Below are 72,089 nucleotides of genomic sequence, written 5' to 3' on the forward strand. Positions count from 1 at the left end.
TATAATAACTGAATTCAGCGGCAATAGTCCACCATAAGTATCCAACTTTCATTTGCCCTTTCAATGACCACACTCTACTGTTGTAAAGAATTGTATCCTCAGTACTCCTGCTGCCTTTAAGTCCTTAATCATGGCTTTGAATTCCTTTATTTCTATATTATAATTCTATATTGCTTTCACTGTATAAAATGGATGGTGCCTTCTTTGTCTTCTTCCCACTACCATCTCCGGACAAACAACTCCTCTCAGTTGGGAAAACCCTCTTGTAATTTACAAGCATTTACAGTTCAAGTATGTAAAACATCAACTCGAACTGCGCATTCAGCAACGAGAGCAACAACAGCAGTGCTTAACGGTCCTTTCAGCAGCGCGATCCGGATGACTACAGTTACTTCTCTCCCACATTCCACTCTTTTTTCAAATCTGGCCAATTGAATACGTGGCTCTCACTGCTCCAAAAAACCTGATAAAAGATTAGCTTCCGCTGTGGCATACCCTGGCCAGCGCCAAAAAGTGCAGAAGGTGATGGGACAGTTCATCAACCTTCAGATACTTGCAAAATAAATCTCAGATTCAGGTGTGGCTTTGTGAGCAAGTGAACATGCAGATAGAGGGCTGTAGCATTGGTTTTGAGGAGTGCATGAACCTTGTATTAGATGATGCAGAAGAGATTCATTCTAAAACCAAGTCAAGAAAACAACTGGGTTGGGGCACCTGGGTGGCTCAGTCTTTAAGATCCTGCCTTCGGCTCAGGGCGTGATCCCAGAGTCCTGGGATCGAGCCCCGCATCGGGCTCCCTGCTCCACTGGGAAGCCTGCTTCTCCCTCTCCCACTCCCCCTGCTTGTGTTCCCTCTCTCACTGGCTGTCTCTCTCTCTCTGTCAAATAAATAAATAAAATCTTTAAAAAAAAAAAAAAAAGAAGAAGAAGAAGAAAGAAAAACAAGAAAACAATTGGTTTGGATTTTGCTAAAAGGAGATAATATTATCCTGCTCCAAATTGTCTCCAACTGGAAATGAGCAATAAAGTGAGAAGTTCTTGAGAAGGCTGTGTAGTTTGGTTTTTTTTTAGATGTCTTTTGTTGGAAGCGTAGTTCCAAAACATTTGTTCATATTGCTTTGATTACCTTTTAAGTTATTACCAGATGACAATAAATGCTGTGGGATTGTTTTCATTAAAAAAAAGGAAGAAGAACTTGATAAGATAATCATGTGAACAACAGTAGCCAGAAGAGCCATAAAAGTTTGTACTCCTAGTCCTTTCAACCCAGGCCATTGTACCCTCAATGGAGTGTAAGATCTTCAGTTCTTTCAGAGTTTCTTCTAGGTCTAGTTCCTTTTTGGTCCCACCCTTAATCTGTCTTTTCCTTATAGGCGGTAAATCTGGACATAAGAATATAAGGTAAAAAAGCTCCCTGACTTATTCCTTCTAGTAGCTGGAGGTTGATCACTATAGAGGAATCTGGTTCTAAAGAGGCACTTTCTGTTTCACCTGGGTGGACAACTGCCTCTTGGATTCCGCCTCCCCCAGTTTATATATAAGCCAAACTTCTCCAGCGCTCATTCCATCCACCTCTTCTTTGGGAAATCCCTGTTAATCCATATCCAAATGGCCTTATTGCTGGATTCCTTTGAAGGGGTATCGTTTTTATTCTCATTCTTGGTTTTGTTTCAGATGGCAGAGACATTGCTTATTTGGGGGGATGGGAGGTATCTAACCTGGGCAATCATCACGGTCTCCTGCACAGGGACTCCAGGTACCAACAACAAAATTCATAAAATTCCCCACATTGAAGGTCAGATTTTAAGAACTCATCAGTCATTCTCTGGGTATGGGACTCATTATTAGGCTTGCCATTTTTTCCATTGTACTAACCAGTTTGGAGAAGCTATACTCTCATGCTTTGAATAGCTTATTCCATGGTATTTCCTGGAACTTCATCATCCTTAAAAAAAAGTCTAAGTCTCCATGAGTTGGCCATGTTGTAACATGAAACAGAAATCCAAAGGCTTTCTATGGAGCATAGAAAGATTGGGATTCCGTCCCAAGTGAATAGCTTGCATAATGGCTCGAGGCATTGGGTTACATGTGAGACAGCCTAGCTGCTGCCAGTCACCCTCTAACAACAGAACCTTTGCTGTTTTCTCATCAACTAGAAACACCTGCCAAGTCTCTAAGAGTCCCTGATGGAAAATGTTTCCTTTAGATTCTGCTCAAAACTTCAATAATTTCTTCTCCAGTTCATCTCTATCTATTGATACTTTCTCATATATAACTAAAAGATAACCATTGATACTTTTGACTCTGCCTGGCAATCCCCTTAGGCAAACTGTGTTAAAAGTATGATTTTGCTATTTACCAGCTGTGTGATAATGGGAAAAGATCTCTAGTTTGAATTTCCTCACCTCAATAATAGGGATATTGATGCCATCCTTGCAAAGTTGTTGGGCAGGTATAGGGCGCAAAGCTCTAGCCACAAGTTCATTTGATACATTTGCTATTTTCCATTCTATCAACTTTCTGCCAAGCTTTTGTTCATGGGTAACATGGGTCATCTTTTCTCCGACCTTCAATGACAATTTCCACTCCATCTTCCAGGCCTCACTTATAGTCTCCTTGAGTCTCTTCCAGCTCCTACCCACCCCAAAGCCAAACCCATATGTTACAAATTTTTGTGATAGGTCTCTCGTGAGGTTATAATCAGGAGGGGGTGAGGCTGAATCATTCTGAGGCTTCCCTCAGACACTGGCATGGATCCATCTTTCTCTCCATCTAGTGTCATGTGATTTCTCCAACAGGGTAGCCAGATTTTTTGTATGGCCAATCAGGGCTCCCAAAAATGTAAAACCAGAAGCTTCTAGACCTTCTTAAGGCTTATACCTACTTAGGCACGTGTCACTTACCACTGGTAAGTGGTAAGATCCTTAGGGGACATAAAGTCTACCTCCCAATCAGGGCATGATAAAGGAACTGTGGCCATTTGTTATGACTTTCATGACTTTTTTAGGCTTGTTGGAGACACATTTTAAGAAGTATTTCCTCCCAGGTGCGTGTGTGTGTGTGTGTGTGTGTGTGTGTGTGTGTGTGTGTATAACTTGGCATACTGGCTTGTTGGTAAAGGTTCTAGCTGTGGTGATCTGGGAGAATCATGTGACCTCTGTGCTCAGCTCTGGGCTCTTGCTAGAACAATGCATTTCATTAAGAACAGATTTTGCTATAGCTCTTTTCTGCGGGCACATTTTCACAGACTCATTTCCTGGGATAACAATCTTAGCTATCAAGAAGAGTAGACCTTTAATTTGTTCTTGGTGGTAGGGGGGAGGTTTAAAACAGAGATAAAAAACAGAAGATAACACAACACATCTCTCGCTGCTGATTAAAAAAAAAAAAAGTCAAAAGAAACAGAAAGTTAAAACCAAGAACACGTCCAGCCTTTGTTGTTGGAAGCAGACAGGCAGCCCTGAATTTTTACAGGGTCTATTTCTGACGTGCATTTTGCTCACCTGCAGGTGTCACCTTATCACGTTAATGCAGCACCAACTTACAGAGGCATCTTCTAAACTAGTGAGCTCCGCCAGGAGCATTTATATCTTTACGGAACAATCGAGTTGATCAGTGGCTCTTGCTACATCTAAATGCTTCTCAAGAAGCAGAAGAAAATGTTTGATTATACCTCATTAAACAAAATGACATAAAATGAGGTGCTTGGGAATATTATCAGACTTGGGCAAAAATCACGGGTTCATTCATTCATTCAAAATTTTGTGTTGACAAGCGTCTGCTGTGGGACAACAACTGCTTATGATTTCAGAATAAAACATAATAAAAAGCAGTATGGGAGAAGTGCCCTTATAAGGGGGAGCTCATAAGAGCGGGCGACACTGTTAAAATTATAAAGCCACCTACTATCTCTGATGCAGGCCAGTGATGGCCTCAGGAGCGGATAGACACACGGTCAGCAGCATGGAAACTACCTGTGCAGGTGGTTTGAGAAGGCTGAAGCTTCACTGAGAAGTCTCTGTTAACGTGCTGGTCCCAATATGGCGCCTTGGTGTCACCATCAGACTCACCTTCTAGGGAAGTCATTAGAGGACCGTTGGAAACATGTTGGCCTTTGGTATTAAGCCATAATCAAGACGGTTCATCCAAACTGCTAACTGAGAGCACAGCTTGAAGCGAATGAGACATAATTCAGGTGCAATTTGATACGACAGTGGAGAGAATGATGTCACGACACAGAAGAAAACCCTGGTGCAGAAAGCATTACTGCATTTATTCAACAGAGTCCAGGCTATAAGAATAGGAAGAACAGTCTCCATCCTCAAAGAAAAACACCTGTTACCTCCTGCCGAGCACCTCCGTCTGCCTGCCATCATGCTATGAGCCCTTGCATAAGTTCACACTGCCCCCATAACAATCTTGCAATGATGGCATCAATGTTCCCAATCTACTGGTGAAGAAACTCAGGCTATAGGAGGTTAAATATCTTGCCCAATATCACATCCTTTTGCCCCAGGTATGGCTGCCACCAAAGCCTCTACTAATTCTACTGCATGAAGCAGTCTCAAGTAGAGAAGAAGACTACTAGTCAGTGGCCACGAAGGAACTCCAACTAAATCAGACCAAGGAGTTGTGAAAGGTTTCAGGGAAACACTGATGCTGGGATTCAATCTTGGAAGATCATAGATTTATTCATTTAAATTTCAATTACTTTGTTAATTATAAGTAAAAGCTCTTGGTAGCTAGTTCAAACTAAAGAACGATATAAGGCAAAGAGCAAGACCTCTCCTCTTCCCGCCCTCATACCCTGCAAGTCTCCCACCAAAGTTCAGAAGTAGCCATTGTTATGAATGTCTTGTGTATATGTCCAGAAACTTTATCTATAAAATCCTTTAAAAAATCGCTTTACATTTAAATTATGTGCTAAAATTCTACGTAAATCTTCTATTTCAATTAGGTGTTAGATTTTACAACTCGTGCTACAGGTCATTCAAATCATATGTGACAAGAGTTTTTTACTTTAAAATACACCAGCATCTCTCCGCATAAGCTTTCATGGCTGTAGAGTGTTTCACTGTAAGGAATTCCAGTTTATTTTTTAGATGAACAGACTCGTTCCCATTTCTTAATTATTTGTTATTAGAAATAATACTACAGGGGCGCCTGGGTAGCGCAGTCCTTAAAGCGTCTGCTTTCAGCCCAGGGGGTGATCCCGGAGTTCCGGGATCGAGTCCCACATCGGGCTCCTCTGCTGGGAGCCTGCTTCTTCCTCTCTCACTCCCCTGCTGTGTTCCCTCTCTTGCTGGCTGTCTTTCTATCACATAAATAAATAAAATCTTTAAAAAAAAAAAAAAAAGAAAGAATACTACAAGGAGCATCCCCACATCCCACATATTTTCTGCACTTATGCACAGAAGGAGAAATTCCTAGAAGAAGAATTCAAAGTAGCACTGAAAACATGAAGACTACGGGCTTGGAGTGGGGGGTACTCTGAGGCTGAGGACCCACTTAGGGGGTACTGGGAAAGTAGGTACTGTTGAGAAGACGAAACCTTCAAGAGCAGAAGTAGAGCATAAAAACACGGATGTGACCTAAAGAAGATTGTGGAGAAAGCCCGAAGGTTCTGCCCGTCCACGTCCTCACCACCACCCACCACGTACGACACACACGCGTGCACGCACACAGCAGCTCTGATCTGGTCGTAACCATCCCCCATTCTAATGAGGGGTTTTCATAAAATGCTGTGAATTTTAACCTTTCCACATCTCATATGGTGCCACACATAACTGAAGCTGGGCAGAGCGATAGGGATCATAAAAGCAATCCCTGGAAGTCTTTTGGAACCCAACAGAGGTCCCAGGAAGTCAGACAAATCCACAGTGTGGGACAATGAGCAGTAGAGCAGCTGACCTTGATGACCCAGAGTCACACTAAGGGAGCAGACTCATTTCTCAAATTACCACTGTAAAATCATCATTATTTTTCTTAGACTTTAGACCTTCCTTCTTTATAGGAATCCTGGGGATGGTAAGGGAATTGAAGGAGGCGGCAGATAGGAAAAAAGCTTCATTTTTTGCCCTCCCCCAAACTGCATATACACCCTCCAATGTGACAAAGGTTGTCCTGCATATTGATATTTGAGATGAGAAAACCTAAGTCAAAAATATTATAGTTTAAAGAAAAACAAAAAAAAAACCTCAACCAGGGCAATGGAAAAATGTAATCAAACCTCAATAGCTCCCTCTGCTGTCATTTTGGGTAATTTTCAAAATGCTTTTGTTTTATTTTTGTTTTATTTTGTAATTATTCACTTTGGAATCACATTAAGCTGGGTAGCATAAGAGTCAGTTGATAAAATCCTCACCACTTTGTCTGCAATTGGAAGCATCTTTCCTGTACCATAAATAATGATCATTTTATGATCAAACCTCTTAGAGGTAGAGGTGTTCGTGTCATTGAAAGAAGTGATTACATTTCTGAGTTGAAAAGTGACATATATGCTTCAATAACATGGAAACATTAATCTTTAAAAATAAGACTCATTTAAAAAATAAAATGTTTGATATTTCACTTGTGCAGATAATTTTTGGTCATGTGGAGGCCGAAAAGCCCAGGGCTTTGAGGAAGATCTACAGTTGGGTGCAAAGAAGGAAAGAAATACTAGCCAAATTAGGAAAAGAACTCGATCTTCCCCGTGTGGACAGCCAGGACGGCAGGAGGGAGAGGAGGGAGGAAGGGAGGAGGAAAGGCCTGACAGTGAGGGCTTCACGATGCCGCCAGGCACTGTGCCTCCTCATTTCATTCTCCAACAAATCTGTGTGAGAATATTTCTCATTTTACAAGAAAATGGACAGATGCATTTAATTGTTTGGTCAGTCAACAACTAAGTGAAAGGTTTGGGCTCAGATTTAGAAGTGTTTGGCTTTGAAGTGGAAACAAACTCTGAGCTTCAAGTCCTAGTTCTCTCACTCCCTGGGATCTTAGAAAAGTCAGAGCCTCCCAGCCTGTTCCTTCACCTGTAAACTGTGATTGAAACCCCTCCCAGGTCCCTTTCAGCAGTCTGAATGATCTCGAGATAAATCACTGGGTTCCCACACCTTATCTGATCCAGAGAAAATCCAATTTAAATTAGAATTGAAGGCAATTCTGGAAAAAGGAAGAAGGAAGGAAGGAAGGAAGGAAGGAAGGAAGGAAGGAAGGAAGGAAGGAAGGAAGGGAGGGAGGGAGGGAGGGAGGGAGGGAGGGAGGGAGGGAGGGAGGAAGGAAGGAAGGAAGGAAGAAGGAAGGAAGGAAGGAAGGAAGGAAGGAAGGAAGGAAGGAAGGAAGGGAGGGAGGGAGGGAGGGAGGGAGGGAGGGAGGGAGGAAGGAAGGAAGGAAGGAAGGAAGAAGGAAGGAAGGAAGGAAGGAAGGAAGGAAGGAAGGAAGGAAGGAAGGAAGGAAGGAAGGGAGGGAGGAAGGAAGGAAGGAAAAAGACAGAGGCAGAGAGGGAGAGAGGCAGGGAGGAAGGAGGCAGTTCTCCAAAGCGGTTAAAAAGAATAGTGAAGGTAAATGGGGATGTTATCAGGCAGCCAACTTGCTCCTTGGTAAGGAAAATGAATGTCACAAGCTTTCTTTCAAGCAATAAATAGCAACACCAACTTTCTCCTACTCCATGCATCCCCCGTTCAGAGGCAGACTTCCGTGTCCCAGGCAATGAAAGCCACCATTGCAGCAGCCATGGCGATGGTTGGCCTTCCTCAATCTAAGAACGGGCTTGGGGGAGTGAATGACTCGTTCAGCCCGCAGGTCTTGAGGACTCTCTGTTCCGGGCAGGGTTTATGGCAATAAAGAAGACAAAGTCCTTTAACCTCGTGAATGTCACACTTTTACAAAACAAAGACCATACACAAAAAGTTTTAGATAAATTCTAGGAAGAAAATAGGAGGTAGGAGATTAGGATAACAGAGTAACTACTTCAGATATGGCGATAAGGGACTTAACTCCCTGGAAGTTACTTTAGCAGAGAAGAGAGCGAATACCCAATAAAGGCAGAGGACAGTAAACTTGGAGGTAGCCATGAACCTTAGGTTGGGGGAGGGGACAAGAAAGCCAGTGTGACTGGAGCAGTGTGACTAGGCAGAAAGGAGGCAGGGACCGCAGCGGGGATCCAGGCTGCCTAAAATCGGTAATGAAAACACTGCTGAGGAAAGTGGAGACAGCAATCACTGATTCCTGGGCAATTTCTCCGGCTCTGGTTACCACGACCTTTGCGTGGACCGTGGCCGGTTAAATCAGTGGCACTGGAAGAAAACCAGAGGCCACGGGCAGCGAGAATGCTGACTGAGTGGGAGGGCAGGGGTTAGGGCAGACAAGGAAGACCCAGGATAAAAAGAAACATTTCCCTACAGACACAAGTATCCTCATAAAAACTCCTTCGCACACTTATCAATACTAATTTCGTGGCACAAATCAAAACTAATTTTTGGTTAAACCATTCCTGTTATTTTTATAGGCAATAAAGTATCAGATAAGGTGAGGAAATATGAAGTTTAAAAAGTTCAGCGATGACTAAAAGCTATGAATCAATAGATCCTTAGTCATGAGTCTGCTGAGATGTGTTTTTGACTTTATGTTCATAGATCAAAAAGGAAAAAGACTGGCGTGCACCTGCAGGAAGGTAAGGGGGCCTGGGCGTGTGTACGGTGGGGAGTTAGCCAAGACAGAACTCGAGAAGCGATTCGACAGATCTTGTTACGGATAACCCATTCACACAGCAGAGTATGAACACCGCCAGCCCATCAACAAAGTGTGCCCCAGAGGAGTGGTGCCCCAAATGGGTCTGCAGGGCCAAATGTATATTCATAATCATACGAAGACTTTTCATCTCTCATTCTCTCAGGAGGGCGCAAGTCCAGTTTTCCAGAGGATTACATGAGAAGTGATACTGCAAAGACTGAACACAGGACAGATGAAAACCCAACTGCTTCAAAATGTTTGTTTTAACTTCCAGTATGGTGAATATCAAGAGATATAACCCACACGAACAAAAGCTCTTTGGGGTCTTTCATAATTTGTGTGTAACAGGATCCTGAGACAAAAATGTTTTGAGTACTGCTGCCCAACCTGTTAATAAATTTGACATTATTATTACATATTATGAATATTGTATATTACAAACAGGACCTTTATGGAGTTCACTGAGTACTGGGAAGTACATCCAGGTATCAAAACCATTCAAAAAACCACTTTAAGGTAGTAAATAATCTGTATGTCTACTGTGGGCCTGTGTAAAGGTCCTGACTGGTGTAAAAAAAAAAAAAAGATACACAATAATGCAACATCTGAGGTTTTCCTCAAAACTAGTGTAAGACCTCACTGTGAATGGAAGAGTTTCCTCACCCAACTATAAACATGAACTAAAGAAGAAGATGGGTACTTCCATGTGAATAAAACTTGGTATTGAAGTGTCTTTTTAAAATTTGAAACTTTGAGAGGAAGCTGTTCAAAGGTCTTCTGTAAGATCTTTTTAATCCGGGTGAAAATAAATACTAATGAATACTAATGAATAAGTAGTTTATTTCTTCATTTATATGCTATAGGAAAGCATTCCATTGGTTTTTAGTTTGTTTTTAATGTGTGACCTTTCAAATATTGCCTGGACAGCGTAAACATTAACAAGCAAAATCAAAATGAAAAAACAAGCCTATCTGGAAAGCCTAGGCTCCATAATTCCAAAATAACCATTTAATGGCTGATTTCCTTTTTTTTTTTTTTCCTTATTAAAAGGAAGTAATGTGGGGAAAACCATCAGTTTATATAAGCTCTTAGAAAATGAAACATGTGCCTTTCTTTCCAAAAGAGAAGTGGTTTACTCAAGGTGGTTTCCAAGACTTGACAGGTTTTAGCGGCTGTAAATGGAGATACCAGTAACTGTTAACTGGGTGAATGTCTTCTCTCCGGCATTTCATAGAGAAAACATTTCTTACGCTTTTGATATTAGAAATAAATATGTAAGTGCTAGCACATGGTATTTTCTAAGTGGTATGAATAGTTCTTTCTCTTTATTACATTTGCGAAGATACCATAACAGCTTATCATTACACATGGACACATGCAGCCACATGCAGAAAATGGTTAACCTGTTTAATGCAGAGGGAAAAAAGTTTTTGGACTTTAAAAAGAATAATTTCGGTTAAAATCTTAAAAATGAACAGTGTTAAATAATGAAATTGAAGTTAGTTAAGAAATGGATTCATAAGGGGGCGCCTGGGTGGCACAGCGGTTAAGCGTCTGCCTTCAGCTCAGGGCGTGATCCCAGCGTTACAGGATCGAGCCCCACTTCAGGCTCCTCCACTATGAGCCTGCTTCTTCCTCTCCCACTCCCCCTGCTTGTGTTCCCTCTCTCGCTGGCTGTCTCTATCTCTGTCGAATAAATAAATAAAATCTTAAAAAAAAAAAAAAAGAAATGGATTCATAAGAAGTGATACAAACTTTAAACATTTTAATTTAAAACAGACGTATACTTTAATTCACCCACTATTTGATATACGTCCAAGACTTTTTCTTTGAAAAGGAATCCGGTGATTCGAGTTCCCTGATGTCTTTCTTCTAGGAACCAGGCCTCGTCTCTAATGCATCACCTAAGATTTCCCACAGGAGTGAGAACTGAAAATACACTTGCACGCTATGTGCACACTTGCACATTTTTCTGACTTTGCTGATGAGTGTTTAGAGTTTTCTGATCTATACGTAATTAGACAACTCCCCTCTGCCAGGTGTTTCCAAAGCCGTCAATTTAGTTTTCATAGAAACAAGTCTTTCAGTCACATTTTATCAGTTTACATATTTAAATCTCGTAATAAAAGAAACAAGTACAACTGGAATCAACGAGTTGAGAAAGCAGCACAGGTGACTCTTGGGCAGATACACACATGGCCAAACCACAGAACAGCCACGAGATACGCGAGTGGGAGTGTGCTCCAAGCACGGGTGCTTCACAGAGGAGTACAGCAAGCCCAGGCAGAAATACTACACTTAATACCTTGGGTGGAGACCACAGCTTCAATATTAGCATGCAGCGATATTATGTTGAAGTTTTATTTGTAAAAATTTCACCCCAAGATATAATCTTTCTTTCAAATACAAATGAGAAGGGTTAAAACTGCCATCTTGTTTCGAGGATGTCAAATACCTCTTGCTTCTAAACTGCAGTACCGCCGACGAACCGCGGAGGTAACCCATCCACGTTAGTATCTCCATTCTGAATTGTTACGGTTTATAATGAAGCTCTATTTACTAATGACAAAGTGAATCTGCATATTGGCACCCACAAAATGGAGGCAGTCCCTGTGGCCAGGCCGTCAGGAAACAAACCAAGTCAGCCTGCTCTCATACCTGAAACACCTGCCGAGGAAACCCAGCACGCACCAATCACAGTCCTCCAAGTCAGCCTTAGCTAGCTCACCTGACCTAAGAAACAAGGACCTGCCAACCAGTCATGACCTGTTCCCTTGTTGCCTCTTCTTGCATTCTGTAAAACTGGCACTTGCCCAAAATCCTTCAGGAAGCGTGCGCCACTGCTTGGCAGGCACCATAGTGCCCAATCCACGGATTATTTTCCCCTGAATAAAGGGCATCAAACTCATCACTAAATTGCTTTAGCTTGGTCATTGGATACTAATACACTTAAATGGTATCAATATCAAGGACTGTTTGTAACAAAGCAAAACATTTCTTCTTATGGGATTTGGCTTCAATTTTCTTCTATTGTGTACAGGTTTTCTTATGTTATTCCCCCATATTTGCTTTCCTTTTGGTCTGATTTGCCTTTCGTTCTGCCATCTGCTCTGCTCTAGCCAGATAAACTAATTTTATGTTGTTATATTTTACTTATTTAGAAAAAGCATGGCTGACAGTTAAAACTCTGGAAACCAAAAAGTTGGCAAAACAAAGATAAATGATAATTTAAGCTTTATTCAGGAAGTGACTGTTCTCCGGATCTCAACAGAACATTATGAATTGAAAGTAATCAGTTTTCTACAACTTCTAAACTGCATGTAAGTAGGAAAGATTACCATGAGAAATCTCCAATGGTAATCAATAAATTCTAAATTCTCCTAAATCTCTAAATTCTAAATAAAAGAGGCTAGGACAGTTAACATGTGAAGGTTTGCCACAGGTCCAGGGATTTTGGTAAGCACTTTCTGAATGTTATGTCATTTAATCCTCCTGAAAAAAGGATCTATTTTCATTCTTTTAATTTTTTAACTGATGAGGAAATCTAGGCTTGGATCTAGTTTAGTGGACCCAGGATTCAGGGACAGGTCTGTAGGCCTCCAAAATCCATGCTCTTTGCAGCAGCCTCAGAAGTTATTTCAAAAGAATTCCATCAAAAGACAGATGCCAAGCTATTTAAATCACCCTTTCTTTTTAATGGAAAGAACCACTGTAACCTCACTGTTTAGCTCCTAACTCAGGGCTTTCAACCCAGCCAAATCTGAATTTGTTCAGATTTGACCATCTGTTCTTACGTATACACGTAAGATGAAGGTATTTGCCATTATCTAAATCTCCTTTATTAGTATTTATTTACTCAATCCCTTTGTTAAAATCATCATTCTATACACAGACTTAGAACTCAGGGAGCAGGTATGAGTCTCCATTGAAATTCCTCCAATATACAACTGTTCTGTTGAAAAAAAGAAGGAGAAAGTGGAAAAAGAGTTCCAAAAGGGTACAAGCAAAAAGGAAATGTATTGACACAGCCTGATGGGATGAGGCTAGGTAGTAACAAAACATATTCTTATATTTATTCCTCTTCAAAAATACAAGGATAAGGGGGAACACAACTGCCCCCTCAAGTGTAGACTGTGATTCTTTAGAAGCACAGTACGGCAAGGAGGAGAAGAGTGACTTTACAATGGAGAAACCCAACATTACCTCGGCCAGGTGACCAAGGTCAACATCAACAAGTGTATGTTGGGGCTATGCATCTTCGATACGATGGGATGGAAATGGCAATTTCCCTACAGGGTGTTCCCCTCCCCAAAACTCATAACCTCACTCTAATCCTAAGAAAATCACAAGATAGGGACGCCTGGGTGGCACAGCGGTTAAGCGTCTGCCTTCGGCTCAGGGCGTGATCCCGTTATGGGATCAAGCCCCACATCAGGCTCCTCCGCTATGAGCCTGCTTCTTCCTCTCCCACTCCCCCTGCTTGTGTTCCCTCTCTCGCTGGCTGTCTCTCTCTCTCTGTCAAATAATAAATAAAATCTTTAAAAAAAAAAATCACAAGATAAAACTCCAGAGAGGCATTCTAGAAAATATCTGACCAGTACTCAGCACTGTCAAGATCATCAAAAACAAGTCTGAGAAACCACCACAGCCAAGAGGAACCCATGACGACATGGCAACTAAGAGTAATGTGCTATCTTCGATGGCCCCTGGACTAGAAATGGACATTCACTAAAACTTTAAAAATCTCAAAAAGTATGACGATAATGTATCATCAAAATTGGCCTATTAATTGTAACAAACATACCATACTAATGTAAGATGTTAATAGGGGAAGCTGGGTGCAAGATATACAGGAGCTCTGTACTGTCTTCCCAACTTTTCTGTAAAACTATCCTAAAAAAGGGTATTAAAAAAATCCATAAGGATAATGTGAAATGGCAGTATAATAGAAAAAAAAAACACCTTGGATTTCTTTGGAACACATTCTCTTGTCTCTTTTTATCAATACTATGGAAAAGATGGGGATTTTATACCACTGAACTTCAAAAACCATTGAAGGGAAGCAGTGGTCATATTCCCATCAAATACAATGCGTAAAATCTAATTTGGGGTATTCATTACTGATATTCTAAAAATAAACAACGAGGACTATTAAAAATTATGTTGGTTTCCAAACTTATTTTCGAAAGACCTAACATTCACTATTGCTAGAATAAGTCATAGTGTACAAAGCTATTTACACCTAAATTATAGGGGTGCCTGGGTGGCTCATTCGGTTAAGCGTCTGCCTTCAGCTCAGGTCATGATCTTGGGCTCCCTGCTCAGTGGGGAGTCTGCTTCTCCCTCTGCCCTTCCTTGTACTCTCTGTCTCAAATACATAAATAAAATCTTTTTTAAAAAAATTATAAGACTTTAGAACTGCAAAGAACCTTGGATGCACTGTACACCAATCTCTTGGTAAGTGCACTGAAACAAAGGAAATTTGCTCAGTGTCAACCTACCAGTTAGAAGTGACTCAAAGTCTGGTCTTTCAATTTTCAATTCTAAGACCTTCTTCCCCTATATGATAATTCCATTCTGATCACAGACATGTCAGATAGAGCCAATCATGTTTTTAAATGGCATTCAAATACCTACATCCCTAAGTGTGTTCTATGTAAGGGGTATTCTTTTGATGGGCAAGTAGGGGGCAGGAAGGGATGAGGAACCCATCAGTGTTATAAACTTCACACATCTTCCTTGCATTCTAAGTTTTACAAAAATAGTGCTTCATTTACATTTAGTCCCAACGCTGTACAGGTAACTCAAATTAGAGTAGACAAATTCTGAACTTAGTGCAGTATTTATAAATAAACTGTATTTAAACTGCTACTATCATGTGTAGGTGACATATAGTTCTATTTCTCACTAGTACACCAAGAGGAAGGAGAAAAGAATACTCCTCAAGATGATGCAATTCCAAGTACTGTAATTAGAAAGCTTTGAGTTGGTCCATTAACTTCTGACAGCAAGAATATTTTAGTTCCTAAACTAGACTTACTACACCTAGTATCACTAAGCAAGATAAAGCCAGGCAGGTAAGAATTAGGGTCCCGACAACAAATGAGCAGCCTCGAATATAAATACGCTGATGAAATGCAAACCCTCCCTTTAGGAAAAGACCAGTAAAAAGGAGGTTTCTTATGATGCCACAGTGTGGGACACCTGGGGTGATTCTGTACAACTGTGCCCCGATCACATGCCAACAATGCTGTACGCATCTGGAAAGTTTTGACAGCACAAAACTAAACTCTCTGGTTTCCCCCATCAGAACGAGTACCTTAGATAAAGAGCCCAGCCAATAATCAATGCACCAGCCAGATTCATCACGATCTACATAAGCTCTATCTATCCCAAAGGATAACATACAGACTGTTAGAAAAGCATTCCTTGGTACCAAGAATGGGGGATTAGGGTTATTAGACAGCTGGTACTACCACTTCCTCCTATTACAGGAAAACAAATAGGCCTCTTTCTCTTTTGCTCTAAGTTTAGTAGTAAGAGCATGTAATGCAATAAGCTCACTGAAGCGGATAAAGATTAGGATAAACTGTTATCCTCCCTCTCTTTAATTCCCCCACTTAATTTAAATGGCCAACTAAAACAAGCGATACAATCTATTTGTACTCGAGAGAAACGTCAATCAGGAAATCCGTAACAGCACAGACAAAAATGTTATGTTTTCTGGCAGGCAATACATACTTTTGAAGATAAAATGGAAAAAACACAGATATGAGTGAACAATTTTTATTGAAACCCTCAAAGATTAAAGAGGACCAAATGGTGAGTTTGGGTACCATAACAGAAAATCTCACCTAACTGTACCATCATTCACAGGAATGAACAAACCCAAACACGACAAAATTCAAATTCTCATGTAATTGCTACAAGTGAATGTAAATGAACTAATCATTTTATCATAACCTTTCTTTAATCATACGAAAAAGAAGGGAATTTACATGGCATAACAAAAGATATGCAAAACTTAATGAAAACACAATTCTCTTAAATTTTTCAAACTTATTTTTATAGGATGCAGAATGCACTTGAAATGATTAAATGACTTAAGCTGATTCTTTTTTATTGCAAACTGTTTTAACATCAGCTTAGCCCCCATGCATGGTATTCAAAAAGAACACAGCTTTTGAATTAGAAAGATCACTCAAGTTAAAATGAGGAATTAAGTAGTGAAATTAGGAAAAGGCTGGGGTTTCTTCCGAAAGGAATCTTCAAGTACCAATATGTATAGAGAAAGAATACTAATTTTGGTTACATTTTCCCCCTTACTGTTAAATATACAAACTATAATACCTTTCAAAATAAAATACCCACGTAAGATAACTTTAATAAGAAACATTCAAACCAGATCTTGGAAAAATATTAAGCAAGAAATTTACTGGGCCAATAATGTCTTAATTTGTGATTATTCCAACATTTGATGATGTGTCTCCTGCTGTAGAGCCCAGGTTCTCTCCCTTTTGGTCCCTACAGTTAAGAATATTTAGTTAGTTGTGCTATTGAGACAATCTGTAATAATTTCACTTACAGAAAAAACTTTCTGCCATACAATGACAGACCAAAGAGGAAGAGAAGGTAGGTGCTCTGAAGAAAACTTAAATGAGAAAAAAATTACCAATTTTGAAAAGATAAAAGTGTTTTTGTTTGTTGTTGTTGTTGTTATTGTTTTTCCCCAAAGGAATGCTGCACCCATTTCACTTAATATTAGAAATCCAGGTTAAAGGCACTGGGATGTACTCCTCACCATGAATAGACGACTCAACTACATCTGACATCAGAGTCTGCTATTGCAATCAGCCTGCTTGCGGAGTGAGTGACACTTCTTACATAGAAACCTAATGTAAATTAAACAAGTTTGAATCCACTTATAATGTAACTAGTTTTATAAAAATATTCAGAGTTGCTAGTAAAGCACCAAGAAAAAGAGAACCTCAGAGAGAGGACTCAGACCCTTCCTACAAGGTCACCCCTTTACAGTTTTGTCTAATAGGACCTCCAGAGTGACAAGAATCATCTTTGACATGTCCTACCTCTATAATCTCAGGGATGTAGAACATTGCTCTGGTGACTATACCCAAATGCCAATCTTCATTATAAATAGTTAAGAGACAGGTTATAAGATTTCATGGCTTACTCTTAAAAAGGTAAAATAGGTGCAATTTTCCTTTAAGAAAGTATTTATTCTGTAATATACCACTAACATTTTGATGTTCCCTTCAGTAAGCACTGATATAACTACACTGGGACTACCCAAGAACTGTGAAGTAGCTCCGATTATCTACAAATACTGTATTTTTTCCCACTTGAATACAGTATTTGTACATTTAAGAAAACATTGTACAAAAAAATTATATAAATGAAAGCCTCAAAGAAATATCTGTCACTAAACTTTGAATCGAAGTGACCAAAGACCATAGTAAACGAAAACATTTCTAAACATGATGTAAACATAAATGGAGTAATGCAAAACATCAAGGTATTCAGATCTACTATATTGCTATTTTCACCCTTAATGTATCTTTCTACATAGTTTTCTCCTTTTGGAACAGTAATATAAGGGGCAGGACAATATCTTCATAACCTTATGCCATCAAATCAGTTAATACAGATGCGTGACACATTTAATTATACAAAATCAATTTGCTTCAAGTTACAAAATTAATGTTGATATGTAATTAATGAAAAAAATAAGATGTTAAAAAGATAACTATAAGAATACCCAGATATATGCTGTATTCCCATTTATATAGATCTGATCAATAAAACATCAACACATTCACTTAGATACTGATTTAATCCATGGATCAAGGCCATATTTTCAAAGTATTTTAAGGATGCCAGGACACTGCAAAAGCTGGAGAAAAGAGTTGAGGAACAGTATATGCTTGCTAAACAAGAACTATGTTTATTTAGCTAGTGAATACCTAGAGTAATAAATTTTTACTTCATGATAGCAATCAGGCTCGCAAACACCCAGAAATAGGAATTAAGGGTTTTAAATGTAGTTATAAAGGTCATAAAAAGTCTGATTAGACTGAGGTACATTTACTCAAAATTTTGAGATTCATTAAGTGGTAGCAAACAAAATAATTCCTCAGACAAATGCACATTTTTCAGTATACATATTATTGGGGGAAGGAGGGGAGAAGAATGTGCATTAATTGGTGAAATCCACCAAGCTGCATATCAATATTCTGTTACACCAAACAGTTTGAAGACAAGGGAAATGTTCTAATATAATTTCAGATTATGTTTCATTTGGCTAAAATAGAGCTTAAGGTTGCTTTGCCATATTAAAAGTTTACTACAATAATTTTTCACATAAACATTTAGACTCGAACTCCAGGACTAAATATGGCATGATTATTTTGCTTTTAATCTGTCAAATAGCTAAAAATTGACAATTTAAAAACTACAACAAAGAAAAAGTTGAAGCAGTGTGACTCTTACATCATTGAACCACTTCTAATGGTTAACTGTTAGTATTTAACAAATTCAAAGAGTTAATGAATCCTTGCATTCATTCAGTCTTCTGTGCCTTAGCTAGGATGCATAATTACAAAAGACAGCAGATACTGGTAAAAGCTTCAGGACAGAAAGTGCTTGACGAAGTTACAGTTCTCAAGTGTGTTTGGTGAGAGTATAAGGGCAGATGCGCTGATGAAAACCATTACAAGAAGAGTCAATTCTGTGTTAGAGTTCAAAGATGTCACCTTAAGCAGAAAAAAAGCTTTAATAACGTCTTCTTTGACTTATTAGGCATTTCCAGAGTCTACATCATTAGTGTTGTAATTCTAACAGGACATCTTCATATGGTTATTGTTTGTTTCTATTTCTCTCCTGAAAGAAAAACACAAAGAATTTTAATAAAATACTATCATTATTTAAAAATTGTAATTATTTGTACGATAATGCCCACCATCTTCATAAAAACTTCTTCAACTACTAACTGGAGTAATTAAAAAAGATTTACTACTACCTGTACACACCACAGAGGGATGGTTATCACAAAACATTTTAAAATAAAGCAATCTAAATACAAAGACCTATTTCAGGAGAGTATGGCCCTCTCCACAGCCCTACCTCCCCATGAGATTCTGTTTAAGGTGAGAATACGGAATGTCTTTTTAGGCATTTTAATGAGTTCTTAATGGTGAGGTATCAAATAGACTAAAAGGCCTCTGTAGCAATTTGAAAACTATCGGCTAGGTAGAGTTAGGAGGAAAGGAAGAGTTGCATTAAACTGCATTCAACTTGCCTTACACTGAGATTCTAGTGTTAATTAAAAAATACTCTCAATCACAAACTTCCTCTATATCACATTCCCACATTCATTATTGTAACTTTCTCGTATCAAGAAACATGATTATTTTTTAATTCCTTTAAGAAAGTGAATATCCCCTGAACAAAAGTAAGACTGAGTGATGTTTACACGATGTTTATTAACCAAATATTTATCTACAGTACTTCTGTGAAAAAAGGACGACCAGCATTGTGCATGTCTATCAAGTGAATGCACCATGTAGTTTGTTTGCACCACCTTGCTGGTTTTGTTTGTTTGTTAGTTTGTTTTTTAAAGATCTTACTTATTTGACAGAGAGAGCAGACAAGCAGGGGGAGCAGCAGGGCAGAGGGAGGAGAAACAGGCTCCCCACCAAGCACGGAGCCCGATGCGGAGCTCGATCTCAGGACCCTGGGATCATGACCCTAGCCTAAGACAGATGCTTAACCGACTGAGCCACCCAGCTACCCCTCTAAGTTTGTACCTCTAACAAGTTCACAGGTGATCCAGACACTGCTGGTCCAGAGAACATACTCTGAAAACCACCTGTGTTTAAACAAATTATGACTCACTCTCTCTTTTTTCACTACTACCATTTTTATTTTTCCATGAGTAATACATGTTCTATAATAAATATGAATACACTTTGCAAATGGTCAAATTAGTTTCCCATCCTGTGACAGCATCAGAAAACTGTTACTTTACGTTCCAAAGAGAACTTTTAAGTTCTTTGTTACTAAATTCCTTTCTTTTTAATTTTAATTTACTCCTAGACCTTGAAGAACAGTATTTTATAAAGCTAATAAAATAAATGCCCTACTACATGATAGCTACAAATAATCTTATACACACATTATCACTGGAAGACTCTGAAATTAAACAAAATGAAAGACACAAAGCTAGCTAATTAATCATATTTCAAAAGGATAAACAAAAACAAAAATCCAACAATATAAAAAAAAGACAAAACGAGAATTTAGTACCAGGAAGAGTAGTCTTATTTTATAAAGGCCTTACGCTTTTAAAAAACCAGCCTAGGGGCGCCTGGGTGGCACAGCGGTTAAGCGTCTGCCTTCGGCTCAGGGCGTGATCCCGGCGTTATGGGATCGAGCCCCACATCAGGCTCCTCCGCTGGGAGCCTGCTTCTTCCTCTCCCACTCCCCCTGCTTGTGTTCCCTCTCTCGCTGGCTGTCTCTACCTCTGTCAAATAAATAAATAAATAAATAAAATCTTTAAAAAAAAAAAAAAACCAGCCTAAACATAAATTCAGTTCTAAACTGAGGGAAACAAATAGATTTGTATGAATCCTGAAGCCTGCTTTAATTAGCCAGATATAAAAAACTAGACAAATTCATCAACTCCATGAAGAGCCCCAAAAGTACAGACCAAAAAAATGGCACTATTTAAGGATATGTTAGACAAAGAACTTTAACTCAAGGGAGATGATCAGACGTATCAATGAGGATCATGTATTATTTAAATGGAAGTTAGAGACGCTATTTCAGTTTGAACAGTAATCAACTATGCACTTTGGATCAAATTTAAAATATATAAATTACACATATATTATAATAAATTTATGTATGTAATACGTAACTTCTAACTCAGTGGACAGAAAAAGAGGAAAATTTAAAAAAATCAATCCAATAGAACAGATGGGTCGGGGGTGGGGAGGGGCTTGAATGATCTAGATTTAATTAGAAAGTACAAAATAAGACAGCAGAAATACACATTTGTATCAAGCAACGAAAAAATGTATGTTCATCAATGAAAACATAGCAATTCAGATGTTTCAAAAATCCAGTTATACATGATTACAAGAAAACAAAACTTAAGGACACAAAGTTAAAAGTAATGAAAAGACATAAGACAACACAAACCAAATAAAGACTGAAACAACTATATTAATACCAGATAAAACTGATTTGAAGGCAAAAACCATTGCTGGGAGATAAAACGGTCACTACATACTAAATAACAGACATTTTAAAAATAAACTAACATTAAACTAAAAACTTTACATATATTAGAAGTTGTCAGAATTATAAAGAAAATTTGACAGTCTTCTCATTATAGAATTTAACACATTTCTCTAAGTAATTGGTAAAGCAGAAATAGTAAAAATATAGACTGAATATACATAATATAGAAAACTGAGGCAATTATAGGGTATACACTGAACAACCACAAAAGGCAACTATATGGCGGACTGGAAAGCAAATCTCATTAAATACCAAAGAGTCCACGTCATGCAACATCACATTTTCTGACATCAGTTTTAGAAGCAAAACAGATAAACAACAAAACACCTTACCCACATTTGGAAATTCTAAAAACACACTTCTAAAAGTCTCCCAAAAAATCACAATGGAAATTCAAAAAATTTTACATCAGTACAATGAAAATGCTTAGTCTAAGCCCCACCAAACACTTAGGAATTTACATATGCAAAACTAAAAAAAAAAAAAAAAAAGGGCTGAAAAATAATGAGCTCATCATCCAACTCAATATGTTAGGAAATGAGTAATAAGTTCCCAAAAGTAGAAGGAATGAAATAAGATAGCAGTAGAAAATAATGAAACAGAAAACAAGAATAAAGAGAACCAAAGAGAATAAAAATTGGTGTTTGGGGGGGAAAGCTAGTGTTTGGGAGAAAAAAAAAAACCCTAACAATAGAAAAAATCTCCGGAAAGACTGATTTAAAAAGAAGATGCGTTTAATATCATGAGACTGATACAACTAAAAAGTAAAAATACTACTCATGCCAATAAGCAAAAAAAACCTTTTAAAGCAACTTCCTAAAAATATAATTTACCTGCATACAATTTACCAAATCAAACTCAAGAATAAACAGAAAACCTGAAGAGACCTGTAATAACTAAAGAACATTAACCAACAATTAAAAATCTACCCCGCACGAAAACCCACCAGGCTCATGTTTTTGTTTGTTATGTACATATGTATGCATGCATGCATGCATGTAATCTCTACACGTGACGTGGGGCTCAAACTCAAGACCCTGAGAACAAAAGTCAGCCAAGAGCCCCCAGACTCACATGGTTTTAAGACGTGCATTTAACTAATTGTCCTAGAATTGATCATTCTAAACTTAACACCAACTATTCCACAGACTAGAAAAAGGGGGAATAGTTCCTGAGTATTTTGAGGTTAGCAATACTTTGATACTAACACTGTCAAGAGAAGAATGAAACAGTAACAGTCTAGTCTCACTTGTCACAAAAGGATCTCTTAAAGGCTGTTTTGCTGGTAACAGAGTGTAGAGGAGCAAAGGTGAGGACAGGAAGGCCAGTAAGGCCAGCACAGTAATAATCTAGTACAATAATAACAGCCCTTCAATGGGGATAAAAGATACAGGGCTAGTGAAGAGCTCAGATCCGGGGTATGTTTTGAAAGCAGAATCAACAAGACTTACTTACTGATATATCAACTGTGAGTAGATGCGGAGTGAGAAAAGTATCAAAAATGAGTCCCGTAACTAGAAGGGCAGTGGTGCCCTGTACACAGACAGAGAAGGTTTGGGGCAGGCAAAGAAACAGGGGAGTTATATTAGGTTTCAGATGCTTATTAAACAGCTGTGAGAAGATGTCAAATAGGCAGTTTGATATATGAGTCTGGAGATAGGAGGAAAGGTCCGGGGTGGGTATACAAATTTGGAAGCCCTCAACATAGTAAACGTCCATCAAAACTCAGATCTTCCTGAATATGGTCAATACCTTGGCTTTAAGACATCAAAACCCGCATTTATGTTAACATGATCTAGAACTGAGACTGACACTGTTAATATTAAATAAGTATTTAAATATAATGAGCTATCTATGGGCATGCTATCAACCACAGACCACTAGAAATATGAGACTAAGCAATATGGAGCTATCAGTGATAACTTCTTGTGCTATTCTAAAATGGACTATATATTACACAGCTGACATTATAAACTACATGTACTGGTGTGTTGCTGGGAAGTAACACAGGGAGAAAGAAAACCCGAATTATACAAAAGGAGCCATGGTCCGGTACACCTAAAGGACTGTGTCTTCATTGATAGTTCAGAAGAAGGCATTTTAAACACACACTCTTTAGGACACAAACTTTCCAAAGTGACTCACAGAATTTTCACTTTTAATAATGACTGACAATTCAAAAGACAGTTTGCAGAGGGATCCCTCCATCTCTCATTTTCCATTAACAGAGCTGGCCTCGACCAGACAGATTCAGAGATTTGAGGGCTTTTGAGTCTCTGGTATTGGGCTTCTTCCCCACCTCGAACTGAGCAGACACTGGAGACTAGTATGTGATCCGAAGGCCCAGATGCAGAAATTGGCCTGTGGAGATGAGCTCCAGGAGGAAGTGTACTTGCCAACCCATGCCTTTTTGACAGAGCATAATGGATGAGCTAAGACTTCCCTACCTACGAAACAGCGGGAAAACAAAATTTTCGTCAGTGCCCTCAGAGGGGCCGACAGCTTGCCCTTAATGCTACAAGTAAATAACTTATTTCCTTGTAATCACTGGTAGGTTTATCACTATTAGTGATATTTCAGTAACCAGACCTGAGATTACATAAGCCACAAGGGAAAAAGCAACTGTGTAAGAAGCCACACCATCCAAAAAGAAAATGAGAATAAGCACTAGGAACATAAGCACAATAAAACAGAACTGCTGAAAGACCCAGTGAATACCTGGAGGGAAAAAAAGAGAGAGAAAGAGAGAGAGAGAGAGAGAAAGCAGGCAGGCGGTCACTTGAGGCCCAAATGCAACAAACACCTTTTGTCTAGCTTAAAAATCTGACTTTCAAATTGAAAGTTTCAGTAGATTGAATTAAAGGGGAAAATGGTCACTGCCTCATTTAAGGAGTAGAAATATTAAGTCCGAGAATTACCTTGATTGCAAAGCAGGAAAGAGAGCTGGAAATCACAAAGAAAAAAATAAGAGAATTATAGGATAAATCTCAGACAAAATGAATATTCTAGAAGTAGGAAAAAGAACAGATACAAGAGCTAAATAACAACTAAAATAACAATAAAAAAATCCACAAATTCTTTAATATTCTTTCCTGCATGAGGTGGAGCTTGCTTTTCCTCCTGTAAAGTGTGGGGCTGGACATTCTGACTTGCTTCTAAGAACAGAGTATGCAAAGGGAGAAAAGGGATATTTACATTAGAGAAACCTAGCAGACACGACCTTAACCAAGTAATCAAAATTAGTATCAGTGAGTAGTAAAAGTCACCTATAGTCCTATAGTCAGATGAGAAGGACACACCACTATACAGTATTCTTCCCACAAACTCAGTCTAATCATGAGAAAGCATTAGGCAAACTGACACTGAAAGACACCGTATAAAATAACCGACCAGTAGTCTTCAAAAATGTTAAAGCCATGAGGGATGAGAAAAGACAGAGAACTGTCATAGCTTAGAGAAGACTAAGGAGACATAAAAACTAAATGCAAAACTGGTTTTCCAGATCTGGAACAAAAGAGACATCAGTGGAAAAAGTGGGGAAATCTGGAAAAAAGTCTGTAGTTAACAGTACCATACCAATGTTAATTTCTTAGTTTGGATAAACACACTAGCATTATGTAACATACCAATATTAGGAGAAACTAGATATACAGAAACATCCTGTATTATCTCTGCAACATTTCTGTAAAATCTAAAAATTATTCAAAATAAAGTTTTAAAAAATCATAATAAAAAGTTAGAAAAATACAACTCCCAAATATATTAAATACCATACTGCTACAGAAATATGAAATACATAAATGTTCTAAAGGGTATTGTTAATTTAATGGCTGTCCAGCTTCTCTTTTTATCGTTTATGGGATAAGTGTTAAAATCTGCCTCAAAGTTAAAACCAGTAAATTATCAGACTTCATTTTTAAATTAAAAAAAGTGGGGGGGGGGATAGGCATGTTTCAAAAAAAGACAAAATTATAGATGAAGAATGACTATAGTTGAAACATACAATAGATTCACTGGAAAATTAATTACTTACCAGGAATAAAATCTACTCAGATTGGCTTACACGACTGAAAAATTTTACACTAGAGAGAAGAACAAGGGCAGTAACAGATGGATAAAACCCCCAGCTGTTCAAAAGCCTGTACATTTGTCCAGATCTATTAAAGTGCTTTAATACTGAGATAAGCTTCCGACCTGCACTGTCCCAAAAATATGATCAATCATTTTGCATTAAGAAAGCAAAAGACAAAGAATATAAAGGAAACAGACCAATTTTATACTGTAAAATAAATTCAAAATTAAAAAATCATCAAGGGAAAGGATAACGATTATGCTTTGGAGGTTCTGTTTTGAGAAGCCAATTCTTGATCCTCTGCGTGACCACACCATAATAAAAAAACTGCTTTAACAGATTCCAGTGCCCAAGTCTGCATTTACAGAATAAAGAAGCATTTCAGGTTTGAATAAGTATATGCAGTCCAATAATTTATAAACAGTTCATCTGTACCGAGGATCACGTAATTTCAAAGTGTACTAGAAAATGGAAGAGTTAAGAATTAAGTTCAAATAGTGAAAAATGGTGGAGAACAGCCATAATATGTGTTAATTTAGGTCCAAATGAGAGTAACAACATGATTCTAAGAAGTCTTGGAATTGGTACTAATTCATGTTTAGAGCTGTGATTTAATTTCGACAACACATAACATCACTCATCACACTAAATTAATTTTTTTGTTGATGTGTAGCCTTATTTTGGTTTTAGAGTCTTCACTTAATTTCACATTTAAGTCACACTATATTAAAAATAAAATCACATACAAAAATGAAGCATAAAGATCAAAAATAAAATGGTCTCTCTTTACAGACAATATGACTGTTAGGCAGAAAATCCTAAGGATGTTCTATTAGAACTAATAGGTGAATTTATGAAAGTCACAGGACACGAAATTTTTCTATAAACCAGCAATGAACAACAGAAAAAACTGATATTACAGTTACATTTACGATAGCATTAAAGAATATAAAATACTAAAAAAATTAAAAATTAAGAACTACATATGTATACTTAGAATAAATTCATCAAGAGACATGCACATGTCCCCAACACTGAAAAATACAAAACTTCACTGAGAGAAAGTGAATGTCTGTCTGTCCAAGCAGACTGAGTTCCACAAAGAAAGGGCTATTTATCTTCAGTGGCTCACTGCTAACATTTAATATTTATCTGTTGACTCAATAAGGGATCACAGTTAAGAAAAGAACATACAGGATCAAAATATATGGTGATATAGGTTGACCAGAATACAACATGTATGCTAGTTTTCTCACATAAAAAGGCGGGTCTGGGGACCCAGGAACAGAAGCTCTGAAAGCCAAACAAAGGAATCCATACGCAATTCCATTTTGGATCAGATTTTAGTCTGTTCACAATAAAATGAAAGTAATAACATTATTACATTCCAGACTTTCATTTACAAGTGGAATTGTTCACTAGTAGCTTTTTTATATCTTAGTTCTTTTATTATATATCCTATAATCTTTATTCCCTGTTATTTCAAATCCAAAAAAACCCGTCAGTATTAAATGTGTAATGTGTAAGAGTTGAAATAGCTTTCAATAAATTCAAAGTTTTCTGCCAAGAAACAGTAAAGTCAGTTTCTCTCAGTAAACAGAGTGCAATATAAGTAAATTTCTAAATTAAGAAATTGCACATCAAAATTTTAAAATAAACTGTTAAGTAAATAGGAAAGATAATTCAACAATTTAAATTACTTCCTGAAACTTAAAAAAGATATTTCATATTAACCTAAATATGTTCCTGCAGTAATCATATATTTGCTACTCACAAAAAATAAGTAACTGACATATCATTAAATTAAATGATGACTGTTCATACCATAATAGATATGAAAGAAGTATTTCCGAAAGATCTATACTTAATCCAGTAAACTACAGATAGTTCATTTACTAAACTCCTAAAATTCTTTATAAGCACTGGAACAGAATACAGCCACTATTAACTCTCCTATGGGGCAACAATATTAATCTGAGAAAAAAATAAAAACAAATCGGTATTATAAAATGTTAAATCAAAGCACCTCTTTTCCCACCTCTGGCCTACAAAGAATATTTACCAAGTTCAAAACAGAATCTACTACAATTAAAACTGTGTCATCTTTTTTTTTAACTGTACCATATTGAATATACAAAATGTCATTCAATGTTTTAACAGAGAATTTGCCACTTAAATATGCAATATAAAAGTTTATGGTATCCAGGCATCTGGCTGGCTCAGTCAGTAGAGCATGCGACTCTTAGGGTCATGAATTCAAGCCCCACGTTGGGTGTGGAGCCTACTTAAAAATAAAATAAAATAAAATAAAAAGTTTATGGTATCCAGGTGCCAAAATCTACTTCCCAAAGAAATATTCTCCAAAATTTACAGTAAAGATCAAAGGAAAAGATTTTACGTACTGAATTTGTTTCTGTTAATCATAATCAACTCACTAATAAAAAGGAAGTCCATCCATTAAAAAAAAAAAAGTCATCCATAAAAAAAACTTACCAAAAGGTAGTCGCGCACAGACTTTGACTCATTCTTGATCCTAAGAACTATAATTTGATTAATGGGAAAGCATTAAACTAAATGTTCTACTTGAGAAAAAGAAGTACAGAACTGCCGGGGAAATGCTTACTGTTGTCACAGGTATAGTTATTGTTGAACTGACTTCTTGTATGTTAACAAAAACTTGGTCACTCTGAGACAGACCTATCAATCTCAGATTCAAAATTATTCCCATTAAGAAAAATACTATATGAGGTACTAAAACTTACTCTTTGAAAATACCTAATATAAAATAGTATACAGGACTAAAGTACATAGAAGATTCCAGAAATTAAAATCATTCAATAAGGATTTTAGTATAATTATGCCTTGCTTAATTCTACATAAACTGCAGGTTTTCATCTCTTTCTGTGCGAATAGGTAAATGCCATATTTTGGAAATTCATCTCAAAGTTACAGGCAACTGAAAATTCTAATTTCTATAGGGAGATAAGAGATATTAAACAAAAAATTTCACTTGAGATTATGTTTCTTGATCAATAAGGATTTATAAGAATGAAAGAAACTAGTAGGAGCTAAATGACTCACAATCAAGTACAACAGAAGTAAAATTTCAATAGAAGGATTTTCTGAATAGTCAAAAGTAAATTCTGCCGTGAAGACTACTTGAATTTATCTGTACATTTACACTCAGAACATTATTAGTTCTTTGTTTTCTTTCATTTTCCAATTAAACAAGGTTTATCATTAGAAGTAATAAGGACAAAGAGCAAGTTAAAGTAAAAAGTAAGCTCCCCTATCCACCTCTAGCCCTTTCTATTTTAAGTTCCTCCTAATGGGTTATCCGCTATAACTTTAAGTAGCACACTAATACATCAATTTCCTGTTTTCTCAATGCAGACACTATCAATTCCCATTGTATATGATTAAGTAATTTACCACAGCGGATGGATGTTCTCCTCTTCTCCCTTTTTACACTAGAAGCCACACTCTTTTAGTTTTAGTGATTGTCTTTATGACTCTAAATAATATGCAAGGCACAATTGTTTGCTATATCATCTTTAAACAATTCTGTTACCTTCAGAAAGATGAGAAAAATACTGCATTTACTCTTCCTCAAATCTTTCCTTCCCATTCCATCTCATACCATTTTGTTCTAACTATAATTAAATCTCTTATATGCTAGTGTCCATTTCTACAGATGGAAAAACCAAGAGGCAGCATTCATTATATAATCTGAATGATCAGTACATAGTTCCTAAATAAAAAAGAGTACAGCAATTTAAACCAATAAATAAAAACTCAAGGACATTCAAACTTTCCAGAAGGAAAGAGATTCTTCAAAGCATTTACTCATTTAACAAATTACTACTTATGTGCCAGTCGTTAGGTGCTAGGGATTCAGCAGAGAACAAAGCAAGCCCTGCTCTCACACAGCTTATGTTCCAATGAGAACATGATTAGCTAGAAATGTTATTTTCTTTTTAACTTCCTTCACTTCTCCAAGGTCAGTGGTTCCCCACTGAGGGCTTGTTTCATTTGTCAGGCTTCAAAGACCACAGTGCCAATTTAACAGACTGAGTGGAGATGCTTATATTCCTAAGATAAACTACATACAATGAAGACCTATCTGGTGCACAGTTCCCGTTGAAAGATATTTGTTCTAGTATAAGCAGTTACCAGGTGTCATCTTTCTTGAATTCCTTTTTCTGCTGAAAAACCTTTCAGGTCACTTTCTCATGAAGGGTATGTGGCGACTCCTGTACACCTGAAATCTTTATTTTGCATTTCCCCTTCAATGATATAATGCGACACTCATCTGTAAGAACATAATTCTACATACCCCATTCCCCTCCACTCTGAAATAAGATTTTCTGTATGAGTATCCAGAGTTGTAGATGGAAAAATTCTGATGATAATCTGATTCTCCTTCGTCTGTAGTAGGTAATTTGTCTTTGGCTCAGAAAGCTTAAGATTTTCTCTTTATCCTGCCTTTCGTTCTTTTCAATTTGAAATAACCCTGCTAGTTACTGAGCTTGAGCCCATTCCTTCTGAAAACATGTATCTTTTGTCTTTGGGCATTTTTCTCTAATCATTCTTCCCTTTGCTTTTCCCTATCCTCTTTCAAAACTCCTTTAGAAAGACAGCCGGCCTCTCCCATCTTTCCATCACGTCTTTCACCTTTTATATGTATTTTTCATCTCTATTACTCCACATTTGGAAATTTCTTTGATTTGAAATTTCAGATCAACTGGATTTAAAACATGAACATTTTATTATCTGCTGCTCACTGATTTTTTTATTTTGACATTCATATTTCTCATTTCTAAGAACATTTTCTGGTTTTCTTTTTACATATGAATCCTCACAACAAATTAAATTTTGTTTTATATTTTAAATTATCTTCTGCTCCCTAAATTCTTTTAGTGAGCCCATCTTGGCTGTTCTGTCATTAAGCTTGATTTTAATCAAATATATCAAAAGTATGTGTTCAAATCTAAGAATGAAGAACTAGGCAAATACTTTGATAACTAGCATGGATTTCTCTTCAGTTTTAAGTTTCACCAATATCCCTTACTCTAAACGACAGAGCATGACTTTCTAAGTACTATATAACCTGACAGGATGTCTAGCAGACTCTTCCATTGGGTGCTTTGCTGGCAAGGTAACCCGGGGACTTCCTCCACTGTCAAAATAACCAGAAGAAAAAACAAAGAAAAAGTCGATTAAAGACCCAGTGATGAGAAGATGGAATTAGCTTCTTCAAGTCCTTGTCTTCTATCACAAGTAGGCCTAAGAACTTAATGAAAAACATGAACACACTAGAAAGAGAAATGAAAGAAAGTTACTATAACCACAGACCCAAATGCAAAATTTAAAACTAAAAACTATGCAAAACCATAGGAAAAAATCTTCCCAAACCAAGGAAAGGCAAAGATTTGGGGTCAGATTAGTATAAGCCTTCTAAAGTTGTTCTTACTATTCAAAATTGTGTGGGCTATTCTAGTTCCTCTCCCTGATCTTAGCCCAGATCTTATACTAGAAAAAAGGCATAAAGGACACTGTGGATCAACTGATAAGAGTATCGTGGTTATAAGAGAGTATCCTTATCCTTAGGAAATATACGCCATACTTTTTGGGGGTAAAGAACTATGATATATGGCGCTTACTCTCAAATTGTTAAAAAAAAAAAAACACACATAAAGCAAACAGGGAAGAATGTTAATAGGTTAATCTGGATAAAATGCACATGAGTGTTTCACATATTATTCTTACTCTTCCAAATAAATTAAAAATTATTTCCAAACAAAAAAATGAAGGAAAAAAGATTCACATATATTGTTGCATGCTCAATCATTCCACTATATTACTAAGGCACCAATGTATTTTGGCTATTTTCCTGTTGATGAACATTTAGGTTGCTCCCAGTCTTTTTTACTATTATCTTCATTCTTGTGTGTCTTCTGGGGTATATGGAAAGTTTCTCTTAGGTTTATATCCAGGAAAACTGCTGAATTATAAAGTTTATGAAACGTTCAGCTTTATAAGAGAATACAAAACTACTTCCCCACATAGCTATTACCAATTTAATGCTCCTATCTTCAACGGCAGAAGAGATTTTGTTGATCTAGTTTCTCCAATACCTGATACCATCACATTTCTTAATTTTGCCAAATGAATGGATATAAAATATTTCCTCATTACAGTCCTGATTTGCATTTCCCTAATTATTAATAAGACAATATATTTTTATATATTTATTAGCCATATTTGTTTCCTCTTTCATGAAATGACTATCCATCTTTTGCCCATTTTTCAATTAGTTCATCTTTTTCTTAAACTGATTCACAGGAGTTCTTTACATATTCTTGATACTAATTTTTGATTAGTTATATCCAACATTCTTGCAGTGCCTCACGTCTTTCTACTTTCTTTCATCTTTTGATGAACAGATTTTTTTTTTCAAGTAGGCTCCACATCCAGAGTGGGGTTTGAACTCACAACCCATGAGTCACATGCTCTACTGACTGAGCCAAGTAGGCACCCCCTGATGAACAGATTTTAATCTAGCCAAATTTTATCAATCTTTTCTTTTATAATTAGTACTACTATGTGTCTTAAGAAATCCTACTTTACCCAAAGACCAAAGAGTATGCACCTGGGAAAATGTGACCCTCATATATCAGAAGATTTGAAGAATTTCAGCAAAATACAAGACAGATGGGGTCATGTTAAAAGAGAACACTAAACAATGACATGCAAACCTTTTTATTTCAAAAAGAAAAAAGGTATAACAAGTAAAAAGAATTCTACCAAAACACCACTAATTTGTCCCTCTTGATGGAACCAAGGAGGACCTACAACAGACAGGGAACACATCCTTTATCACGGGATGCCAACAGTATCTAAAAGCAGTTATGCTGGAAAGCTAATGTGCAAGCACAAGCTCATCTAAGAGAAAATCTACAAATAAAAGTCTATGCATTCTTCCTGGACTAGGGATACCAGCACCAGGAAGAAAACTGGGCAAAGACACATGATACCGCAAACGCTAAACAGTTAACAGGGAGAACGGTTTCCTGACATGGTGGTTTCAAACTCAAAGCAAAGTTAAATTACGGCCACTAGCACATCCATTGTACTGGTGTTCTCCCTTCTTAATCTCACAGGCCGATAAATCACTCGACTGTTAAAGTTGACAACATGATTCTCTCATCTCCATGTGTGCAGCGGGAAGAGAACGTGCAACTAACACTAAGCATTGAAAGGAAGAAAGAAGAAAACGACAACCCTGTTTTGGAGCAAATACCTGACCTGGATGATCCTCTTCCAGGTTCAGTGATGACAGAAAAAAAGTCAAAATGAGTCTTAAAATATCATTTCACAAAAAAGGACACTAATAAAACTATAATGAATCAAACTAAAAAGCTTCTGCACAGTGAAGGAAACCATCAACAAAATTAAAAGGCAGCCTACCGAATGGGAGAAGATATTGACAGACGGTCAACAGACACAAGAAAAGATGCTCAACATCACTAACCATTAGGGAAATGCAAACACAATGAGATCTCACCTCAGACCTGTCAGAATGGCTAGTATCAAAACGACAAGAGATAACAAGTATCGGTGAGGAACAGTGTTTGTGGGAATGTAAACTGGTGCAACCACTGTGGAAAACAGTATGAAGGTGCCTCAAAAAACTAAAAATAGAAATACCATACAATCCAGTAATCCCACGTCTGGGTATTTACCCAAAGAAAACAACACTACTTTGAAACTGTGTATACACTCCTATGTTTATTGCTGCAGTATTTATAACAGCCAAAATATGCAAGCAACCCAAGTGTCCATCAACAGATGAATAACTAAAAAAGATGTGGTGTGTGTATACACACACACACACACACACACACACACAATAGCACATTACTCAGCCATAAAAAAAAAAAAAGGAAAGAAATCTTGCCATATGTGACATGGATGAACCTAGAAGGTATTATGCTAAGTGAAAGAGTCAGACAGAGAAGACAAATACCATATGATTTCACTCACTTATATGTGGAATCTAAAAAACAAAACAGAAACCGACTCATAAGTACAGAGAACGGTCCAGGACTAGGGGAGTGGGGGAATGAGGATGGGTAAAACAGGTGAAGAGGATTAAGAGGTACAAACTTAGAGTTATAAAATGTCAGAGATCAAATGTACACAACAGGAAATAGTCCATAATACTGTAATAACTTTGTATGGCGAAAGACAGTAACTATACTTACTGTGGGGAACATTTTGTAATGTATATAAGTGTCGAATCACTAAGTTATACACCTGAAACTAACACTGAATGTCAACTATACTTCAATTAAAAAAAAAAAAAAACACTGAATCCAAATCATGGCTGCCAGAGGTTAGACATGGGGGAAGAATGTTAACTACAAAAGGATAGCACAAGACAGTTTTCCAGGGATGATGAAACTATTCTGTATCCTGATTATGGTAGTGGTTACACCAATCTACAAATGTGTTAAAATTCATTAACTGCCTACTCCAAAAAAGTGAATTATACTGCATGATTTTTTAAAAAAAGTTTTAAAAGGATATGTACATGAATTTATAGGAGTTTAATTTATATTCTCCAAAAACTGGAAACAACCCAGAAGTCCTTCAAAGGATGGATGGATAAACTGTGGTAAATTCACACAATGAACTGATGCTTAGTAATTAAAAGGAACAAAGAACTGATATACAAAACAATACTGATACATTGCAAAGATATCAAGCTAAGTGAAAGAAGCCAGTCTCAAAAGATTACACACTGCGTAATTTTGTTTATATGACATTATGGAAAATACCTTAAGAGACAGAGAACAGATTAATCAAAGGGGGAAGGAAGCATTTGACTCAAAGAGGCAACAAAAGGGAATTTACAATTTTACTGTATGTAAATTTTAAAAAAGAAACAAGTCTAAAAAGCACATGAGGAAGAAGTTTCAAAAATGGTAATTACTGGAAGCAGAAATAAGCTTTAAACAGTCAGCTTTGTGCTCAATAAACAAGATGGACTCCGGATCAAATAAAAAAATCAACATATGTAAGCAGGAGCTACACATAATAATGTAAGCAAACTAATACTGTCACTGAAGAATTCAAAACTTGATAAATCACAAAATCAACACAAAGCAAACCAAATTAATGACATGGAAATTCAAACCTGAAAGTCTCCAAATGCAAAGAAAAATGATAAAGAACCAACAGCACCCAAGGACAAAGATGCACTATATTTTTCAACATAACCAGAAAAAAGAAAATATAAATTAAAAATCTGGCCTATAGACAAAGGATTAAGGAATATTATTGAGGTCCATATTAAACACATTCCACATACATGTTCATATTCCAAGAATAATCTTTTGCGTACACAAAACAGAAATAGCTATTTCTAAAGAAAGAAAATTTAGGCTGGCCTCAGACTTCTCCATGATATAAAACTATAAATAATGTAATATAAATATAAAACTACAAATCTAAGCCTGAATGAAAAGCCTGTGACCTAAGAATTTTATATCCAGGTAAACTGTTGTTCACATATCATGGCCAAAGAAAAGACATTTTCTTAATCTAGAAGGACTTAATATATTATAAATATTTGTATTATATAAAAATAAATCTATATACCAAATTACTCATCTTAAAAAAAATAAGTTACGTAAGATTAAAAAAAAAGGATTCAAAATAAACATGTCAAAGGTGGGTTAGACATCATCAAAAGACTAGTAATAAACCATGGAACAATTTAAATGTACAATTTTAAAGTTTAAAAATTATTAACTTTAAATCACTGTGGTATATGTGATTGTAAAACAATATGTAACTAATAAATAATTCCTGAGACAATTATACAATAAAAAAACAATAAAACTAGGACTAAATTTTCAGATTGAGTAGGGAAGAAATGTAGAAGACATACAAGGGTGACCTCTTAGTGGTGAGAGGGGAAAAAAAGTTGAGAAGCAGTTCCTTGCCATGCATCCTTTTTTCCCTGAGCAATCTCATTCCACTTTCGCAGAATCAACTATCAAGAACAGAAAGCTCCCAAATCTAACTCCCACATCTAACTGCTTAATCAGAGATTTCACTTGCCTCTATTTCTCAAAAGTAACTTACAATCAGCACATCCTAAAAGGAAAACCTGCACCCCACTTTTCATACCCCAAATCCATTTTCCTGATCCACTATTTGTAATGGCAGTTACAATATGACCATTTACTCAACCGCTGAGCTCAAAATTTCAGGAGCTCCTTTTGATCCCTTTTCCCTCGTTCTCACACATTTAATCGGAATCACTAGCATGAGAATCACCTAAGGTGTGCTCGTTAAAAGTGTACATGACCAGGTCCCTTATCAAATACAGATGACACTTGATCGACATGGATGTGATCTGTGTGGGTCCGCTTATATACAGATTTTTTCTGTCAAATACAGTCAAATACAGTACTTTCTCTTCCTGATAATTTTCTTAATACTGTTTTTCTCTAGCTTACTTCACTGTAAGACTACAGTATACAATTCATATAACATACAACATATGTGTTAATCAACTAACTGTGTTATCGACAAGGCTTCCTGTAAACAGTAGGCTATTAACCAAGTTTTGGGTGAGTCAAAAATTATACACAAATTCCAAACTAGGAGTTTGGCACCTCTAACCTGCACATCATTCAAGGGCCATCTGTATATCAGATTTTCCTGCAGTGGGTCTTAAGAACCTCCATTTCCAAGAAGCACCTTAATAATTTAAGTGCCCTAAGGTTTGCAAACGACTGCTCTAGAATCATTATTTCAATTATTATTCACCAGTGAGGTATGTTCACAAAAATAGTTTCCTTGTCTGCACAGACCAAGAAGCCACAAGACATGTAAGTTCACACACAGAAACAAATTATTGACATTTTATAGAGCTAAGTTCTTGCTTTATCTTAATTTCTACGTAAGAGCTTTCGATAGTAACCAACATAATTAGAAAAGCTTCTAACTTTATACCTGCTGCATCTGAAAAGAAATTTAAATGTACTGTCTACAGAAAAGTCTACTAGTTGTCTACTCCACCCATTCTTTCTTTTCCTCTTAAAAAATAGGACCCCCTATTTTCTCTTGTGGTTTGGAACAGAAAACATTCCCCAGCTGGTCTTGCTCTGTATTCCCTGTGATCAAATTCTGGCCTATATGATGCAAGCAAAAACAGTGCATAACTTCAGGAAAGTCTCCCTTAAGAGCCCCACGGAGGGCCAATAACAGAATAAGAAATCAAATTCTACAGTAAAAATCTAAAAGCCCATGCCTTCCCAACTCTAAGCTGCCTTCCTAAAGCCAAATCCTCACCATACTTTGTACAAGGGCTTTAAAAGTGTACAAATTACAAAAATGAGTCAGGAAAGAGTTTCAGGGGAAAAGTCTATTTTACTTCTCATAAATATGAAAAATAGTCAAGCATTTATTTATAAAAGCTGTTTCAAACTAACAAATTTTTGCATAAAATTAATGTTTAGAATTATTGATTAGAGTCCCTCACCAGCTCATGAGTCTGCTTAGTTTTAAATGCAGAACTTCTGGAGCTTTGATGAACTGTACAGCTAAATGACCTTTATCACTTGAGTATGAAGAACAGGCAAATTCAGAGTAAGGATGACCCTTGGGAAGAGAAAATGATGTCCATGTGCCATGAGAAGCCCCGAAGGGAGTTTGCAGGGTTCTGTTTCTTAAGCTAAGTAGTTGGTTTCCTTCAGAGTAAAGCTCCTAAACTCAGAATGTAATATTAAAAGGCATTAAAGAATACCCATCCATACACACCACCCCACTAAAAAGACCCTACACAAAAAATTACTGTACTCTTACCCTACGCATGGCTTCCTCCTCTTCTTGACGCTTTTCATAATGTGCAAAGTCATCAAAGATTGAGGTGGTATGCTTGAAAGTAGCAATTATTTTAAGCACTTGCTTAGCTTTTTCTAGGGGTACCTCTTGAGTGTCCCTTGAATTGGTAACTGGTTTGTTGTCATTATTTTCTAAGCGAATATGCCGTAATTGGTTATTGGGAACATCTTTGACAAAGATCCACTTAACTTCAAATTTGCCCTTCCACTTATCCTGAGACCAGACACCAGCATATGCATTATAGTCCACAACAGACTTCATTTCAGCCACTCCACAAAAATGTCCACTGCCATTCACACTGAAGAGTAAATAGAGTGGGCCTTTCCCATTCAGGGAACGGTAAGCTGCATCCAAACGCTTATTACCATGCTCAGTACTACACCAGATAGAGTACTTAATTGAACGGTGTATGTCATCCTCAGAATAGCTTTTAATTATAAACACACGTCCATTCTTCAGGTTCCAGTCAAAGTCTTTGGGATTATAATTGTTTATGGCCTTTAGCTTTTCCAGCACTGGATGCACTTCTACACTAGAAGGTGAAGCACTGACAGGAACAACACCTAAACCAAAGTTTTCACCGCCCACTCCATTGTTCTGGTTGAATCCAGCTCCCCTATTCCGCGGAGCTACCCAGCGATTCTGCAGCTGTTGCTGTTGCGGCTGCACTTGGTGAGGCTGGGCCTGTGGCTGAGGTCCTTGTTGCTGCTGTGGTTGTGGTGGCTGAGGCTGCTGTTGAGGCAGTTGGCTTTGCACCAATGGTGGTGGTTGAATTAATGGCTGAGGCTGCTGGATTATAGTTTGAGGAGGCAGAACTGGTTGGGTTGGTGGAGCCTTTACCACTGACCCCTTTTCATCCCAAGTTCCAATATTCATGTTGTGTTTTATAGGAGGTGGTGGCACAGCAGAACCCCCAATTCCCACATTGCCCTTGGGTTTAAGTTTCGGTTGAGGTTTGGCAGGCTTTCTGGCAATGGCAGCCCAGGAGGTTGGTTTAGGTGCTGCACTGCTAACTGGGGGCACGCTATTGGTTGCAATGCTAGTCATACCACTGCTGCTCAAGGCTGTACCTACAGTTTTTGTCACTGCAGCTGTCAGGTCACCACCAATTTTCAGTCCGGTCATGCCTTGCTCAATACTGCTAATGCCAGGCACCTTACTCAAAGTATCATTGCCAAATCCAGCCTGTCCATCTGTAATAGCTCTCCCAAGAGAACTAGGTGGATAGCCATAACTGCTACTATAAGCAGAACTTTGTGTTGATTGTCCCTGAGATCCACTTGTCCCCCATGTAGAGAAATCAGCATTACCAGGAAAAAAGTTAAATCCATGTTGACCAAGAAATGGAGGGGTATTTCCTAATGCCCCAGGTTGACTAAACACACCATCTGGTATATAATGATGTTCTCCATTACTCATTTGTCCATAGGTTGTCAGATACGGCATAGGTTGGTCTCCAGCCGTGGACCATGCTGCTTCCCCAAGAGAATATGGAAATCCAATGGACGGAGCATAGTAACTAGGCATGTATGGATCTGACATTGGTGGATAGCTGTTACTCTGGAAGACAAAAGAACATAATCAGGAGTGAAATAGCCTCTAAAGAGCAGGGGGGAAAAAAGACTGAAAGATTAAAATCAAATAGTTTTAGGTAAAAGAAAAACAGATGTACCTGTTCCAGAGAAAATTAAAATTTCAAATCCAATTTTATCAAGACAAAAATTTTCTGGTATTTTTATTTTAAAATATTTGTTATAAAATTGCAGGGGGTTTTGCGGGGGAGGAGATGGGTAGGATGGGGATAATCTTTAAGAGTCAGATCCTTTGGCACAATTTTAAAATACCATCACTTCTACAAAAATCGGAATTATAAACTCCACAGACACAAACTGATCATTTACAGCCAACTTTAAGCAGCTGATGTATCCAAAAATTTATATGCAAAGATTAAACAAACCTGGAAGCTATGCCAAATAATAGAGGAACTACAGTATACCTATCTATATGATGGAATCCAATTCAGCAATTAAATTTTGTATTTTTATTAAAATGCTCACATTGAGAAGAAAATAATGATTCAAGATTATACCTATGGCATGATCTAAATTTGCTTCTTTTGTCTTGCTCGATTTGAAAACAAATCAAAACAAAATCCTTACTATGGTTTCTTAATGGTGGGATAACAGGTGCCTCTTTTCTTTGTACTCTAATTTCCAAATTTTACCCAATAAAATCATCTTCCTGTTCAGAATCTTAATTCAGAAACATTGAGTTCCTGTATTTTTTTCCAGAATCACTGCAATTAAATTGTTTGTTTTGAATACTAACTAATCATTCATTTAGTAAGTTGCCAAAAATAAAGGCACCAAATTCTATTTAAAGAAAAGGAACCCCAACTTTGTTACTAGCCAATGTAAAAAATAAGATACTTAAAGGATTTATTTTGAAATGGGTTTCTTAGGCCAAAAACATGTCTGAGAATAGATTTTTCACTCTGGTTTAGCTGTGATTTTTAAGGTGTTGGACAGACCTTTAGAATGTATAGAATTAAGCAAAATTTAAAAATTAAGCAAATATCTAGTCAGGACAGCTAGTACTCCCCCTATAAGAGTCAATACCATTTTGAAGGCTGATTATTCACTTAATTTATACAGGCATTCTAAGTTCTCTGGAGCAAAGTATTTACATTTTTTTTCTGTTACTGTCTTAGAACTATGCTGCCACTACTTTCCCACCCAAGAAAGTGTATCAATATAAATACATAACAGCAACATCATAGATACTACCTGGAATTCATTTGAATTTTTTTTAAGGCTTATCATTGAACACTGAGATATTATCACTATCAAGTTACTTTGACACACCTCACAACTGTTGAAATTGTCTACTGCCTATGAGAAAATTAATTTACTATTTTGTCCTTTGAAATGATTCTGATATAATTGATATGAAAATAACTTATAAGAATCAAATAAAGGTTGCATTTAAATTAGTAACTGTGACATAGATTTGCTGAGTATTTCCAGCAAAGCTTGGACTTAAAAACAAAAACAACTCTGTCACTTAGTACTATTTAAAGAAAAAAAAGACTCTTAAATATACTCAATATAGTTTACTATATTCAAAATGGAAAATAAATGGGTTACTGTTTACTAATTTAATTGAACATATTCTTTAACTGTATTACATAATTATTAACTACGTTTAAAAATATATTCAAAGAGGGGCGCCTGGGTGGCTCAGTCGTTAAGCGTCTGCCTTCGGCTCAGGGCGTGATCCCGGCGTTATGGGATCGAGCCCCACAACAGGCTCCTCTGCTGGAAGCCTGCTTCTTCCTCCACCACTCTCCCTGCTTGTGTTCCCTCTCTCACTGGCTATCTGTCTCTCTGTCAAATAAATAAAATCTTAAAAAATATATATATATATATATTCAAAGAATGCTCACACTATTAGGATGAAGGAAATGAACATTTTTGGAAACACAACAACAGTACTGGTGTCATCACACAGACCAACACTGGAAATACTGACTGCTTAATACAAGAGAAGCCCGAGGAAAGCTCACGGTCACCAACAATGGCGATCAATGAAAAAAATCTTGAAGAAATTAGTAACGGTTAAACTTTACTAGCCATGACGATCACACACACACACACACGTGTGTGTTATCTGACCACTAAATTATTTGCTAAAAATAAAGTACTCATTGGGCTTCACAGTGACAAGGAGGTCCCTGTGACAGAAAACTCTAAAAAGCTTAATAAAAATGAACAGGTCAGCCAGCATAACATATATATAACAGATTAACATATTTTTAAAATTATCTTTTTAAATTACTAAAAAGATCCTTTTATTTATTATTTATTTCAACCAAACACAAACTGAATATCTACACTGTCAAAAATACTGGTACATTCATTCTAAAAGAAAACCTACAGTTAAAGAGACACAAAACACAGGGAAGTACATAAATTCCACATGGGGGAAGAGCAAGAGAGCTGTGCTGAACAGGGAGGCAATCAGTTTCAAACTTTAATTTAGAATGCTGGCACTGAAATTTGGAATCAGATCAGGTAGAAAGTTTTTATTTTTATTTATTTATTAAAATTTATTCATTTGAGAGACAGAGCACAAGCAGTGGGAGAGGCAGAGGGAGAGGGAGAAGCAGACTCCCCTCTCAGCCGGGAGCCCAATATGGGGTTCAATCCCAGGACCTGGAGTTCAATGACCTGAGCCTAAGGCAGATGTTTAACTAACTGAGCCACCCAGGCACCCCGAGGTAGAAAGTTTTTAAAGTTCATTCCTCATAATCAAGTTTTTGCAAAATTACGCTCCTAACTTAACACTGAATATTCTTATTTCACCATCACAAATGCTGAATTTTGCAGTTACCTACCAAGTTCCTAACTTCTCTACGTCCATAATAATTCAGAGGCTAGCAAACTAAAGGTCAAAGAGTAAATATTTCAAGCTTTGCAAGCCAAATAATCTCTAGTTGCTGTCACTCAGTCATCTTTCTTTTTTTTTTTTTTTTTTAAAACAACCCTTTAAAAAGCTACTAGCTTAGTGGTTTTTTTCAAAGAAAACAGGGCATAGACTGGATATGATCCCCAGGCTACAGTCTGTCCACTCTGTTTTAACTGATTATCTAATCTGTGCTAATTTCTAAAAACAGAAAGCCAATTTTCTCTGGGGAATGGGAAAACAAATTCTGCCAACTCTGTTACCTATGGGGCTGGACCAGGCCCAAAGTCTTTTGGCTATGGGGGCTTTTATTAGGTATCTTTTCAATTATTTTTTTAAATTGTAATTTTTTACTACTTCACCTGTAAATTATTGATTTTATCAAAATAGTAAGTCTAAATTACTTTAAAATGTGTTCCATTAGTCACAAGTGCTATCAAACAGACAGCTCTGGCTAATAAGCAGAGATACACTGCTATCCCTGTCTTACTATAGAGCTGTCCAATGTTACTGCTACCACCTATACTTCTTGAGTATCTTGGGTAAATGGCTAGCTTTCTGCAGTTTATCAAACAACACTAACCATTTATTTTTACAGTTTTTTCAGTAGTTTCAGCTGAGTGAGATGTTTTTTTCCTTAGCTCCATCAAAGTACTTAACCAGCTTCTAAAGGCAATGCTTCATTTTGGGTTCTAGTAAGAACAAAGCTATAGGAAACTTTCAGAGTTTCAAAGTAAGATATGGTCAACACATTTTGAATTAGAGCTTCGACCGTAACTGGAAATATTTAAAAACATGTTCTGCTAAATTTAAGACAAATTTTTAACTGCCAGCTATGTGGAATATCAATCAGAGGAATCTACCTTGGTAGTGAAGAGGAATAGAAGTTCCACTTACTGATGGAAAATAACAACTGAAGTCAGTTAAAGTGAAAATTTACTATATTCTTTAAAGATAATGCAACCTTCAAACCAAACGATGTGAAATGTTTGATGTTTCCCTCATGGTCAAAGAACTATTTAGAAGGGGAAAAATAACATCAATTATAAATACATAAAGTGATAAAAAAAATCAATGAATAGAATGAAACACACGTGTAACAACAGATCCACAGACCCTTTACCCACAGCATAAACCTAGAACACAATCTGGACAGGCCATTTAACATAAGGTTGAAGTGAAGCCATGAGGTATCGAAACTTTAATCCCTGCCCAGGTACTTATCAGCTATGTGAAAGTAGCCAAGTTACTTAGACTGTGAATTGTTTTCTCATCTACTAAGAGGAAGTAAAGATATGGTGCCTAAGACACACTGAGTATTCAATCAACAATAGTTATATTTGTTAATACACCTTAACCTGCCCCTTCAAAATGTAAATTAATCACCAAACACATGATATAATTTCAGACCTACTCCAGATCTTAAGAGTATAAACTCATGGTATGATGATGGACTCAATTCTTTAATCTTTTACTTTCTATGTCAGTGATCTCATCAGATCATGTAACTTCTCTAACCCTGACTTTGTTGGTAAAATGGGGATATCTGCTGGTTTTATCAATTGTAAAGATTTTTAAAAATCTATCGTGATAACTACAAAGTGCTATATGGAAGTATAGGAGTAAGGCCTTTAGTTTTTGTTTTTTGTTAAGATTTTATTTATTTATTTGTCAGAGAAAGCAAGCACACGCATGCGCACGCATGCGCACACAAGCAGAGAGAGCAACAGGCAGAGGGAGAAGCAAGCCCTATGAAGGACTGGATCCCAGGACCCTGAGATTATGACCCGAGCAGAAGACAGACGCTTGACTGACTGAGCCACCCAAGCATCCCTAGTTTTTTTAAATTTGAAACTAAAATACAGAAAAAATTAAAAGAAATTCCTTAGAATTTTAGTATCAATTATTATTTCTTAGCCTTATGATATAGAGCAATTGTTTTTCCAATATCTAGAAAAAACTTGAACAGGAAGTTCATGATTACTGACTGCTCTGACTTGAGACGTTTTAATACAACTCAATTATAGCTAGTCTTTCACACAGAAACTTAAGATCCATTTTTACTTTCTTTCCAAGAAAGAAGACGCTATAAATATCCCAGAAGTTCAATTAGAAAGGAAAAGGCATAATTCACCAATAAAATCACCTTTGTTCAGAGAAAAACAAAAACTGTTTTCCATTAAGAACTTGAGGTACTTCAAACTCCAGAACTTACTTCTGAATTAAAAAGTGAAGTTTAGAATACTTTCAAAGTATTCAAAGACAAAATACTTGTGTATTTTCTTTTAAAACTTTAAAAAATATTATTGTTACTTTTCAAAAAGTATACTCTACACATATCTAATCACAAGGATGTCACCAAAAAAAGTACTATACATGGTACCCAGTTAACTTAAATATTTCATCAACCGTAATTCTTTGTTCCCTATTCTAGCAGATAACCCAATCCATCAATTCAATACTTAATAAATGACTACTATGTGCCAGATACAGTGCCAGTCACTGGAGACAAAAAATGAAGAACATGGATTCTGACCTGGAACACTTCCTAGGTCTAGTGGGGAAGACACATACATCCTACAATTTGATAGGTACTGTAATGGGAGTACAAACAAAGCAAAACAAGCACTCTAGTACAAAGAGCAGGGAAGCAAGTAACTGGGGGAATCAGAAGAGACTTCATCAAGGGATAGATATGGGAGTCTGTGTGTGTGTATACAGATCATACATACAAATACGAAGACTGAGATCATGAAAGAAAATATTCAGAAAATATTTATATTCTTAAAAAACAGTGACTCCTATTTCCTTAAGCAAATTAGATGGAGAAAGTTGACCAAAGACAAGGCAGGGAGGGAAATGGAGCAACTTTAAGGGCACTCATATAACAAACATAGGCACTGTTGTGAAGCTGTGGTAACTCTTTAACATGACACTGGCACAGCCTTGGGGGCTTTAAGAAGATTGCTGAGTGGCAATACAGGATTACTAGTTAGAAAATCACTCCAACAGGCAAAAATAATGAAAATGTGAACTAAGGGCAGTGATGGCAGGGAAAATAAATAACAAAATTCAAAATATTTTTTACTTTCTTAGTTCTCTATTCCACTTCTCTGACAAACATGGCTAGGAACTCAAACTCAAACTTCATTTTTCCAAGTTATTCTTCAAATTTGTATGTACAAATTATATGGCATCTTTAACAGTACCATTTAAACCTGAATTTTCCAATCAACTTAATCATCCGATTATTCTGAGGAACGTTAGAGAACTAATTTTAAGACCTGAAGGATGAACATTTACTTTTCAAATAACTATAAAAATTATCCCTTAAGAAACTGAGCACTAGAAAATAGAATATGCTACCACAGAAGGCCAACAACCTGTTTTAAAGTATCCCTGGATTTGATCTGAATTAGATCAAAGTATACAAAACAATTTAAATCATTAGCCCAAAAATTAAACACTTTTCCAGACAAAAGGTCTATTTTTCTTATTCATAATATTAAAATCAGATGAAGAAGTTTAATTTTAAAGACATATTACACATTTAATTGAAAAATTTTTTAATTAATCATTTCAGCTAGATCAGAACAAGGAACAATAAATGCTTACATAATTTTAATATGTAACTAATTACTTGAGATATCTCACCAATAATTCCAGTTTTCACTAACCTGCTTTAAAAGGTCCATTTTTAAAAATTTTCTCTTTTAATCTCGGTGTTGTTATAAGTAACTTAAATTCTTATACAAATCATCTCTAAGACTTCAGATAATTTTCAATTTTTCTCTCGAATAAACCCAGTTTTCAACATTCTATAGTGTGAGTACTCTTTCAAAGGTAAATATGTACCCTGGTTACAGATAATTACTTTTAGTATTATAGAAAACTAATTGCTAAAAACCTATTCATTAGTACTGACAAGGAGAGGGAGGATAGTACAGCCTTACTGGAACCAAATTTTAAAACTTCTCTTTAAATAACACATGAATATACATTCAAATATCATTAAAAAAATTTAATTAGTAGAAAGCATAAGATTTTCTACTTAAACCTCACATTAAAACAAATCTTTTACAGATATTTTTGTCCCAACATAAGGAAACTTTTATGGTACGATTTAAAAATTGGGTTCACTAAATACATCTCTTTGTTCAAAAACAATGGTTTTCTGACACTGTCAAAGTTTGTTTGTTTGTTTTACAAGTACAATCTTATGCAGCATTCCAATATATAAAACAAATAAAAAGCAAAGCATAGCTCTGGTTGCTGCAGGGGTGGGATCAAGAGTACCCTCCCCTGGTTTTCCCTAGGCAAACCTGAAGCACCTCTGTGGAATGCCGAAAAAAAACAATCTTCTAAGCCCCTGTGACAAATAAATTATATAATATCTGTTACCAAGTAAAAAAAGAGGATTCTTACTGGTTGCAATTCCCAAACATTTACATTCCATTAAAATTCCTTGAAAACAGAGGTTGAACAAGTCAGTCAGAGGATCTTCAGAACTATATCCTTGTCTTAGAAAATCATTTTACATTATAACACATAAAGTATGAAATCAAGTAGTAAAAAAATTCAATTATTTAATATTTAAAACAATTTCCCAAACTTATCTGATTATGAAGACCTTTTCGAGAAAATATCTACTATACTTCGTAATATCAGAATTTCTAAAAAAAAAAAAAAAAAAAAAAGTTGGAAACACTTCCGTAAGAAATGTTAACTGAGATTACTGTACGGGCCCAAATAACAGAATACTGAACATTTCTTTTAAAATTTGCACTGCAATTCAAAACAATGATCTTCCTATTTTTCAGTTATACATTCTTTCACAGCCTTTAAGTGGAAAGTAAATTTGTTACTAAGATCATAAAGTTAGATTATATAAGTATGAAATGAATTTTCTCATTCTTTTATGAGCAGCCAAACATTTATAGATTTTATCACCCATTTTTATTCTTTCTCATTTATTCCCTCCCCCAACACAAGGTAGGAATGTAGATCAACAGATAGAAGGGGTGGTTAATGAGAAATGACCAAGGGGTAGATCAGGTTGAACATACCATGGCTCTTCACACTCCTAAGAAAAATCCTACATACCACAAATTGGGAACTACTTCTTTTCAACTTTCCCTACAATTCTAACAGCCTGCAATGATATTTGGTTCCTTGTTCTTTTACAGTTTAAAAAAAAAAACTAGGTTAAGATTTCATGGTATATTTTTCATATATCTTTTTTTAAGCAAAACCACGAAAGCAGTTTCATTGTAGAATATTCTCTCCCAAGAAACTGGTTGATAATGAAAGTTTATTTTTTAAATTTATATTAACAAACAAATGGATGTAGAAATGGTATAAAGAGACCAAAGAGATCAAAGAATACTCTTTCATTTTTCAAAGCTTAAATCTAAATTATACCTGTATACAAACCCACACGATTAACTGTGAAAAATCCAAACACAAAAGAACCTCAAAAGTCACCAGTTTATTTGATCTGATGAAATTCTCCAAGCCTACAATACAGAAGGCAAGCGTGTTTCTAAATCTTCTATTCCCTACGTTACCTGGTTGTATTAAAACTTCAATTATCAACAAAATTCAAATTGGAATACCTTATAAAAGAGAAAACACTATATTTAACCAAAAATTTCAGGCATAACTAGTCCTTTTCCACAAATGTGTAGCTAATTAAACCCTGTAATTTGCTTGGGCTATGAAGATATGGCAGCGACATTAAAGATTAAATTCTTTCAAAGTTCAAAAAAAAAAAAAAAAAGTCTAACCATACCATATAGATAATGTCCATCTTCAAATCTTTGTCTTTCACAATCTAGTTTCAGCCACCTAGAATTTCCAAAGAACTTTCCCATACCACAAACCTACAACTGTTATTCACTATTACGCAGGCACACTAGATTAAAACATGTTATGGTTAGCCTCATTCAATTAAAATATCTATTTGAAAAATCCATTAATACTAATGTAAGTTTAATTTCCTAAATATGGGACTGTCAGACTTACCTGATTTGTCTGGCTACTTAAGTATGGCTCAAAATCATCATCATTTACAGCATCTTTTTGATGAATCGAACCGTTTTGTACTGAAACTAAAAAATATGTTTATATTAGATGTGTGGTAATTATCTTTATGAAACTGACAGAATAACCTAACATTTTCAATATTTTTCAACCAACTCAGAAAAAGTTATCCTGAGTTGTTCTTTTTATTAAAAAATCCTCTTAAAAATTTAACTTAATTTAGGTACAAATATTTATGTGCCACCAAAAACTTACAAATCTTGTATACACCCAAGATTACATAAATATAAACTATATATACACTTCCCATTACCAAAAAACATAATGTAAATATCTCAATTTCAACATTGTAGCAAGCAATTAAATTGTTGGAAGGGTTCCCTGATACTATATTGGAATCTAAAATAACCACTTCAAATAGTGTTATAGATAATCGATTACTGAATGTTCTCTATCTTTGTTAAATCTCTATATAATTTAGTACAAGAAAGGTAAATAAAGAATGAAATAACTTTCCTTCGTAACTGAAGTTAGAGTAAATGTCTTAAATGTTTCCAGTTAAAGAAAGTGGCTAAAACTCATTGAAGCAGTTATCACAGTGAATAAATTCTAAAAAATCTAAATAAAAAGGCCCCAAATTCTAAACCAAAAAATTATGAAAACTTTCACTTAAAAGTACAAACGAAGACACTAAAGATAACCATGATTATTCTTCCAACACATAAGAAAACCAAAGAAAAATTTATAATGCTGTATTTGTTCAGAGATCATTTCCAAAAATGCTTTTTAAAGTTGTTATTCTCTGAATGCTGTCTCAGAGTGCTTTTGAGCACAGACTAGAAATAAGGTCCTGGGTTTGAATCCCAAGTCTAACACTGAGAGGTGGGGTGATCTCTAATTAGTGACTCAGCCTCTCTAACTCTACTTCTCTGTTCAAGGAGCTTATTGACAGTACCTACCTCATTTCATCTGAGGATTCAAAGACCGTATTCAATAACCTTGGCTATTATTATTACATAAAATATTACAAGATCCAAATAAGATTACAAATTACTTTAGGACCACATAAACAGAAGTTTTTACAAGGCTAAAACTTAATATGATGACACTGTCTAAATATACTATTCTACTTTTGAAACACATGTGAGATGAAAAAAGCTGAAAGTTTCTTATGGATGTTGACTAATCCCTTAAGACACAAAAACAAAAAAAAAACGCTTTCAGTATCTGAAAATTCACTGCTTAAAAATACAGTATCACAAAGTTATTTTAAGTCAAGGCTGGGGGCAATGGATTTAAGTTGTGTGTTCCTCTACAGCATCATTACATCTTTATTTTCCTTAATTTTCCAAGAGTTTAGATCACCAAAAATGTAGTATTACAAGCTGACAGTGGCATGGGAGCAAAGATAGGTGAAATCCCTTCATTCTTTGCCACCCACTGAGCAGCAATGATCACTCAAAGAAATGATACTGCTCTGTGAAGCCTTCAAAGTAGACCTCTTATGACACTACATTGCCCTCAAATCACAAGGGCAACATGAAGGTCACCTTGATCTTGGCTCCACTGAGGTGGTTTAACTGTATTGGTAAGGACTGCAAGACCCAGGGTTGAGCTAAATGCGCTCCTTAGAATTTAAATATGTAACAGTCACTAGTAACAAAAATAAAGAGGAGGGTACATTAGGTTATTTCTGGTGGGCTAATTATTTCACCCCCAAAGATCTAACATACTTGTTTGTCCTTTACCACTGGCTTTACCACCCCTTTATCAAAGGTGGTTATACACTGTCTCTTACCTCTGGAAAAAAAATCCTCACTACACTACTGGACTATGACACTAGTATATGTTATTATCTGAAACAGCTATCCATTTCAAAATTACAACTAATTCTTGTATTCATTAGATTCTCAGAAATTTAGTCCATGCTGCTAATATAGTAAAAAAGTACCCACTTAAAATCTATCTAAATTTATATTATGGTGCTATTCTTACTCATTTCCTCTGTTCTATTCTTTCTCTTCTAATTCTAAGATGCTGAGACTAAGAACAAAATATTCTCATGCACTAAGTAAATATACAGTCTACAGTCTGTGCATAAATGATGCATAAATATGTCCAAAAAGCTCTAAAAGATTATTCAAGGAGTATGTCAATCTAAGGAAAAAATATTTAATTAAAAGTATTTCATGAATACTGACAAGCAATTTGCATTAAATTAGAATCTGAATAAGAAGCTAGCCCTTGAGTTTCAGAAGCATACCTTTCCTTAAGAAATTCAACTGTCTTAAAGACTTTAGTTTTTGAACATTACTTAATGACAATCTAATGTCTTGGAGACTGAAAGCCATTAAATAGCAAAGATATCCAAGCCAGTTCCATAGTCTGTACAAGTTCTTCAGGGAAAAAAGAACAGATGACTTACATGATTCTTCGCCTGTTTCCTCTGCTCTATGAAGCAGAGTCAAATCAAGATAGAACATGGGCCTTAGGAGCCAGGTGATTCTTTGCTCTGGTCCTGACTACATCAAGTTAGGAAAGTCAACAGATCTGTGCATCATGTTTTCCCACCTACAAAAACAGCGACAATACCATATACCCTCTATCTCCTTATAGGAATGTTTTGAGGATTAATAATAAAATGAAGCCTAAAATGACAATAAAGTGCTTTGCAATCATTTCCAGAGGGAGTGTGGGGAGAGGATACAAAAGAATACTGCCAACACACTGCATTTTCCACTATTTTTCTGAAACACTGAATACAGCCAAATTCAACCTAATTCTTTTAAACTGCAGTTTTACCCAACAATTCTGTCTCTCTGTTGGGAAGGGATGGGGGAAGAGAGGAGGGAAAGATAAATTCCTTTCCATATATTTGTCTATTTATACACTTAAGGCACAGGAGGAAGCTGGTAGCAAGGCTGCTAGGAGCACAGGATCTGACACTTTTATCTGTGGTGCCTGCAGGGAAAGGAGAGGTACCCTTTTATTCCAGCAAGCAAAAATTCTGGTTATTAATAAATAAACGTGATATAAAATCAGTTTTAAATTATGATCCAGTAAAAATTAATTAATTATGGACTAGTAGTTAAATAATTAGCCTTAAATTTCTACTATCCTTCAGTACTACCCTAGCCAAAGATAACAAAGAGTTCTAATATTTAACATAAAGAAAATCTATTAACTAAAAAGAACTCAAACTTACAAAAAAAGTAAACCTAGAATTATTACTTATACTATGAAAGCATTTTTGCCTTACAAAGAGATTGATATAGAATTCCTTTGAAACTGTAGTGCTGTTAGTGCACTTAAATCCTTTAGGATATACAGGAAAAAACTCAGAAAATCAAAGACACTAAGACAGGTGTTAGGCTCATAGTGTCAAATGAAGATAATACAGAAAAGAAATACAGCATCTCTGAAATTAAGTCATCTGAAAAGGATTATGCTTTCAGAACTTTGACAACTCCTCAGCAACATGTATTTTTCATGTTTGAGAAGCTGGTTTAATACTCATATTCTTAGACTACTCAGGCTGTAGTTCAAGAAGAATAACTTTGCTTTCTGCTTCACAAAAGTAAACAGAATAACTGTAAAACAATTTTACTAGCTTGAAAACCAAGTCAGCTAAGGCACAGTAGTTTTTCTCAAACACACACATAGCTACTTGTGTCAGTTCACTGGAGGTGCTGCCTTCGCCTTGTAATTCTCCCTGCAGGGGCATAAAAATACAAGTGATGTATATGTGTATTTGTGCACTTGCAGCATCTACCATTTTAAAGCATCTTCAATGATTACCAATACTCTTAGGCCAGTAGAGTTTTTCCCTCCTGCCATGTCTTAGGCAACAGTCTCCCTACACCTTAAAAATAGATGAGGTGAGGAAGGTGACACTAAATCCAGCAAATAAAATGGCAACCAGAGCAGTGGACTACTGTAACTGTAATTCCTCATAACATTCGATAGGATTTACAGCTAGAATTATCAATTTTGTTTTGTAGATAGAGGGGAAATTCTGACCAAAAGGTGCAATGTGTTCAAGCTCACTTGGCAAGTCAGTAGCCACAGGAAGTATTAGAACACAGGTCTCCTAGGAATCCCAGTCCATCGTTCTATCCATGGATAAAACTATGAATGGAACAATAAGGGTGAAAGAAAGAAAATTTCTTGGAATAAAGAGCTATCCAAATAAATACTTTGTGTGTGTCTAGATACATCTAAAAGAGGTTATGCTGATGGATCAAAAAATTTTTAACAACCCAAAAAATACTTACTTATAAATGTCAATATGCAATTACTGTCATAGATAACTTTTATCTATATCAATGATATCACTAGGACACACCTAACTGAAATGATTACATCGCAATCAAACTTACAGTAATTCAATAATGGCTTACAATGCTGTAGATGCTTTATTTTGTTTTGTCAGGCAAGTAAATACTTCATTGAACTTGCATACTTACCTTAAAGCAGGTAACACAAAACACTTAGCATTTCAAATAGCCTTGCAAAGTGCCACCTCCCCACAGATCTAGGATAAAATAATTTATGCTAGGCAATAATGACCACAGATTTCATATATCTCCAACTCTATATACTTCCTCATGAGCAGACTAGCAAAAAAAAAAAAATTAATGGATCATTCTTTTCAAATTTACAAATAAATATTTTAAAACATTTAAAATAAACAATATCAAATTCTGAGGTTTATACTTAAACAGAAAATAATTCTAAAATTAAATGTTTAACTCTAAAAATTAAAACTTCTAAATGTGTATATACTCCCCCAAAATACATCTTTAACCAAAACAAAGCAATAAATTTATGCTACCTGATACAGTGCCATTTACCTTGTATATACAAATTCTCAAGTAAACTGTACTACAACTCAAAGAAAATTAACTGAGCTGAGTACTCAGAACCTATTCTTTTCAAATTTGCAAAGGCAAATAAAAACCCTAAGAATATAAAGAGCACCAATAAAGACCTTGAACTTATATCTAAAAAGCTATTGTACATCTTATTTTCTAGGTAATACTTTACTAACTGAAATAAAAAACAGGAAGCATAATTCTATTTAGTCTAATTTCAAGCCCTATTACAAAATGTTATAAATATATAATTCACTGTAACGTTAATTGGCACAATCCCAAGAAAGCAGTTATTGTTCTATACTTACTAATGTCACATGATTAATGTCATAATGTTTCAGTCAGTTGACTGTATTGTTCCATATTAATAGACTCAAAATACACTTATTTTTTTTAAATGCTTTACTTTCAGTGGTTTTTTTTTTTTTTTTTTTAACTGAAGAGTAAATCGTAGAGCCAGAGCAGAAACCTTATTTTTTCCTTCCCAGTCCTTTCTAAAATACCAGATTGAGTCACACCTTGCAATCAGGACTACACAGCAAGATGACATGCCTGTTCAGTTTTGATCTCTCTCATGTTACTGCCTCATTGTAACTGACTTTACTAGAACCAGTGGCTAAGAGTACAATTTTCACTAATGTGACATGGAATACAACTTGAGGTTGCATTTCCTAACATAACCCAGCAATGTCGAACAAAATGTCCACTTATCTGCACGCGTTTGGAGAAATTTTTGTGGTAGAAGTTACATAATACAGATAAATTGCAAAATTAAAGAAATGTCACCACATTCATAATACCTCCTTAACTGAAATACAACTAAGAAAACTGTTTTTTGTACCACTTTGGTTTCTATAAAATAGGCTTCCAAGCAAGGAACTACCGAAGTTTTGGATAACATTTGGCTGCTCCGGTCGTGATGAATATTTCTCTAAACATACATTTCAAAACAAACAAAAAAAATTGGAGCAAAAACAAACAAAAAGGCCCTGGCAAAGTTTAAAAGTGACATCAGACGAACATTAGGAAATAAGATAAAAATACTCAAACTCACCTTTATTTCCTTGCCCTTTAGGTCTCTGCGCAGCAAGACGAAAGGTGTGGTAATGAGAAGGGAAAAAAAGGGGGGGAGAGAGAAAGTGTGTTAATCAAAGACATTATCAAAGACAAGTTATTTTCAACAATCCGCGTAGGAGTAAAACCCACCACATCCTCCATAGCCTCCAATTTCCCAACCACCCCCAGTCTTTAAACCTCCTACCCGCCACTCGAAATCCGTCTCCCAGAGCTCGCCCGGTCTCAGCCCCACGTCTGCCGCCCTCAGATGTGCCCTAAGGCCCCTAGGAGAGCGGTCGTTCCCCCACCCACCGCGGCTCCGCGGCCGACCGTCTCGGCCGCAGCCTCCGGGGCAGGGCGCACGCCCGGGCTCAGGCGGCAGGACCGCAGCAACTTGCGCCCAAGGCACCGTTATAGGGCCGGCAGCGGCGGCGACGGGGAGGAGCCGAAGCCCCACGCGAGGGTGGAGCTCCAGGGCTCGGGCCTTCGCCGAGCCTGAGGCCTCTGCTCCCTCACCTGATCCACGCTAGTGGCTGACATTCTTCACCGCAACCCGAGAGCTGCTGCCGCTGCCGCCGCTGCCGCCGCCGCCGCCGCCGCCTGGGCCTCTCCCCGTGCACTCACAGCAGTTGGCTGCCGCCCTCCGCCGAATGATCCAGCCGCCGCCGCTGCCGCCGCTCGTTCAGAAGCCAGAAAGAGGGCCTCGCGCTCCGGGGTCCGTGAAAGGGGCCCTTCTTTTCGGCGTGCAGGTTCCTCTTCCCCCTCTCGCTCTTCGCTCCTCGGGTCCACAATGGCGGACAGACTCCCTAGTCTCACTTCCGCTCTGAGCCTCCCTGACCTTCCGCTCTCCACTCTGACGTCCCTGCTCACCTCGCTCTTCCTCCCCCACCCGCCTGCCCGCCAGCTACCGACCTTGGCTCCGCCTGCGCATCGCCACGTCACCGGAGACGGGGACCGCTGGCCGGCCCCTGGACGCATGCGCCGGGGAAGGAGTGCGCCTGTGCGGCGGCGAGCGCCACCTTCCAGGGACGCTTAAGTGGCTTCCTTCTGTGTGGCTCGCGGGATGCAGGGCGCGCGGCAGGCGGAGGCAGCGGGAAGCGGGCCCGAGCGAGATGCCCTCGCGCTCTGGGCGGGAAGTAGGCCGGGGCGGGAGACGGCGGCTGCCTGGGAGTAGAGCGGGGTCGAAGGCGTAGTGCTGGCGGCGCCCTCCTGGTGGCGGAGCGGATCTTGGTGGGTTGCAGCGTCGCAGCCACAGCCGCACCCGCCCCGGCTGAGCGAGCAACGGCGGCGGGGCCTCCGCCAGAGCCTCCTGAGGCTATCCAAGGCCACGTGGGCGGCTGGGTGAGTCAACCGCCCTCGGGACAGAGTTGCTGGGCCTACCGCACGAGCCAGCACGTGCAGCAAAAGTGGCTGGGTTAGAGTTCTGGGCACTAACGCAGAGAGGAGGTGCGCCAGCAAATGTTCATTCTCACCAAAGCCCGGGTACATGCTCAGAAAAACTCCTAATTAGGGGCGCCTGGGTGGCTCAGTCGTTAAGCGTCTGCCTTCAGCTCAGGGCGTGATCCCGGCGTTATGGGATCGAGCCCCACATCAGGCTCCTCCGCTGGGAGCCTGCTTCTTCCTCTCCCACTCCCCCTGCTTGTGTTCCCTCTTTCTCTAGCTGTCTCTCTCATTGTCAAATAAATACATAAATAAATCTTTAAAAAAAAAAAAAAGAAAAGAAAGAAAAACTCCTAATTAATCCATAAGCTCTGGAGTCAGATTTACCACCCAATTCCCGCACTTGGGTTCCCCTCCCCTAATGTTATAAAGTAATCTAGGGAAAGATACACATAGTTACAGGACGTTTTTCAATCGTAAAAGTTAGTTTCGAAAGAAACTGGTTAAGTTACTTTTTTGCAAACTGGCAAAACCAAAGCAGCCGATTTGCAACATTTTGAAAGTTCTGTTGAAATAACATCTTTGCAATAAAGGCAAAGATTCCTTGCCTAATAGGTGTGACCTGGACTCTAAAAAAATAATTTAGATGACTTAATCCTTTCTTAAAAGCCATCAGATAAGTGATAATTGAGAAAGTATAAAATTGTTGGATTATAGGATTGTTTTTGTGTTTCACGATGCAACAGTATTTTAGAAGCTCTGAGAAATAAAACTGAAACTTACCTTGAGAGTCCACTGCTTCATGTAAATAACCGAGAGGCATTTTTCAGATCTGGTCAGCTTCCCAAGCTGTCTCATTTTGCCACAGGTCCCAGGGATTCAGCCGGATTTTCAGCTCAGGCTGAACACTCTTGCCACTTCTAAGACTTCTCCCACCCTTCCAGTTCTCGTTCTCAGTCTCTCCAGTCTACCCATCCTCCACTCTTTATTAGTGTGAACGAGTTTGCTGCTGCATTCTATGCGTGGGGAAAGAGTATACAAGAGGAGGCTTGTGAAATCTTGCAGGCCTTGTCCTTAATTATCTTTGTTAAAAACCATGGCTTTGGAATCCAATCTATCTGAGTTTGATTCCTGGCTGGACTAGAATTTGTTGCATAACCTTGGGAAAATTACTGAATTTTTCTAAGCCTTAGTTTCCTGATAACTAAAGTGAGGTCAGATATGTACAATTTCTGGCATAAATAAATAAATAAATAAATAAGCTTTCAACAAGCATGGATAGTTTCGGATTTCTTTGCTAAATAATTACCAGAATGGTGGTAGTATCTTACATTCACTGAGTGTTCATTATGTGTCAAGCACTGTAATAGTTATTTAAATCTTCACATCAACTTTGTGTGTTAATTCTGTTACAAAAACTGGCACATGGTGAGGTTAAGGAACACACCCAAAATAACAACAGCTATTCACCGAGAGCCAGGATTTAAATACAGGCAGTTTGGCTCCAGAGTTTGTACTCTAGCCTCCATAAAATACCGCCTGATGACATGATGTTTGATGAGCTTCTGTTCTCTTTCATTCCTGCCCCTCAACAGTCTCCTTCCTTGCTTATTGCCCTCCCTAGCATTGAGGTCTGAACTTGCAGAATGGAGTGGTAACTACCATGAAATATAAGCCCATTTAATTTAGTATTAAATATGATTTTTTGAAGTACATCAAGGAGACTACATTTCCAATGCCTCCAGGAGTATGCAGATGAAATTTTGAAAAATGCTGCTCTAGAGTTTTGATTCTAGACAAAATTTCACTTTTCTACAGGGCCACAGGTATATCAGGCTCTTGGTTAAAAAAACAAAAACAAAAACAAAAAAAAACACTGTTCAAAGCTGGGGAAGGAGTGGGTAGGTTAGATTTCAGGCCCATTTACCCATCAGCCATCTTGGTGCCTTATCCAGTGGACTTCTCTGTACAACTCTAAGCAATGGCCCTATACTTCTTCGTGACTTTTTGTATAACTTAAAATTAGGTTCAGCTGCAGGTGACATCAAGCTGAAAATAACAGGAACTTAAGCAAGAGGTCTGTTTTTCTCTCACATAAAAGAAATCTGGAGGTCGTCCAGGGCTTGGGCTATTGTCACAGTGTTAGGTATCCAGACTCCTAGCCTGTTGTTCCACCATCCTCAGGATAACACTTACACCTGTGAGCCGAGATGGCTGCTCAAGGTCATAATCACATTTCTACCAGCAGAAAGCAAGGTGAAGAAAGGCATGTCTCTCCTTCGTGGACATTTTGAGAAATTGTATTGCCTACTTCTACCCACCTCCAACTCACTAGAACAGTCTTGCAAAAATACCTGGTTGAAGGAAACTTGGAAACCATTCTGGGTGGCCATGTGTCAGATTCACTTCCTTACTTAGCACTAGAGTATTGTTTGTGGGCTTACAAATAAATTTTAACTGAGTAGGCATTTGCAAATACAGAATCCGGGAATAATAGGAATCAACTGTATTTAAAGTGACAAGAATAGTGATTGACACAATGTAATAAGTAAGAGTTCTTTTCTCTTCTTGTAGGTGCATACTAGGATACTGGATTATTAAAATTTTATATGAATACTGTGAGTCTCTGAGTAAAATATATTAGAAAGCAATGTGTAGATTAAACAAGTATGTCATTTGTAGTTGATTAAAAGTGGTGGTTAAGTCACAGAATGTCAGACATAACCTTTTAGCCCATGGGAAAATCAGATTTAGCCTAGATGTTTTAAAGTTAACATTTTTCTCAAAAAACACACAATCCAATTAAAAATGGCCAGGGGACCTGAATAGAAATGTTTCCAAAGGAGATAAACCGATGTCTAACAGACAGATGAAAAGATGTTCAACGTCACTCATCAGGGAATGCAAATCAAAACCACAATGAGCTGTCACCTTACTCCTGTCAGAATGGCTAAAATCGAAAAGAGAAGAAATAACAGTTGGCAAGGATGTGGAGGAAAAGGATCCCTCATACACTGTTGGTAAGAATATAAATTGGTGCATCCACTACTGGGCATCTACCCCACCCAAAAACGAAAACACTCATTCAAAAAGATACACACACCCCTATATTTATTTTAGCATTATTTACAATGGCCAAGATATGGAACTGACCTAAGTGTCCATTGATAGATGAATGGATAAGGAAGATGTGATACACGTACACACGTGCACACGCAGGAATATTATGTAACTATAAAAAAGGATGAGAGCATGCCATTTGCAACAACATGGAAGGATCTAGAGGGTATTATGCTAATACTAAGACAGAGAAAAACAAATACGATTTCACTCATGTGGAATCTCAAAAAAAAACAAATGAATAAACGCAAAGCAGAATCAGATCTATAAACAGAGGGGAAGGGGAGGAGCAACGGGAAAAATGGGTGAAGGGGAGTGGGAGGTACAGGCTTCAAGTTATGAAATGAATAAGTCACAGAAATAAAAGGCACAGCAGAAGGAATATAGTCAATGATATTGTAATAGTGTTGTATGATGACAGATGGTAGCTATGCTTGTGGCGAGCATAGCATAATGTATAAACTTGTTAAATCAGTATGTTGCATACCCGAAATTAATGTAACATTGCATGTTAACTATACTCAAATTAAAAATTAAAAGAAGTAAAAATACAACATTTTTGTCAAAACTAAGTCCACCATAAGTTCAAAGACTGAGTACATGTTATTAAATGTGATTTGTACTTCCTGAATTTCACATATATATCAAATAAAAGATTTTAAAAGAAAAAATATTCATTTTTAATATGAAAATGTTGAAGAATTCTAGTTCTATTTTGTTTTACAAGGGGGTTTTTTTGAAATCAGAAATTTCAAATAGAAAATTTGATAACCAGTAAAATTAGATTTGGATTGTAAAAGAGTACAAAAAGACAATACTTGTTTGTAAATGTCATTCAAAAATCAGAAAAAGCACTAGATTTTTAAAACGTTGAATGAATATGTTAATTAAATTTTATAATAGAGTGTACAAAACTCCTGAAACTGACCAAAAGACCTCTTCTTCAGTAAAAATAATACTATTTATTATTAATTGACAAATAATGCTTTCTGTGATTATAGCACATCATGAATCATTTGGGGGGAAATGCAAAAAAGACATGATCCTTATACTCAAAAGAACTTGTCTAATTATGAAGATAAAATATGCCACGTTAATGCCTCCATTGGACAGTGATTTACAGTTTGCGATTTACATTCTTACAGGAGCCTCACCTCAGTCCTCTGAGGTAGGTTAGGTAGTATATAGTTCATTTGCAAAAGGAGAAATTTAGACTTAGATCATAATAGGAGGAGATAAAATGCTAGAGCTGGAATTAGAACATAGTTTTTCAGATGATTAGGCCAGTTTTCTGAACAAGTTTTAGGCAATTTTTTGGAAAGTCCTCTGCTTTTTCCAAAATAATAAAATTAATATGCTCAGTGCCATGTAAGTTTTAGGATATCAGTAGACATCAGGAAGTGGACCTTGAAGAGTGGATAACATTTACATGGGCAGTGAAAGAGGAAAAATCTAGATGGTGAGAGCATGGCGAACAGGAGCATGAAAGCAGTAACTCAGCAGTGGTATAATGGGGGAGGAGACAAGAATCTTGGAATTGCCGACTTGTAAAGAAGTACGGATTCTCACTAAGTCTTACTCCCTCCCCTCCCCCACTCCCAATAGTACGATGGGACTAGACAAGAGAATTCTCTCCCAGGCCAATGAGAAATGAGTTGCCACTGATTTCAGCCCTGCAGGTACATGTAGAAATAAAGTAGTTGCTCCCCCATCAACTCCAAACCAAAGCGCTCACCTCTCCCTTATGGGTATGGTGGCTCATGGGTCTCAGGCTGCAGGTGCGACAGTTGTAGAAAAGCAAAGCATCAGGTGCCTCAGGCTTAAGATACAGAGGGCCAGAAGCGCCAGCACAGACTGCATCTCTTTCTGCCACTGCAAAAGTGACATGGGTAACCGGCAGTGGCCCACACGTGAATACAGAATTACAGACTGTTGATAGCTGTGGAAGGGATGTTTTTTGAATTACTCATCAACACTGGTGGAACTAATAGATTTGGGGGTCACATGATTTTACACGAAATACTCAATATTGTGATCCCCATTGTTCAGGGGCAACTTGCAGAATCATCTTTTTCTTTCCAAAAGGCTTTTCTGCCTAGAATGTCCTGTCTGAGTTCCTTCAGGCTGTATAACAAAATACCACAGACTGAGTAGTTTAGAAGCAACAGAAATGTATTCCTCACAGTTCTGGAGTCTGGGAAGTCAAGATCAAGGCCTGTTTGGTCACATTCTAGTGAGGGCCCTCTTTCTGGTACATAGCTGGCACACTCTTTTTTTTTTTTTTTTAAGATTTTATTTTTATTTATTTGACAGAGAGCACAAGCAGGGGGAGCAGCAGAGGGAGAGGGAAAAGCAGGCTTTCTGCTGAGCAGGGAGCCTGACAAGGGACTCGATCCCAGGACCCTGGGATCATGACCTGAACCAAGGGCAGATGAGTAACCGATGAGCCACCCAGGGGCCCCTTGGTGACACAGTCTAGCTGTGCCCTCGTTAGCAGAAGGGATGTGGGATCTCTGGGAGTGGGGGATTATCTTTTATAACAAGACTAACGTCTTTCATGAGAGCTCTGACCTCCTGAGTTAATTACCTCCAAAGAGTTCACACTTCCTCATAGCATCACAATAGGCATTAGGTTTTCGATACGAATTTTAAGGGACATGATATTCAGACAATGGCACGCCCCTCCTCACCTGTTAACATTTTCCCATTCTTCCAGATCCAACTGCTATTTTTTCTGTAACACCTTTGATATTACCAGTCAAAATCAATTGTCCCCTCCTCCAAAACCCCAGAATATCTTTTAAACAATCAACTATCATATCAGTTGGCTCATCAATACAATAAATTGAGAGCCTATTACATGGCTGATGTGTACCAGGTCATTTACATATATTATTTAATTCAGCCTTAGTGTGATATATTTCCCTTTCACACTAAAGACAACTGACGTTTGAAGATATTACATAACTTGCTTAAAGTCATTTGGGTGGTCGTACGCTGATTTATACTGTGCCAAAAAAACCTCTTAAGTTGGTTTGTAATAGTGTGACAAGAGCCCGAGTGACCATGTTTCTGAAATGGAGACTGTCTAGGAAGGCTTCCCAAGATCAAGGAGGCCACATAGAAGTGATTAAGAGGGCAGACTCTGGAGGAGGACCTCTGAGTGTGTATCCTGGCATTAGCATTTACGAGCTTTGCAGCCTTGGGCTGATTTCCCTCCATCTCTGTGCTTTGCTGTTGCACCTGCCTCTTAGGGTTCTTGAAAAGATTAAACGAGAGATGACTATATGCAGTGTTTGCCACTGTCCTCCAAAGATAGTAAACATTCCGTAAGATTAGCAGTTACCATTATTACCATCTTCTTTATCACCGTCATTAAATATTAAAATATACCAAGCAAGATGTGTGATAAGAGCTCCAGAATTTTACTAACAAAATCTTGGTTCATATCCCAAGAATACCTTTTCAGAATGTATCTCTTAAACAAGTATTTAACTCTCTTAATGCCAGTTTCTTAATTTCTAAAATGAAGAAAAATATATTAGGGTTGTTTTGAGCGTTAAGTAAGAAATCATGTCCAAAAATATTTTTCTGAAACTGTTGAGTGTTTTTGCAACAATGGTTTTTATCATGAACTGATCTGTAAATATTTTGAGCATTTAATACACTGCTTGAGCACTTAAGTTTTAAAAAATTGCAAAATCCAAAAGTGTATGGCTAATGATGAAAAATTTGAGATATTCACATATTCACTATTATCTGTTTTTCTTCTCACTTTATGAGATGTTAATGATCAGGTGGTTAATTCTTTGTATGTGAAATGGTGACTACATTGCTTAAACTGTGACAATTCAATCTTTTTTTTTTTTAAGTGAACTCTAGGCCCAGCGTAGGGCTTGAACTCACAACCCTGAGATCAAGAGTCACACAGTCCACTCACTGAGCCAGCCAGGTGCCCCTGTAACAACTCAATCTTAAAGTACTTAGAACATACTTATTATGGATTGAATTGTATTCCCCAGAAGGATATGTTGAAGTCTTAACCCCCAGTACCTTAGCCAAATAGAGCCATTGCAGGTATAATTAGTTAAGAGCAGGTAGGAGTAGGGTAGACCTTTGATCCAATATGATTGGTATCCTTAGAAGAGAAACAGAGATACACGCAAGGGAAGAGCAGAGTGTGATGACAGAGGCAGAGACTGAAGTGTTGCGGCTGCAAGCCAAGGAATGGCAAGGGTTGCCAGCAAGCCACCACAAGCTAGGAAGAGGCACAGCGAGACCATGAGCCTGCTGACACCTTGTTTTTGACCTCTAGCCTCCAGAACTGTAAGACAATAAATTTCTGTTGTTTTAAGCCTCCCCCCCAATTGTGGTACTTTGTCACAGTAGCCCTACGAAACCAGTACAATACTTTATGAATCCCTTTTAAGAATATCAGATGTACTTAATTAAAAAAAAAAAATCAATTATTTTGGGGAATTAAAAAAATCGTTAAAAAACTGAAAAAAATAATAAAATACTATCTTGGACCAATGCGATTCATGAATCCAGAATTCTGTGAGAGGCAATGAAAAATAAAGGGAACACATGGATTTTTCCAGTCATATGTATTTGGCTTCAAATTCTTGCCAAGCCACTGAATAGCTGTATGAACTTAAATTATTTAACACTTGCTCAATTTCCTCATTTTAAGAATGGGATCCTCATGCCTATGTCACAGGGTTGTTGAGAAGCATTTGTCCAGCATCTGGGCCAAGCAGGCACTTAGCCAATATTCTTTCCGAGAAGATGCCAGGGGATTTTCTATACAGCACCATGGTGATCGCATTTTAACTCATTCTCAGACTAAGAAATGCAAATAATCCTCAATTCCCCTTTAGTAACCCATGAGAAATATTTCATTCAGGAGTCAAGAGTTTACCTATGAATCTGAAGCCGAATACTAATTTTGCAATATTTATTAGTGTTCACCCACACCCTCTCTCTTTCATCAGCACTTCCTCCTGTCTTCTTGGTCTTTTCTCCATATTTAAGCAGCAGCTAAGCTTTCCTGTTTGTACTCAGGGAAGGAATGTGGCTGTGGGGAGTTGGGGCAATTCTCTTCTCAGCCTTTGAGTTTTAAAAGCAGAGGGGTGGGGGCGCCTGGGTGGTGCAGTGCTTAAGCGTCTGCCTTCAGCTCAGGGCGTGATCCCGGCGTTTTGGGATCGAGCCCCACATCAGGCTCCTCTGCTATGAGCCTGCTTCTTCCTCTCCCACTCCCCCTGCTTGTGCTCCCTCTCTTGCTGGCTGTCTCTGTCAACTAAATAAATAAAATCTTAAAAAATAAATAAATAAAAATAAATAAATAAAAGCAGAGGGGTGCCTGGGTGGCTCAGTTGGGTTGCTCAGCAGCGAGTCTGCTTCTCCCTCTCCCTCTCCCCCCCACTTGTGCTCTCTCTCTTTCCCTCTCTCTCTGTCAAATAAATAAATAAATAAAATCTTTTAAAAAAATAAATAAAAGAGGCCTAGAGATAACAAGATCCTAGTGAATAGACAAAGAGTGGAGAGATTGCATCAGCAAGAACACAGCTTCCTCTCTGTCTTCCGCAATCTCTCTGTATACCCTGCCAAACGAGAATCCCCAGGGTTGAAAGGAATTTCAGGAGTTGGAGATGAGGCATGTTGCTGGGGCCGTAGAGAAAATGTTGTCCCTGCCGAGTGACAGATGTCGCACCAGGCCAGTGGGTGTGAGAGGTCCCAGCTCCCTGGAGCTCTGTGCCTCACCTCTGGGCCAGGCTCCAGGGAGGCAACAGGGCTCAGAGGAAGCCTTACATGCCCATTGCAGTACCGAGGTAGCAGAATGAGTCCCACAGGCCCAAGGATGGTGAGAGGTAGAGGAGAAAAACCCCTGCTCAAAAGAGTCATAATATAGGAAAGGGAAGTCTCCAGTGAAATCTTCTTGGACTAATTCAAAGTGGCCAGATGGGAATTGATATCTTAAGTGACTGAGGGGACAGATGATACTGCAGATAAATGAGCTTACATCTCAATACCCTGGCTTTATGCAAACATCAGAGTAACAGAGGGAAAGGTACTGAATAGACCAAGACAAAACTTATGCCAACCTGATTAAATGATGCTTTGAAATGGATATCAAGGGGCACCTGGGTGGTTCAGTCGGTTAAGCGTCTGCCTTTGGCTCAGGTCCTGATCCCGGGTTCCTGGGATGAGTCCCTCGTGGGCTTCCCGCTCAGCAGGGAGCCTGCTTCTCCCTCTCCCTCTGCCCCTCCTCCCCACTCCTGTGCTCCCCCCTCAAATAAATAAATAAATATTTTTAAAAAAGAAAAAAATAAATAGAAATCCAATTGAATTGTAGAAATTAAGGTTCATTTCTCACACATAAGACTTTGTAGATGAAGATTTCTGGCCTAATATACCTGATTTGTAGGTTTGGCCTATATAGCTCAATTTCATTCAATTAATATTTATTGTGTGCCAGTCATGGCCAGCAGTGAAATCCAGTACGGCTAGAGTAGTGGGCATCGGGAAGAATAGCCTTTGGCTTGAAGGAAGTTTTGTTTGTTTTTTATTACAAGATTTCTTTGCTAGATAAGTTGGCTGGAAGATAATATAATGTCGCCGATTTAGATCTAAAGCAAAAGGGAAAGTTTAGCCGCTATTTAAAATAGCATTCTATCACAATGTGCCAAGTGAACTTGCAATGACTGATAGTTTTAGAGTAAAAATGTTTCACTCCCACACCCTGTGCCTATTTCTAGACATTATCTGTAGCTTTATATTGTGTCTAGATGGGAGCTCTCTGAAGGTTTTAGAGACTCTGCTCTTGTAATTATGTCACTATCTTTCACAACATTTTATGGTTTTTACAAGTATAAATGAATTCAGAACTTTAAACCACTTCCACTGGAATTCATTACATTTCAAATGTTTCTTTTGATCAGAATATGATAACGTGTGTTTACTTCTGGGTCAGCAGTCGCCAACAACACATTTATTGTGTCATATCTGCAGGGGCTGGAAATTTAGAACTTAAAATGCATTCTTGCATTAAACGGATATTATATGAGTCCTGTAATATTGCTGAATTAATGTTTTCTGTGTTTGGCTTTTGATTTGGCTCACCTGTTGTCATTGCTTTACACAGCACCCATCCTCTTCTTTCCGTTCCTGTTACTTCTATTAATTTTCCCTCTGCATTGCACAAAGAGTCAGTTTACCAAGCCCTATCTGAATCTCGCCAGTCCCACCAATCCCCCCTTCCTAGTTCAGGCGTTCATCATTTCTCGCTTCGACTAATGCATCTGAACTCCTTGCATGCTCTCTCCCATCAACCATCCTCCACCCTGCTGCCCAAGTTTCAGATCTCGTTGCCATTCCTCCCTCCTTCAAGCCCTTCTTGGTTTCCCTTCACCTAGAGCAGTCTCCAAGCTTCACCGAACCCAGAAAAACAATTTCGAGCATTCTACCTCAATACAGCCAAATTTATTTATATATTCATTCATTCATTCATTCATTCATTCATTCATTCATTCATTGTAAGCTCTATGCCCAATGTGAGGCTTGAATTCATAATTGAGCTCAAGAGTCCCACGTTCTACCCACTGAGCTCAAGAGTCCCATATTCTACCTACCCACTGAGCCAGCCAGGCACCCCCCTGGTCAAATTTATTTTTGATGATTTGTATATTTGTATTATTGCACTAATATGAAGTCTAATATAAATTACATTATAAGAAGAATTTTTAAGATATAAACTAAACTACACATAAATAAAAATGGTAAGTTCTCCACACTACAGAGTACTATACTGAGCATACTCATTTTGTAGATTTCTTTTTTTTTTTAAGATTTTATTTATTTATTTGAGGGAGAGATTGAGAGAGAGCACAAGCCAGGGGAGAGGCAGAAGCAGGCTCCCCACTGAGCAGGGAGCCCAACATGGGGCTCAATCCCAGGACCCTGAGATCATGACCTGAGCCAACGGCAGATGTTTAACCAACTGAGCCACCCAGGCACCCCTGATTTTGTAGATTTCTATCTTCGGGTCTTCCCTCTAACTCCCACCAATTCACACACACGCGTGCTCCTACCTGCTAACCTCAATACACACGTAGGATCCTCTCAACATGCCACATTCACTCTTGACTCTGTATCTTTGCCTAGGTTGTTGCTTCTGCCCAGAAATCCTTGTACACTCACTTTCTCCCCAGCCCTTTCTTTGAGAAACTCCTGTTCATCCTTCAGGGCTCTCTTACATTACTATCTTCTGGGACACCTTCCTTGATCCTATTGCGTGCAGTCAGATACCTTTCTCTGTGTACCTTACCGACCTGGGCATCCCTTATGCTGCCCATGTTCCTTCCTCGTTCTTTTTTTTTTTTTTTTTTTAAAGATTTTATTTATTTATTTGACAGAGACAGCCAGCAAGAGAGGGAACACAAGCAGGGGGAGTGGGAGAGGAAGAAGCAGGCTCATAGCAGAGGAGCCTGATGTGGGTCTCGATCCCAGAACACTGGGATCACGCCCGGAGCCCAAGGCAGACGCTTAACGACTGAGCCACCCAGGCGCCCTCCTTCCTCATTCTTTAAGCTCCTTGAGGATAAGGATCAGGGATTTCATTTTGATGTCGTCATTGCCTAGGACACTGCTCAGCACATAGTGTAACATTACTCTTCAGCTGGAAATAATTTGGGCAAAGGTGGTTTGGTGGAAAGCAAGCTGGACAACGTGTCGTTTTGGTCATGGGGGTGATCTTGTAACGTTTTCTGCATCTTTAAGAATTGTTGCCTATTTTGCTTTTTCTTTAACCCCAGGGGCAGGATTGTACTTTTTTTTAAAAAAAGATTTTATTTATTTGAGAGAGAGAGAGAAAGAGAGCACGAGCAGGGGGAGGGGCATAGGGAAAAGCGGACTCCCTGCTGGGCCGGGAGGCCCAACCTAAGGCTCAATCCCAATACCCTGGGATCATGACCTGAGCCGAAGGCAGATGCTTAACAGACTGAGCCACCCAGGCACCTCGAGACTGTACTTTTTAATACTCATTTATTTTCAACTAATTTTAACTGCTCTGCACTACTCATGATTTCAAAAATTTCATATAACCTAGATATCCAGTAATTGGTAAATTGCAAAAAGGAACACATGATATTAGATTACAGAAAAATAACACTAATGTTTTATGTAGAAGAAACTTGGAGAATAATCTAAGGTATTAATAAACGTTTTATTTCAAAAATAGGCTTGTATTATTAAAATGCTTCCTGCTCATTACAGAAAGTCAGAAACCACAAACAAGGAAATAAACAAAACAGCAGTAAAATTTCATCATCCCAGAAACAACTGCTTTGTGGAAGAGAATGGGAGGAGAGGAGAAATGTATATGAATTGATTAGTGACTGATTAGGAAAAGGGTAGGTTTGATAAGATTTTGGGAGGGAGAGAGACATAGAAGATCAAGTGAATTTGATGGGAATCTAGGAAGGATAGCTTGAAATAAATGAATTTTTTGGAAGTAGCTAACCTGATCTTCTCCTACCTCAGATTAAAGCACAATTCATTTATTTGATTTGCTAGTCCCAAATCTCAATAAATTAAGCATACATTCCCAAGCCTTTATTTCCAGTTTTATTTTCTTCTGATACTCCATTGCAGTCAAATTACGCTCCTCGGGCTTCCCCCAAATTTGTCTCGAGCATTCCCTTGACTTCACGTCTATGCACAAGTTATTTATTGTAACGAATGCCACCAATCATTGTCTGATGAAATATGTTCACCTTTCAAAGCTCATCTAGAGTGTTCTCTTCTTCATGAAGTCTTCACTTCCCACCCAACCCCACAACACTCCTACAAGGAATCTCTTCTCTTTGACTCTCCGTAGCACTTTGCATTTTGCTGATGGCCTCTATGTTCTGGTAGTGTGGAAAGGGGGCAGAGCAGTGAATCTGCAATACATGGCAGTACTTCGTAAACTTAAAAGCATTGTACAAAATGTACAATGAGTCAGTCTCTTCCTCAGAACTACATTATAAGCTTCTTTATGGCAGAGACTATATTTCATTCAACTTTTTGTCCCCATTGCCTAGCACGGAGCTTAGCACATAGTTATGTAATAAATGCTTGATAAGTAGCATATAACAGTTCTTTTTTTGTCTTTCCCTTGTGCTCATTCTTTAGGAGTGGCCTTGCTTCATAAGGAAATGCTTCTTGTCTTTATTAACCCATTATCCTCAAATTTTAGAAGAGCCTCTGTAGCCTCTGATCATGAAGGCTAAGAAACTCATCTTCCCTGCTGAGTTCGTGAGCGTAGGCATATAAAGTTGTCTATTTCCAGGCATTATACTTTTGATGGGAAGGTAATGAAGAATTTTCTTGGGTCTTTAGGCTTAAACCAGTGTATGGATTTGTGTTTGGCACGGGGGAGGGACTCAACGGTCTCAGGCCTTCTATGAGGCCCTTAGAGAACCGGGAGAGCTGCCCATCCTAGAGGCCCAGATACTGGTTCTCTGCGTGGCACATTCCAGATCCCTACACTTGCTCTGAGCATCTGCTGTGTGTTCTCACATACCTGGCTTTGCAGGGCCGTCAGAAGCCTTCCCCCTGCCCTAAGCTTCACAGAAGGCAGGGAATTTCTTCCATGCCAGCATTTCAGATCATCTTGTCCCCCGTGACCTTTATGGACAGGTGGAGTCCAGCATAAAATGAAAATGCTGCCTCTCTCATTCTACCGGCTGTTTCTAGACCATATTGGACTATCGGTCAAACCAGATAAATTTTCATTTTGAAAACCTGAGTTCTCAGGGAGGAGCGGTGGAGACAAATCACCGTTCGACACAGAATTATATTGTTGGTTTTACTCATCAGAAAATTTTCTTCCTAGATGTGCATTCATTCGTACTTACAGAAACATGTTTGCCTCTGCAGGGACCATTCCTTCAGATCAGCACACATTTGCCATGGTCTTATTTTGTGCCAGACACCCTACCAGCTCCTGAGAGTAAAGAGTTGAATGAATTGAGGCCCTTGTCTTATAGAACTTAGATACCCTTCCTTTTTTTATTTTTTTAAGATTTTATTTATTTATTTGGGAGAGAGAGAGAGAGCACGAGTGGGGTCAGGGGCAGAGGGAGAAGCAGACTCCCCACTGAGCAGGAAGCCCAAAGCGGGGCTCGATCCCAGGACTCTGGGATCACGACCTGAGCTGAAGGCAGACGCTTAACTGACTGAGCCACCCAGACGCCCCTTAGATACACTTTCTAATATGTTTGGGAGCTCACAGTCAATGGGAGGAAGGATTGCAATTCACCATGACACGTAGGACCGTGAATGCAAAGTACAACAGTAGCTCAGAGGAAAGCACTGTCACCTTAGTCTAAGGGAATCAAGGAAAGCTTCACAAATGTGTGCGTGTTTGGAAGGATAACCAGGGGTTCACCAGGCAGGTGGTGGAGGTGAGGGCATTCCAGCCCAGGGAACACTCTGTACAACTGCCCAAGGGTGTAAAGGTGCATGGCAGGTTCAGAGCACTACAGTACGTAATGTGTGAGAGCCTCAGGGCATGTGCTAGCGGAGTAGGTGGGAGACCAGGTAATATATTAGAGCTTCTGTGTAGAGAGAAATATTAACTAAATCTCTACTGAGATGCCATTTCCCTGGCAGATTAGCAATCATCCCCAAATTCTACTCACTCTTTTGATGAGGTTGTGAGGAAATGGGTGCGTTTTCCGCTGCTGGTGGGACTGCACAGCCCCCAAGGAAGGCAATTCTGAAATAGCTATCAAAAGTACAAAATTGCAAACACACATGGCTTTTGACCCAGTAATCCTCCTTCTCATAATTTTCTAATAATATCACACACACACACACACACACACACACACACTTGCAGAACGCTATTTTTTTTTTTTAAAGATTTTATTTATTTATTTGACAGAGAGACAGCCAGCGAGAGAGGGAACACAAGCAGGGGGAGTGGGAGAGGAAGAAGCAGGCTCCCAGCGGAGGAGCCCGATGTGGGACTCGATCCCGGAACGCCGGGATCACGCCCTGAGCCCAAGGCAGACACTTAACGACTGCGCCACCCAGGCGCCCCTGCAGAACGATATTTATATATTTATATATAGGTTAGTCATTGTGGCATCATTTGCAATGCTTTTGTGATTCATCCATGTTATTGCACAGATTGACTTTCCGTTCCTTCATTCCGAGTTGTATTTCATTATATATGTATATGTCTATCCATTTACCAATTAATGAGCACGTATTTTTTTTCCAAATTTTGTTCATTACAAATAGACATTTGCCCACTAAACTTTGTGTCATTTTCATTTCTCTAGAATAAATAGGTAGGAATGGAATTGCTGGGTGATATGGCAAGTGCATGTTTAAATTTCTAAGAAACCACCCAACGGTCTTCCTAAGACGGCAGTATCGTTTGGCGTTGCCCCCAGCAACGTATGAGAGTTCCACTGGCTCTGTGTCCGCACCTGTTTTGGTCAGCCTATCGAAGCTTAGACATTCTAATAGCCGTGGAGAGAGCTCTCTCATTGTGGTTTACTTGGCTTTTCCTTAGCAATGAATGATGTTGAGTATCTTTTCGTATCTTTACCATTCGCATTTCTTCCTTAGTGAGGTGTCCAAATCTTTTGCCTCTTTTTGTTAGATTGTTTCCTTATTATTGACTCATACGGGTTCATTTTATACATTTGAGATGTTAGTCTTTTATCAGACATGTGTTTGGGAGGCACTTTCTCCCGGTCTGTGACTTTTCTTTTTCTATTCATTGTAGTATTTTTCAGAGACCGGAAGTTTTTAATTTTTACTAAGTCTAATTTACCGTTTTGTTTTTTATGGTTCACCTTCTTGTGTCCTAATCTTTATCTAAACCAAGGTCATAAAGCTGTTCTATGTTTTTACTATAAAAGTTTTATAATTTTAGCTCTAATATTTGGGCCTATTATCCTTTTGGAGTTAAGTATTTGTACATGGTGTGTATATATCAATCTTCAATAAAAATTTTTTAAAAAGTTTCAGCTCTGCTGACCTTTATTTTGACATGACTTTTAGTATTTACTCCACCTAGTGGTCACTTAAAAACACGCACACGTTGAATTTGTCCATTCATATAACATCTTTATTTTTGTATTTTTTATTTTCCTTTAAGTAATCTCTACACCCAACATGGGGCTTGAACTCATGATTCTGAAATCAAGAGCACACACTCTTCTGACTAAGCCAGAAAGACGCCTTCATATAACATTTTAAATATAAATACAAAAGCAGGTTTTCCCCCCCCAAAAAGGAAGAAAAGTATTTTGAAAACAAATGTTTGGAAATAATCCTTTAATTTTATTTTGAAATAGATATAAATATATCACCTGTAAAAAGTCTCTTATCTCTGCTTACTTGGAAAACTTGAGAACAGATTTTTCTAACTTCTTTTAAATACTCCCACTTTAAAATGCCCATGGGATTCAAAGACTTTTTTTTTTTTAATTTGAAGTACAGCATCTTCCAATTACTTGTCAAGAACAGTTAATTGACATTAGGAAAGATGGATTTTTTTACTAATGATTTCCAATAAAAACTTCTGAATAAGCAGATCAAATTGAAAAATGAGTATTAGTCTACATATCTACATATCTTTGTGATATATTCTTTTTTAAATAACCGAGTATCAAAATAAGCTGAATTTACAACTCGACTGCATTGCTATTCCATAATCCAAGGGGCCCCTGGGTGGCTCAGTTGGTTAAGCGTCTGCCTTTGGTTCAGGTCATGAACCAAAAGTTCAGGGTCCCGGGGTGGAGCCCCGCATCGGCTGCCTGCTCAGTGAGTCTTCTTCTCCCTCTGCCCCTCCCCCTGCTTGTGCTCTCTCTCTCTCACTCTTTCTCTCAAGTGAATGAATAAAATCTTTTTAAAAAAGTGATAATCCAAGGTGTAAAAAACTGATCTCAGTTGCCAAAAACATCATTAATAGTAATAGCAAAAAGGATTTTTGTACCATTAACAAAACAAAATAAAATTGTTTTTAAAGTATTTACTTCCTATTTACGTCACACCATAAAATGCTCGTGTGTATTTTAGAATATACATAATTTATAAGTATATAAATATAAAATAATTAGT

At 37.7% G+C, this 72,089-nt stretch overlaps 1 protein-coding gene across 5 annotated transcripts; it reads right to left on the reverse strand.

The window, feature by feature from the left end:
• Nucleotides 1–15,486: 15,486 nt before the first annotated feature.
• On the reverse strand, nucleotides 15,487–54,347 carry YTHDF3 (YTH N6-methyladenosine RNA binding protein F3). Of its 5 annotated transcripts, XM_045789021.2 has the most exons (6): nucleotides 53,982–54,233; nucleotides 53,464–53,488; nucleotides 49,961–50,106; nucleotides 47,518–47,603; nucleotides 36,991–38,589; nucleotides 15,487–18,611 (listed from the first exon to the last, which is right to left on the reverse strand). In XM_045789021.2, the coding sequence occupies exons 3-6, from the start codon at nucleotides 50,016–50,018 to the stop codon at nucleotides 18,588–18,590; spliced, it is 1,767 nt and encodes a 588-aa protein (XP_045644977.1). In that variant the 5' UTR covers nucleotides 50,019–50,106; nucleotides 53,464–53,488; nucleotides 53,982–54,233; the 3' UTR covers nucleotides 15,487–18,587. The 5 variants fall into 5 exon arrangements, with proteins under 5 accessions (XP_045644977.1, XP_045644980.1, XP_045644978.1 ...); XM_045789024.2 differs by lacking the exon at nucleotides 49,961–50,106 and having other exon boundaries at nucleotides 54,090–54,347; XM_045789022.2 differs by lacking the exon at nucleotides 49,961–50,106.
• Between the last annotated feature and the right edge of the window lie 17,742 nt (nucleotides 54,348–72,089).

This window comes from Ursus americanus, chromosome 9, assembly GCF_024610735.1.
Source record: "Ursus americanus isolate L20-20 chromosome 9, mUrsAme1.1.p, whole genome shotgun sequence".
In the NCBI taxonomy this organism is placed as follows: Eukaryota; Metazoa; Chordata; class Mammalia; order Carnivora; family Ursidae; genus Ursus; species Ursus americanus.

Coding starts and splice junctions, on each gene's coding strand:
- YTHDF3 (XM_045789021.2), bottom strand. CDS start 50,018: ATGTTCTATCTTGATTTGACTCTGCTTCATAGAGCAGAGGAAACAGGC. Junction 47,604..49,960: donor GGAAACAGGCGAAGAATCAT/GTAAGTCATCTG, acceptor CATATTTTTTAG/TTTCAGTACAAAACGGTTCG. Junction 38,590..47,517: donor TAAGTAGCCAGACAAATCAG/GTAAGTCTGACA, acceptor TTTGTCTTCCAG/AGTAACAGCTATCCACCAAT.